The following is a 72,089-nucleotide window of genomic DNA, read 5'->3' on the forward strand; positions in this document are numbered from 1 at the left end:
TCCTGTGAGTACAACAAGGGAAAACCTTCCCTTTTTCTACCTCCTTCTCTTTGTCTCTCCGGTGGCTTTATGAAATGTTAGCAAGAAATGCAAAGAATTGTCCTTTCTTCATTGTGTGTTGGGACAATCTATTTCTGGTCCTTTAGTTTTTCTATATATTCATCTCGCAGAAGTTCAGAGTGTATAGCCTAGCACATTCTTGTAGGTATAACAAAAGAAGCTTTGAAAAAGCACAAGCAGGAACATAACCACTTGAGGAAATATGTTCCACAAGTAGTGGGCACTCGAGAGCTTCGGAAACAGAAAAGCTTGCCAGAACCCAACTCCTCCCCAAAAGAGTCATCTGTTATGTACCACCACATAGACACACGTGCAGCAGTGGGATGACAACAGCGAGTGGAGAACAAACCCTGCGAAGTTTGCCCTCCTTTATTTGCATGAAATAAAGCAGAAAAGGCAATCTAGTGTCTACAGAAGACGACCACAGCTCAACATCCTCAATGCCACATACTTGACCCTCCAACAAAGTCCCTGGAGCAAAGTTGCAAATGACAGCTACCAGTTAGGTTGCTAACCAAGTTGGTTTAAAATCCTAAAGTATGAGTTCCAGCAATACCTTCAGCCCATACTTTTCACTAAGTTAGAACCCACCTTATAAATGTCTTGTGAGTTATGAAGAGTCCTCCGCTCCTACTCTTCCCAGAAGCAGAGCGCCATTTAACCTACAGCTGTAGGTAACACTACCTGCCTGCCCTCCTCCCGTCAGCTCCTGTTGGGATGAGGACAGAGCTCTCTCAGGGAAGAACTGGAGCAGGGTGTCTTCAAGGTGGTCAGACACACAGGGCAGGAATTCATTCAATGACTGAATCTCCTTGCAGGCTTTTTCCTTAAGATTTTTCTTCACCCACCAAAAAGGATTAATTTGGAAAGCAGGGCATGCACAGTAGTTACTGATGTAAGTACTCAAGATTTGCAGACAGAACAAACCTGCTGCCAGTAGGGAAGACAGAGCACTGGGAGGTATTCACAGCAGTTCCTTCCCCTCGCTGCTGCTGTGTAACGCTGTCACCAAACACAGGAGAGACATTCCAGCCTGAATGGTAAAGCAGCAAGGAATATATTTTACAGCAATGTTACCGAACCAATCTAAATCCCTCACAAGATTGGATTCTGAAAAGTAGATGGCGTTACTCACTGAACTGCTAGGAAAATGGCTTCTTATCTAGTAAAAACGAACTGAATGCTTATGGTTAAGTCCTTTAAAACTGTTTAGACATTTATTTGAAGAGGAACTGTAATAAAATGCAGATGCTGTACTTTTTTTTTTTTTTTTAAGTACTCCAATATCTTTGTAAAGAACAGCAGTCATAGGGTAAACAGAATAAATGCTGTGCCACAGATAGCCTTTCTGCATCTCATCATGTCTGCAGAGTAGGGAAATATACTTCTTGTGGATACAGGAGAAATACAGAGAGCAAATGGTTTGTCTATCAACATTCCTTGGACCTTATTCAACAGCTGATCAGTATATTACTGCGAAGCCAGTTTCCAAGAAACCCAAGTCTGTCAGTACTACTTGCAGGCCATGTTAAAGACTTCTGTTTGTTACACAGCAGCAGAGTCTGCATTCATTGCCTCGGGTTAGATTTAGTGTTGTCACAAGTATGATGCATTTGTGCAAAATCTTGTCGTGAGTGCTGATCACAGTGGTCTAACAGAGCAAAACTGATGATGAGTGTCACAGATTATTGATATAATAAAAAGGCAGAAGAGCTATCCTTCATGCTAGTGTGAGTACCCAAGTTCCCATACCTCTCTCCCTTACAGAGCTTTAACCAAAGGAATGAAAAATCAAGTCCTTATGTTCCAGTGTAGATACATTGTACCCATATGCACACACTCAAGCTAGCTCAAGAGGCCACCCTGCGTGCCACAAGACTTACAGCACCAGCAGAATCAGCCCAACCACTTCCACAGGTAGCTCAAAAGCAGTATAGTCACCTCTGTGCGGAGCCCAGATTAAGGCAGTTTATTAGATCCAGACTGGTTCTTCCGCTTCCAGAGACAGCCCGCATGGAACACAATTCATTACCCTGGGCTCCACACAAGCTCTGCAGGTAACCCGAGTGACATGCTGCTTCTACAGGCTTGGATCCAAGTGTCTGGATCTACCAGGAGCACACAACTTCAGAAGTGCCGACATACCCACATACAGAGGCAATTCTAGAAGCAAGGAAACAGTAGAGCTAAAAGAATTCAAGCTGGATGTGTTCTGGCATTCAGAAGGGACTGGCATAGAGATGAATCGCTTTTTACAGTCTCCCCTAGTTTTCCTCACAGACATTCCTAGCACAGAATGCTCAAACAAAACCACAGTACAGCCAGTAAAACAATTCTTCCTTCCTAATGGGAAGAAATCTATTTACATAGTCAAGCTTTAAATCTCTCACACAGCTAAATCATTAGACTTCCACTCCAAATACCAAAATAAGCAACCTGTAAATCCTAGGTCCCTACTACAGAAATTAACGGTGTTCAAGCAAGATACAGAGCTAATACATAACAGCTTATAACACAACTTTTATTAGAAAAGTTATACATAACAGCATCAACTATTTTCAAGAATATTAACCTTGAAAAGCAACAAAACCAGACTAAAAACGTGTAACAAGAAACTAATGACCTTTTCTATAATTAAACATTCAAGTTATCTACAATGTCTCTTTTTACAAAGGGGAGAATCATGGTTTTACAGGCACATCATGTTGAAAATAAAGCTGCAGTAACTTTTATACAATTAACTTTTTCAAGGATTATTAAAACATGGTCATCATGTAGTCTCAGATTTTTTTTAAACATTCACATAATTTTACAGTTGAGTATACACTGAAATTTCAGAGTCCCAAAATTATTTCACAAAAGTGCCAACATTAAAACCAGAACCTTCAGTGTGAATAATTTTGCCCTAAAAAAAGTTAAGACAGGTTTCCATAATCAACATATTCACATAATTTCTGGTGCTACCTGGTCTAACAGTAAAGCTTCATTCTTTACAAGTAAAATCAAATGGGACTTCTTTTGCAAAACTGGTAAAATGTTTTGAACACAGCAGTGTGCATTATTGGAAAAATTGATACTAAAACCATAAATATATCCAAAGAGCCATTAATACGCTACACAATTAAGTGGAACTGTGCCTGTTTGTACTGTATATTCAAGTTTGTTGCCTTTTCGGTACAGGTGGTATCTGAATTTAGCATCTTTACAAAGGCAATCTGTTCAACTTCGCTTATTCTTTATCTTCATACGCCTGCTTAATAAAAATCAGATAATTTACAATCTAGAAGTCTGTTTTAAAAAGTCTGGAGTTTATATACAGCTCTAACAAACCTAAATCATTTTGATATCTTAAACCTTTTAAATGAAGTGACTAGAGTTTTTGACGCTTATTAACAGTAATTAGCCATTATCAGTAGTGGACCGTAATGAGGTGATAAGTGAAAAGGAATGTTTCGTCTAAAATGCTTAACGTGTGTTCCGTCCTTTCATGTATGTAATAGTATCACAGAGAGGAAATGCTTTCCACAGACACCCGTTTCCCCTTAGCATCAAGGGCTACAAAAATCCAACTGCAAAAATGCAGTGACAAAGCAAGCTGACGAATCAGGCACTACCTTTCATATTGGCAGCTGTAAGAGACCCACAGTATGCACAGAGATCTAGGGAAGGGGAAAAAACCCACTACTATGAGAAGCAGACTGAACATTTTAGACGAGTTTGGCAAAGTTTTTAATCAGACAATAGGTTGGCCATTCAGGTTTACTTGTATAGGTTAAAAATATCACTATTGAATCAACTAGTCAAATTATCGTAAGACATTTTCATCGATACTCAACATTACATGCACCAATATTGCACACATCTGCTCTGAGTTGTTAAAACAATCTTCACCTGGGTCCTTGAGCTGTCTGGTTTCTGCAGCTGGAACTCAAGCCACCCACCCAGCAGTTTCACTAAAAATTTAAGTGGTAAATTTAAAATACAAAACCCAAAATAACCCAAAAGAAAACCAAGGACTTTATACAGACAATAAAATCTAAATTTTCTGCAATGGTCTTGTGGGCCCTACAGATGGGGCAATACATGTACGCACTAGTGAAATGAACACTAGCTCTGCTGTATCTAACCTTTCAAATAATATGAAATCTGGGACCAGGCGTTGCAATGATGTCACTGTAAGGCTCCTCCTGTGTCAGCTCTATAGCTTGCTGTTTTTTAAGTACCAGGAAACTGTAGAATTTCGCAGCTGCTTGTTTTCTATTTGTATTTCTGCACAGCTCAAGCAAACTGATAGATTCCGCTCCAGTCTTAGCGAGAGCTCTCTGAAAAACACAAACATTGATACCACAAATTAAATAGAGAACTACACACAAACAAGAAAGTCCATTGGCAAGACTCTATTTGTTGTCACCTCCAGGACACTGTGAGGGACTGGGAAGGACTCGACATTGGATGGGGACGTTACAACATGTACATAAAAATTTCTATATGGATCTTATTTAAATGAAACCAAGTAGGCTTCCCAGAGATGTGTGAAAAATCAATCTTGAATCTGTGCAACTTATAGTCACTTGTTTCAGAAACACTGTAGTATACCACAAGATTTTCTTTCTGCACCAACAGCTAGCCAGTCTCTTTTGATTACTGGACCAATATTTTTAAATAGGAACAAAAAAAATCCTGATTTATTTCTCAAAATAACTCCAAAAATAATCATGATTTATTGTTTAAAACAAAATTTCAAGAACTAAGGTTCTTTAAAAGATGCATAATCTTCCCTGGGTGAAAGCCTGTTTATTTCTAAAACTCCACTGTCTGTCTGAAACTAAGTATACAGTTGCTTACATTTTTTCAAAGTCTTGGCCAGAATATTTAAAAAAAAAAAGTAATCAGGAAGATACATCTGTTTGCTGGCTAGAACAACTACTGACGTCTTCAATTTAAAACAGAACCGTCTGCTCTGGAATATCTACTAGATGAAAAGATATCAGGCTGGCCAAACCAAATGACTTTATATTAAATCTCATTACAGACTCAATGTCTCAGCCATCCAGTGTGATGCTCTTTCGGGCACATGGAAGAAAGACTTCAATAAAAAAAAAAAAAAAAAAAAGCTAGACATGGTCCAAAGAGAATTCTGAAGCTCTTTTCAGAAACTGTGATGAAATGTTCAGAGAGAAAAACATTACATGACATTACTGACTACACATCTGTATACTTTAAAAATTATTTTTAAGCAACAGCTATACTGGTTTGGGCTGGGACAGAGTTAATTTTCTTCGCAGTAGCTCATACAGTGCTGTTTTCGATCAGAGCAAATGTTTTCATTTTGGAGTAAGTAGGCTGGGAGTGCACAAGAGGGGACACAGCCAGGACAGCTGACCCCAGTTGACCAAAGGGGTCGGTACGTCATGCTCAGTAATAAATGCTGGGGGAAAGAAGTGGGGTGTGCACGCGTTCAGGGTTATGGCTTTTGTCTTCCTGAGTAACTGTTATGTGTAATGATGTCCTACTTTACTGGAAATGGCTAATTGTTTTCCTGCTGATGGGAAGTAGAGAATGAATTCCTTATGTTGCTTTGCTTGTGCACGCAGCTTTTACTTTACTTATTAAACAATCTTTATCTCAACCCACTTGTTTTCTTGCATTTACCCTTCTGATTCTCTACTCCTCATTCCACCAGGAGGTAGTGAGTGAGCAGCTGTGCGGGGCTTCACTAATTACCACAGTTAAACCACAACAACAGTTTAAAACAATCTTAAACTACTGCAGGTGAGCAAAAGAACTAACTTAAATCACATTAGTTTACAATGTAATCTGAACTAAACTTAAATACACTTAAGTGTCATAAAGGCTCTTTAGGAGTAAAATCAAGGTTTCATTGTTTGGAGACATAAGCAGGTAATTCTTGCGATATAACTCCAGTAACATTTTCCAAAAACGTAAAGCTTTTGCTTGATTACATCACTTTTGAGAAACTTCATAGAATACAAAATACTACTAAACCTCAGTTTACTGAAAACTCAACAGCATTCACCCCTCCTCCCAAATCCACTACACTGGAAGTGCAGAGATACAATAATGACAATGTGCTTTTATCAGCAGAGATGGAGCCTCTCAATTTCACAAAAAAGTGAGGATGACTATGGAAAATAAAAACAGCTTAGAGAGATGGAACTGACATTTCAGCGACAGCAGAATCTCAGGAGTTGCCAAAATGTTTAAGGGAACAAAGGTGTAGGAAAGGCAAACTAGACTGAAAGGCAAATGGAATCCAAGAATATGTGAAGTAAACATACAGAAACCTATATGCAAAACAGACAGAAGTTTGCACTTACGTTCAAGTGTATACTAGGGGTGTTCAATTGCCTCATAACAAAAATGCTCTTTAGCTCTAGCAAGCAATAATCCACCCGACAAAGATTATCTGTCTGTGCACACTGAAGCCACATGCTAAAAACTAATGCTGCACCTCAGCCAAGGTCAGATTGCCATAGTTGTTGTAGATTCAGCTTATCATAGCTTGGAAGTTTTCAAACTAGCCTAGCCAGGAGTAAACATCCTGTAGAAACATTTTATCCCTAGACCTTGATTGGGTTTCCTGTGCTATGTAACCCTAGGCAATCAGAGATGCTAAGGTTTTGTTAAAAGCACAATCAAACCCAATTATTTTAAAATTTGAATTTCTGGGAGTCTTAATTGCACACCAAATGTGAACATAAAGGTTGAAAAACAGTTGAGTGAAAAATTCAACTTCAACTGTTCTTTGGAATAAAGTGTCAATTATATTATGATTTAATCAATTACAAGCATTTTTTCCCCTCCAAGACAGAACTAGTATTTTAAGTTTGTAACATCTAGGAAAGCTTTTAACTTGGGTCAAAAGCGTCGGTAAGCACACTCAAAAGCTACTTTAAGAGAAAGCAGTTTATCATGTGTACCTGAAGTCCGTGAAGCATTTGTTGAGTCCTCTTGTTCCATCTCCTTTCTTCTTGATCCTGATCACCCCCTGTGCCATCTTCTTCCTGCAAGCAGCCAAATTTCACACATTTACAAAGCAGTATTTTTATCCACTGGATTATGAAGTGAAAGAGGTATTTCTAGATATCACTGCAGGTTTTGCTTTTTTATCAAGCCACAAGGTTTAGACAACCTGAGTCACAGAATACATCTAGGAGAGACAGGAAGTGGGATGGAGGAAGACGCAAACGTAAGCTGATGTACCATAGTAAAGTTGCCCGCCACTATGATTATACCTCAAAATGTTATGCTGACAATTAGAAAAACAAAGAAGTTCAGCCATGACAGCTGAATGAGACTTCAGTCTAATCTAGGATTCCTAGTAGTAAACACAGTATCAACAATGCTTTTATTTTGCAGAAATTAATAAACACAGATATGTTCTAATTTCACTGTAGAAACAGAACCATTGAAAAGGAAAATAGGTTGTTGCTAAGAAGCCATGAAAGTCGGCTGTAACAATGCAGCTCCCCATGTCCTATGAAGCGCTCACCTACACAGAACAGTATTTGTTTATGGAAGATGTGTTTTATAAGGCTTTTAAAGTAAGAGCTTTATTTCAAATCAGCAATTAAAAAAAATCATGACAAAAGCAACACATGCAAGTAGTATCTATTTTGTTTCCAGTCTTAACTCAAGAGCCCCAAGCTGTGCAGAAATACTGTATGGCCAATTATTTTATTTCTCAAAATTGAGTCAGCATGTATTTCTTCCCTTCATTGTACCACTTCAACATTTCTCTGCATCCAGCAACATCCTGCAGCAGTCAGGCAACTGGACTAGATGATCATTGTAGATCCTTTCCTTCCAACTGAAAATATTCTAACAGCTTTTTACATTGTTAGGAAAATCATCTTGACTAAAGTAATTCACATTTCTTTGTACACGTGACTTGTTAGAGAAGGAAAATTCACATGTACATTATGCATTCACATAACATTCTTTTTCCAACAATAAAAGTTTTCTAAAAACAAACTTAATATTATGCATTTTGGTAAAATAAAAAGAATCAATGAAATTCGTTTTGATATCCACAAAGTATTAAATACTTTAGCCAAGAAACAACTTCAGTTATCACATTTTGGGACATGGATGGTTGTATTTGATCTGGGTGCCAAGGTTTTTGTAGCTAGGGGGGCTACACAGATGGCTTCTGTGAGAAGCTGCTAGAAGCTTCCTTTATGTTCAATAGAGCCAACACCAGCCAGCTTCAAGATGGACCCAATGCTGGCCAAGGCTGAGCCCATCAGCAACAGTGGTAGCACCTCTGTGATAACATGACTAAGAAGGGGGGAAAAAAAACATGCAACAGCAACTGCAGCCGGAGAAAGGAGAAAGAATATGTGAGAGAAACAACTCTGCAGACACCAAGGTCAGCAGAGAAGGAGAGGGAGGAGGTGCTCCAGGTGCCAGAGCTGAGATTCCCCTGCAGCCCATGGTGAAGACCATGGTGAGGCAGACTGTACCCCTGCAGCCCATGAAGGTTAACAGTGGAACAGATATCCACCTGCAGTCCATAGGGGACCTCACGCCAGGGCAGGCAGATGTGCCTGAAGGAGGCTGTGACCTCGTGGGAAGCCTGTGCTGGAGCAGGCTCCTGGCAGGACCTGAGGACCCATGGAGAGAGGAGCCCACGCTGGAGCAGGTTTGCTGGCAGGATGCGTGACCTCATGGGGGACCCACATTGGAGCGGTCTGTTCCTGAAGGACTGCACTCTGTGGAGGGGACCCATGCTGGAGCAGTCTGTGAAGAACTGCAGCCTGTGGGAAGTTCTCACAATGGAGAAGTTCTTGGAGAACTCTCTCCCATGGGAAGGACCTCATGCTGGAGCCAGGGAAGAGTGTGAGGAGTCCTCCCCTTGAGGGGGAAGGAGCGGCAGAGACAACATGTGATGAACTGACCGCAACCCCCATTCCTCATCCCCCTGTGCCACTAATAGGGAGGAGACAGAGAAAGCAGGAGTGAAGTTAAGCCCAGGAAAAAGGGAGGAGTGAGGGGGGAAAGTGTTTTAAGATTTGGTTTTATTTCTCGTTACCCCACTCTGATTTATCAGTAATAAATTAAACTTATTTCCCCCAGTAAAGTCTGTTTTGCCCATGATGGTAATTGGTGAATGATCTCTCCCTGTCCTCATCTCGACCCACGAACCTTTCGTTATATCTTTCCTTCCCTGTCCACCCGAGGAGGGGAGTGATACCATAAAACTAAGTTCAGAACTCCTTGTGTAAGGCATCATAAATATATAGATTGATTTAATCCAACCATGTGTGAGAACATGAGAACCCCTAATTCCAAGCAGAATGTATATGCAATTTATAAAATGGTCATGGAATAATTTTTAAATCTCTATTTCCAAAGTTTATCATTTGCCAAGTAAGCATTGAAGATTCTTCACACATCCTTTCTACATAGCTTGCTTTTAAAAGCTTAGTTCTTACCTCCTCCTCTTCCTCCTCCTCTTTCTCCTTTTCCTTCTCCTTCTCTTTTTCTGGCAGAAGTTCTAGCTCTGGTATTAGCTGACAGATGTTTTGGGGCTCCTCTGGAGGCATTTCTACAGGTGGTATTTCCAGCTGTTGCGATGGTGGATGCTTTAAGAGTACACAACACAGTCAAACAGCATCATTTCATCAGTGCTTTTACAACAGAATGCTGATGCTACAAGCCACTTTCACAAAATCAGAGTCTCTAAATCTTAGCCATTCATTTTCATTTTTCCTTTTTGAAAAATAAAATGCTTTCTTGTTTTGTTTTGCTGTCCACGTGTGTATTTTTAATCCTTTAGAGTCTACTCAAACCAGAAATTATGATACCACTATAAGGAAAAAGGCTTTCCAATAACTTCACTAAGTCCACCATCCAAACAACTGACCTCATTTCTTGGATCAGAAAGTGCGACTTTAAAATCCCACGTAACCAGATGCAGTGCTACATGAAGACACTTTTAGTGACTGGAACAAGACACCTTCAAAATATCAAATTGTTGTTCTTTGCAATACAAGCATGAAGGTATTAAAATATAAGTACTTTGTAAAGGTTCCAAAAGTGAACGAGTGACTTTGGTGCTCAAGTATCATTCTCAGAAGATATTTATATCAAGAGGAAAATCCAGAAAAGCAGTTTAACAGGATTTACGTAGTCAGTTTTAAGAAAATCAATATACGATATTCTCCCCTTGAACCTACACGCAGGTAAGTGTTTGCTAGTAGTTACCTTAACACCTGAAACTGTTTCTACACATAGCCCTAAATAGCTCAAAATAACTTCTATTTTAAAGTCATACAGCAGGTTATCACTATGGTTATGTTGCTAAGTGGTCTCATCTGGTTGGCATGATAGCATTGACTTTGGCACAAACAGTTGATGCCAATTTCACCCAATGGCATGGCTAAGAGGAGCAACAGCTGTCACTTTTTAATAAGATAACATAACATCTAACAGCCTCATTCTACAGTGAACACCTGTTAGCCAATAAATTTGTGGAAAATGGGGTTAAAAATGCACAAATACGACAAAACCAGCATAAATCAGGGCTGTTCTCACTAGGTAAGCATTCAGAAAAAGAATACACCTTTCATTCTGCCCAGTTTCTCTGCCCTTCACAAATATGGTCTCCTATCACACGGCATCACAGCTTTTACAGAAGAGATAGATATGAGCAAGTTTCCAAGTCTACTCACAACTCAACTAGGAAACCTTTCCTGAAGATCAAAGTTTTTCTTGAAACCTTAACCCTGGAACACTAGGACTATTCTAAAAAGGAAGTCTGTGCAGCTACCACAGGCCTTTCTTTGTCAGTGAACACTGTTCATATACACTTGCCAAGCACAAGAACTTGATAGCTTTGTAAGCAATACACTTTACTCCTTGAAGACTTTTTCTGGAGGAAACGGTGTCATTTCTTTATTCTACCTGCATTACAAGTGTTTCAGTAAGCTTTCCACTTAAAAAAAACACCATAAAGACTACCCAGGACCAAAGATTCTGATACTACTCCAGCATATCTCACAACATCACAGAAAGCTAGTGCCTCAATTCTGCTCAAAGACACTACCCACTTCTCATTCTCCAAAAGAAAAAAAAAAGTAAATCTTACTCACAGGTAACACCGGCTCTGGTTCTACTTGCTGAAGTTTGCGTTTAACACCTGTCTGAGGTGGTGGGGGTGGCATAACAGATTCATCCAGGTTGGTTCTGCTGCCTTCCATCATCGATTCTTGTAAACGACTTGGTTCTTCCAGAATAGGTTCATCTATTCCACAACAAACCCATTTTAGATACTTTGGTACAGTTTGAAATTACATTACTAAGTCCAATCTGCTATTAAATTAGAATTGAGCACTCTTAACAGCCTGCATAGCTTTTGCAGTGACTTAAACAGAATTGGTAGAGATGTGCATAGAACCCAATCCAATACCCATTTAATCCACTGGATCAAACTGAATCTTTAAGTAACTTCTAGAAAAAAAAACTATTTTAAGTCACAGACTGTATATCAAGCTAAACAACCATTACAAAGCTGTTTGCTTTATTCATAACTTTTTGGTGACTTAATATAAAGCAAAAAGGAGAAAAACAAGCTCTGAGGGAAAGCAGAGCATCTTTGACAAGACACAAACCAATGACATCTCGTTGCTGCTGTTGCTGTTGTTGTTGCTGCTCCTCTCTGGGAACCTCTGGGTTTTCAAAGTCTTTAAGAAACTCATCAAGGTTGTCAGCCTCTCCACCTTTCCTCCTCTTTCTTAGGTCTTCTGGTACCAGCGGTGTAAGACAACGAGTAAAGAGCTACAGGGGAAGGATTACATCATTCATTGTTGTAGTTCTCAGTGTTCTTGTTTCATTTCAGATCAAGTAATTATGGGCCACCTTCCTTTCCCACTGGAGCTCCTCTCCAACAGTAGTAACATTTTTAAAGAAATCATTTATTACTGTAACTAGTAAATATTTTAAGTATTGGTGATATTTTACTTATTCTAATTAGGTTTTTTTTTTCCAATAATGAATATTGCTATCACTATATTTCTATTCATATGCTGATGTTTAGTATACAAGGCACAGTCCTGAATATACTCCATTTGGCTGGACCTCAGGAGCTTTGGCTGGACCTCAGCAAAAAAATGAAAGCTTACATTCTCTGGAAAAGGGGGTTGGCAACTTACGAAGATTACCAAGATATAACGAAGCTATGCAGGGGGAAAATTAGAAGGGCCAAAGCTCAATCAGAACTCAGCTTGGCCACTGCAGTTAAAGACAATAAGAAGAGATTCTCTCAGTATATCAACAGAAGAAGAAAGAGTAGGGAAAATGTAGGCCCACTGGTGAATGAGACAGGTGCCCTAGTGGTGGAAGACAAAGAGAAGGCAGAGTTACTGAATGCCTTCTTTTCTTCGGTCTTCACTGCTAAAGCTGCCCCTCACAAATCCCAAACCCTAGAGGCAAGGGGGAAGGTCTGGAGAGAGGAAGATTTTCCCTTACTTGAGGAGGACCAGGTCAGAGACCACTTGGCCAAACTAGACATCCATAAGTCCATAGGCCCTGATGGGATGCACCCGCGAGTGCTGAGAGAGCTGGCAGATGTTATTGCTAGACCACTCTCCATCATCTTTGAAAGGTCACGGGGAACAGGAGAGGTGCCTGAGGACTGGAGGAAGGCCGGCATCATTCCAGTGTTCAAAAAAGGCAAGAAGGAGGACCCAGGGAACTACAGAGCGGTTAGTCTCACCTCTGTCCCTGGGAAGGTAATGGAGCGACTCATTCTGGATGTCATCTCCAAACACGTTGAGGAACAGGAAGTTATTGGAAGTGGTCAACATGGATTTACCAAGGGTAAATCATGCTTGACCAATCTGATAGCCTTCTATGATGTTATAACTGGTTGGCTGGATGAGGGGAGAGCCGTAGATGTCATCTACCTCGACTTCAGCAAGGCTTTTGACACTGTCTCCCATAACATCCTCATTAGGAAGCTGAGGAAGTGTGGGCTCGATGAGGTGACAGCGAGGTGGATTGAGAGCTGGCTGCGTGACAGAACTCAGAGGGTTGTGATCAGCAGCACAGTCTAGTTGGAGGCCTGTAACCAGCAGTGTCCCTCAGGAGCCAATTTTGTTCAATATATTCATTAGTGACCTGGATGAGGGGACAGAGTGTATCCTCAGCAAGTTCACTGATGATACCAAACTGGGTGGGATGGCTGACACTCCAGAGGGCCATGCTGCCATCCAGTGTGACCTGGACAGGCTGGAGAACTGGGCAGAGAAGAACCTAATGAGGTTCAACAAGAGCAAGTGCAAGGTCTTGCATCTGGGGAGGAAGAATGCAAAGCACCAGTACAGGTTAGGGGCGGACTTGCTGCGAAGTAGTTCTGAGAAGGATCTGAGGGCCCTGGTAAATAGCAAGTTATCCATGAGCCAGCAATGTACCCTTGTCGCCAAAAAGGCCAATAGAATCCTGGGCTGCATAGGGAAGAGTGTGGCCAGTAGGTCACGGGAGGTCATTCTCCCCCTCCACTATGCACTGGTGAGGCGACAACTGGAATACTGTGTCCAGTTTTGGGCTCCCCAGTTCAAGAGGGACAGGGAACTGCTGGAGTGAGTTCAGCAAAGGGCAACTAAGATGATTAAGGGATTGGAGCATCTCCCTTATGAGGAAAGGCTGAGAGCGCTGGGACTCTTTAGCCTGGAGAAGAGAAGGCTGAGGGGAAACCTTATTAATGCTTACAAGTATCTAAAGGGTGGGTTGAAGGAGGATGGAGCCAGGCTCTTTTCAATGGTTCCCAGTGACAGGACGAGGGGCAATGGGCACAAGTTAGAACATAGGAAGTTCCATTCAAATACACGGAAAAACTTCTTTACAGTGAGGGTGACAGAGCACTGGAACAGGCTGCCCAGGGAGGTTGTGGAGTCCCCTTCTCTGGAGATTTTCAAGACCCGCCTGGATGCAGTCCTGAGTAATGCGCTCTGGGCAATCCTGCTTTAGCAGGGGAGTTGGACTAGATGATCTCTAGAGGTCCCTTCCAACTCTGAAGATTTCGTGATTCAGAAATGAACCAGCACAAAAACATTACCTTCAGTAGCCTGTTATTCCACAAAGGCTGTGCAGGCAGAGAGAAAAGCTTTTCAACTCCACCAGTTTCTTTCCACATCATCAGTTTCTTAGTAGGAGGTGCCAAGTCCAAAGTAGTAACAATATCAGAGTAGTCACTTAATTGGGCCCGAATAGTCTTGCTATCCAGTTCTTTCACACTGTCCACAATCAGTTTTCTCTTCCTCTTTGCTTTGGTTTCCTTGACTGTTGAGATTTTTAGCAAATAATGAAGGTTAGCTTAAACAGATACCACACTGTAGAATAATATTGCAGTTTCTCGATAGGTCTTATTTGCCCATGTATAAAGCTGCCTCAAGAATCTAAGGCAATGTTAGCTTTGGGAGAAGGAATGAAAAGCTTGAAACACTATTAAAGGTCAAACACTGAATACTGTCCCATAACCTAAAAATTCTTCTGTATACTTAATAGTTCTGTTGAATCTGCCTAAGCCTCATCAATGTCCTCAGCTGCACATGCCTCCCTCCCTCACAGCTTGCTTGTTAGGCTGGTGTTCTTCAGGAGCAAACCCCTGAGACACAAGGTCCCTCTGACCAAAGCGTCAAAAAAAAAAAAAAAAAAAAAAAAAAAATAATCACACCAAGTTTTACCCCTAAGCCCTATCTGAGCTTTGATAGTGTTAATGTGGGTGGTTATCTTACCTGTACCTCTCATCCTGCTCTAGAATGACTTTACTGTAAATTGCTTACAGCCTGGCACTCTGCAGCAGACCCTGAAGCTCTGGGAAACACTGTCTTTGCTGGTCCCAGCTGATCAGCTAGGACCTCTGTTGCTAGCTTGCCACCAGAGGGCAGTGCTAGGGCTTTTTAATTGGCCAAGCAGTAAATCAGGGCCTGGAGTTCAGTCTGAAAACACAGGATAAACTACATTTTTTCTAGATCTTATTTTTTTTAATAAATCAGGGATATGTTGATAATGAGCCAAATACAGCACCAGTTAAGATAATAAAATGTCTTGCATTGGAGAAAGAGACAAGGAATTTCACTACTCATTAGAACTTCAAATACAAAGATGCCTCTCCCGAATTCAACAATTCATTAAAGCTATGAATCACTAGAAGTGCACTCATTCTCAGTGCAAACAATTAGTGCTGGCCATCAAACATAGTGTATGGAAACTGTGCTGTACTACATATACTGTATTAGAACTCAATTCCAACTTGTACTGTATTTTAACTAGCATGTTTATCAAAAGCTACAGTATCATGCCGCTATACATACTGACCACAGAAACGGCAAACTAGTATCCTCCAAGACCATTAATGTAAGCTACCAAACTGGCACATACTGGAAGGCTACTATTAGAATAAAAAGAATCAGTACTTGGTCCTGGGTTTCTCTTTCAACTAAGAAGTAGAGTCAGCAGCAATGACAGACATTCATTTCCACTCCATCGAGCTAAGGTGGTCTCTGATGGCCCAAGTAAACTATTCCCAAATAGCTTACTCACTCACCGGTGATGTCAATAGGCTCCAGAGCAAAAGCTTCCTCTTCATTAGGAACAAGTGTTGTCTGATCAGTCATAGTTGGTAAAGGTTCAACTGGATCTACTGAGTCTGGGCTGTCTGGTCCACCCACTGCAAATTAGAACAAGTATCTTGCACTATGTCAAAACATTAAGAAACTGCGCTACCCTTCCCAACGCCTCCTTCACATCTTAAAAGTGGTTTATCACATTTCATACTTTTGAGGTCAACACGCTTTTAAGGAATGAGAATCCCAATTAAATTAGCTGAGAGAAAGTAATTCTAGATCTAGCCCTAGATTATACTCACTTGATACGTTATCATCATCATCCATATCATCGTGTGGAGGTTGCTCTGGCATCATCACTCCGCTTTCCGAGAGTGCAGGTGGGTCATCAAAAATACCACCATCATTGTTACTGAGAAGTTTGTCATCTGAAACAACCATATAAAAGAATCAGTTTTGCATCCACACATTCATGAAACAAGTACAGATTTATGACAACACAGATAAAAAGTGCAAAGGTTAGAAAACTACACCTTCAATGCTGACACAAAAGCAATTCAGAGTGCTTTTTCAAGGTGCATTTCAACTCAAACTTTGAGCTTACAGATAACACAAATTAATTGTGACCTATTAGCTTCTTACTAGGTTTCTTAGTACTTCACAGAGAAGCACTCAATACAATTCTCAACATATTAATTAAGCCCTTGGAAGGAGTCAAAGAACAAGAAGAGTTACATACTGATTTTTCTCTAAAGAACATTATGTATAGAATGGAAAAAACTCTGGATGATTTAATTTTACTTCATTTGAAATATACCAACACTTATCGTGCTACACATCATCCATATCACTGTAGGACTCACTAACTAGAATTCCACTGCTGAAGGCATAACTTAGAAAGGCACCTTGGCAACAAAGGAAACAACCTCCCTCCGTTCCCCCAAGAACTAATTACTGAGGCAGAAAGTAGGGCAGAGGAAAAACAAATTTCTCAAGCTTACCCAATATTCCACCATCATTTCCTTCTCCAAAATTATCATCTTTGTATTGGTCTTCATATTCCAGGTGATTGGATTTCTCATTGAGGTGACTAGTGCTTTGTTCAGGTTCCAGTAGGAGATTGGAAGCACTGGTGCTCACTAGCATGTCATCCTCAAACGCACTGCCTTCTCTCATCATCTCACGATCATCCATCCCAAAGTCACCTGCAAGAATTTCACTGCTATAAATGCTAAAGAACCAAGATGCAAGACACCTAGCTAATCAATCAAAGGCCAGAATGTAAGACCAAACTTCATTTCAAGTTGTCTTAACTGCAGGGTTAATGTCAAGATGTAAGGAATTATACCCAGCAATACCATAATGAAAATACTGTTCAAACAATTATAAAAATAACCATGTCCTCTTCAAAGCATTTCATTATACTTATTTGAATTGATTTTAGTGAGATTCTACTAAATTGTAGCTGCACTGAATGCAAAGAATTCCAAGGAATTAAAAAAAAGTTATACCTTATGCCTTGAGGCTGGGCTTCATGTACAGAGAGCAAACCAACACCAAATGAACACTACCATCAATAACTAGATTATACTTTCAAAAAGATCACTGAATTAAGGATTGCATTATTGTACTCTGGAAAACAGATATTCAAATACAACTGTTTTCAGGCTTTGATTCATATCTTTGAACACTGTCCTTGAAAAGATACTGAAAGAAGTAAACTTGTCACCCCTGACTGCTTCAGCTTTAGAAATCTTGTAAGAGCTTGACTGAAAACACGCTTATGATTAAAAAACTGGCCGACTTCATATTCACACCACGTTTTGAAAGTTATAATTGACACAGTACTCCACTAATTAACCTGACTGAATATTCTTCAGTTTTATATAGACAGCTAGAAGCTTGCTGAATACTAGAGGACAGGCTTTTTGGAAAAAACAACACGTACAAACTAAAAATGAAATGTACTGAAATACAGCGTGTTTGATCTAATTTGTTTTGTACTTAGTAGTGGGAATTCTATGGTAATTGCAAAACCATAATTTTACAGTAACCAAAACTAGCTGAGTAACACATAATAATACACAAAATTTTTACCAAAGTCATTATCCTGGAGGATACTGATGTTGCCTACTTCTTCTCTCATTGTAATTTCTTCCACTCTGCTCTGGTTCAAACTGAACTGCTGGGCCACATCAATATCACTTAAACAAACAGACGGCAATTATTAAAAATCTCCTTTAAAAAAATTTAACAGATAAAGCCTGCTTAAATAAATGTGAAATTAGTTCCTAAAATGTATGCTATATGCTTAATTAATGAAAAAGCTGACAGTGAATGCAGAATAGAAAACACTAATTAAAACAGTAAGACCATTCATGGTTAAAAGCCATCATCCAAATTGCGTTAGCTTCTGGGAAACAGATCAGTAACCTCTCCTACTGCTTGCTATGTTGTGCTCACTAATTTTAAATGGCAAATTAATAACTAAGAACAGATTTCCCACCTTGAACTTCAAAAACTATTAATATAACTTATAAGTTATTAATAATTAATAACTTATTAATAAGTATATCTAGTAACAGTACCAAGTTAACACTCTTTGTGGTGTGTTAAGGTACGTTTCTTGGAAGAACAGAAAATTGTTTGTATTTTCAAATTCGTTTATACTTTAATTTGAATATAAACCAAATAGAACACTGAGTAAAGCAAACTGTATCCCAGAAAATCCACTATGAATAATCCAAAATGGTAACATCATTTTTCCAAAGATCAAGAACTATGCAAGTTGTATACTTGTTATGTTTACAAGTAACCCATTAGTACTAAAAAGTTTTAAGAATTAAAAGCACCACTACAGAAGGTCAACAAGGATGTTGCCATAAAACTAATCTTATCTAACCTGAGAACGTATGTGATGTAGAGTGCCTTGCATGGAAGAAAAAATAAAATGATAATACATATCTGAGTTTTTCAAAAGCTTCTGTAAGGACAGCTTTATCTTTGGTTAAAATTACATACTACTATGAACTTAAAATCAATACAAAGATGATTGCGTACTTGCTTTGTATACTAAAAGACTTAAGAGTACAAGTTACCTAAAGACTTTTTTTTAATTTAGCAATGAGTTTGCTGTTTAAAACCAGAGTCTCAACTAAAACCAAACACCATTTGCAAGGAAATAAAAGAAAACAAACCAAGCTTACTCTAGATCAGGAAGTGGTTGGTCAAAATCATGAAATTCCTCAGGTAAGGTAATAGCATTGTAAGCAGCCTCTCTGTTTTCCTCAGGCAAATCGACAACCCCTGCAGAGAAGAACACTCAGACATGAGTTCCCACTCCTAACAAGGACAGCATTTTCCCCTGTGCCTTCAGCATTGTTCTCTCTGCATGAGCTTCTTGTCTTTAAATAGTGAAATTGAACCGATGCTAGACACCTATGAAGAAACCTTAAGTAAGGTTAGCGTTGAGATTCAATCTAAATTCAAAATATATACACTCAAGCCCTTTTACTGCTTTGTATAAACCTGGAAACTTTAAATCACTTGATAACATTTGTATACCACAGTGCAGAGCTGTGCAGCTAACAATACTACACATGTACCTGCTATAAAATCATTTTATCATGATGCTCCAGATGAGCTACTTACTCCTGTATTTTGGTTTGGGTAAAGCAGTGGCAAAGTATGACTACTTTGCTACCTGTCATTTAGTCAGTTCAATTAACTTTCAAAGTCCCAGCACAGTACTGACTGTACTTGGGCCACACAAACTCTTAGGCTTCTGCATTTAAAAGATGGATTACCTAAACCACATACATACCTTTTCTTATCCTCCCGAGATGCTTAATCTGCTATTCAGTAGTCATTCTCAGAGCATGACTATCAGATTAGGCATCACACAAAAACAGTGCCAGTAGTTGGTGCCTCTCTTTTATTCAAATTCTTAGAGGTCAGGACACTTAAAAGCGCATGGGAAACGCAGGTTCAATTCCTTCTGTTCCTCAATTCCTTCCTTGCAGAAGATTTGAGGTCTATCTGACCCAAACAACACAGGCAATTATGAGGTACAAATACTTCAGAAACACTCTGCCCACTACATTGCCCACTAAGTTCCTCTCCGCAATGAATAATCAAAGAACCACTGTCCAGAGAGAGCAGGAACAAGCATGAGCCTGGAGCTTACTCATCTTGGTACTTGGCTAGGAATGAAGAAACCTAGTCCATCCTTTCAGGGCTATCCAATATTTTTACCCGCTGGCTGCTTAAAATAAAATATGTAAATGATTCTTAGAGCAGACAGGATCAAGACAATGCCTAAGCCACAAAGCTGGTAAACTGAAAACAAAGACAATCGCCACAACTTGTTTCAGGTCAGCATGCCATTTTTTGTAAATCTTGTTTTAAGGTGCTTCACCTTCTACATGAGCTCTGTTGGGAGTTGGAAAATTGGGAAAACATATTGCCTTGTGAAATTAGACAAATTTATGTGCTCTCATCACCCAGGGAAGTTAAATGCAATAGTAAACAAAAATTTTGCAAAAGTCAAATTGCCACTGCAAGTTACATAAAGTTCAATGCCCAAATCACAACATGAAGATCAAGGCATGACATACCATAACTTTCCTCAAATTTACTGTTGCACTGGCTTTTGAGAATTGCCTTTTGGAAAAAAAAAAAAAAAAAGCCTTCCTTAAGTTCAGCTTTTAAATCTATTACACTCACAAACTTAAAAAGGTAGAATATGATTCAGCAGCTGAGTATCAATATGGAAGTAGTAAAAAAACAGCTTACTTCTATGTTTCTTTTGCAACTCCTAGCAAGGCAATCTTTACCCTTGATGGAAACAAGCTCCCTTCTGTGCTACTATCCAGTACATGCAACTGGCCCTTTTCAGACTTGTTACAGAAGGTAAAAACCATACAGTGCATTTCTATTTAACATCATACACCAACAACAACCAAAATCATAATTGCGATTTTACTGAATCAGCACTAATAAGAAAAGCTGTTGTTCAGAATTCAATTAAAATATTTTTTCAGTGTACAACTCAGTCACACAGCCAGCTTGAAGCTGCACTAAAGAAAATAACTTCTATAATCCTGTATAATTTTATGTAATCCTTCTACAGAGATATGAAGGTAGACTTGTATACCTTCTAAATAAATATCATTATATGACAACATAACTTTTCAGAGTGCTTAAAGACAGATACCTGGACGAAAAGCCATCTTAATCTTAATGAAAGCCTCATTACAGTCTGCAAGAAGATATTTTGCTTTCCTGTGGTAGATTCTAACAACACCTAGTAGGAGATGTCCTGAGGTTCGAAGCGCCATCTTCACCTAAAAATATATTGGACAATCAGTGAATTAGATGTAGTCTTACTTTTCCTTTAATGAAATTTCAGTCAGCTTTGCATGAGTTTTTCAATAATATCAAATATCCAAAACATGTATCAAAATCAGCAGAAAACTGAGAAAGAAAGAATGCAAAGTCTACAGTTCAAGAAGACATTCTACATATTATTTATGGATGACCTGGCAAATAGCAGCTCACTCCAGGAATTCCGAAACACTCTTCTGGCTAGTTAAAAAAAAAAAAAAAAAAAAAGATGACAAGTTGACATGACAAAACCCATTTACCACGTCTTTTTCTGACATCTTCCTTACTTTAATTGGGAAAAGAAAGTGAAAAACACAATAATTTGGACAACCATAAATTACAATTTGGTTAAGTAAAATTCAGTTAAAAAACTGTTACTTGTTACCTCTCCATTTTCTGTCCTACAGTTAAAGATAAAATCAGAGAAAAATAGCAGAAGATATGGGGTGTCCATAAACAAACACTGCCACATTAAAACAAGTTTAAGTTCCTTTCCTCTTTAACCTCACTGCTTTACTATGTCAAGTATCTGCTGTGGTAAAACTGATTAAAAAAATTGCAGGGAAAGACTCTTAACTACTTTAGTCTGAAAGAGTATGAGACTTCTGTTGAAAACTACATGGAATAATTGTCTCCCACAAAGATTAAGCCATACAGAGTTTAACCTCAACCTCTAAGAATTCAAAATGTTTATTGTATACAATGTCTTCCTAATATTCCAGCTGATGAAAGTGTTACACAAAGTTAAATATATGAAAGAATGCCTATCAATTCCTGCTTTTTCTAAAAGGATGCTGCAGCTCACTAGTAAGTCCATGAATATTATCATCTTCTTTCTAAACCCTTCCAGAGCTGACACTGAAGCAAATCACTGTTCTGGAATAGTAAGTATCTCTGTGATTGTACTATACAGTTTTTACTTATACTTAGCAGTTCTTCCAAAAGCCAGAGTAGCTTTATAGAAACACTGGTATATTTGTATCAACCAAAAGGTAAAAATAAGTTTTCTTTCTTTTTCAAATAGTTGCTTTTCTTGTAAGACATTCAGACATCTGTTAAGTGACAAAAGCCACAACCGTATCAGTCCACTAGTTCTTAAACAGAAAATTTCATTTTCACGAGTAGTAGAGGGAAAAAAAAAAAAAAACAACCACAAACCCAAACCATTTAAATACCCAATTTCCTAAAAATTTCTTCTAGTTTCACAACAGCGATCCAGAAGCGTTAGGTTCTTTCAGTTTTGTTGCCATCCATTCACTTCCCAGAAAAACAGAGACTAAAAGCTTTAAAAGCAAGGCTTTAACACTACAGCATAGTATTTTTATTGTATGGAAAATTATCCTCATGTAAACAGTAACATAACAAGCTACCACGATACTTAGCTGTAGCTAAGCAGAAACATGCTTTGAACTTAGGTCACAAGCATAAAGAAGAATATCTTGAGTGTTATTTCTACAGCTCCCAGTAACAGCACCACTGAAAGAGCATCATCATAAGGCCTTAAAAAAAGTTACTACTTAGAAAGCCTGGGATTTCCTTTCTTCCAAAAGGATAAGTGGTACATCAAGATACAAGTTCTCCATTTATATAAAGCAAAACATTTTGTAACTAAATTACACAATACTTTAGCATCAAAAAATATTGATTCTGAAGAGCATTTCCTTGTCAAGAGTATTTCACATCTGAACAGACCTTTCCACACTTCAAAATAGCAACATTAAGAATTTTATCTGTTACAGTGACCCAAACAGTAACTACCACCTGTACACACATTTCACTACAAGACAACATTACATCAGCATAAAATAGATACCTTCGGTGAAATGATACTCTCCACACTGCTCTCCAGATTACATTCAAAAACATGTGCTTTGGTTAGCTTCTTATCCCAGTGGGCCGCCAGCCAGATTTTGGCCAGCGGCCCACGCTTGCTGAGGACAAAGTGGGCATAGAACATGGTCCCAGATGTCTAAAACAAAGTGCAAACCTGTAAAGAGGAAAGCAAATTATTTTTGTTTCTTTTTTTTTTTTTTTTTTTTATGAGGAACATCTTTGTAAACACACCCCTTATCCACAGTAAGCAAAGCACATGTTTGCTTTTCAATCATTAAGTCAGACTACTTGTATAAAACGTTTAAGCTGCCAACACTTACAAGTGTTGGCCATGTGATAGCATGTACTTTTATTGCAGAGGAAATACATAGCAGGAAGAACAGCAACCAATGACCATTTATATAATTTAAAAATGTTTACCATCCCACATGGAAAATAATCTTGAATATATCAAATTTTATGGTAATGATACCAAACTCATATAATGCAAACAAACACATCTCAGTTTCTATTCTTAATTCAGTAGCTACGACTGTGCTATACCAGTATATGTTCTACATCATTTCAGTTAAACATTCAGCATTATAAAATACAGTCCTAAACTTTTTGGATTTCACTATATTTTCTTAAACACAAACCACAATTATGTCTTCATTTCTGAACAGACTGCTCTCCATTTCATAATCCTCTTAGTAACACTTCATATGTTTTATTCAAGCATTGATAAAAATGCTAAGAAAATTCACTCCATTATTCCAAACTTCCTGAAGATTTCATTTCCTTCTTTCTCCTTCGCCAGAAAAACAGACTTCCTTTTATCTACTTATCTAGTAACTACCTTCTTACAGCTGGTAAGATGCCAACATATCAAACCATGGGGAAGAGAACAGCATGATGTATTACAATCTAAACATGCCAATTTCATGCATAAGGTAAGCATATAATTCAGTTCAACTACAAGTTGAGAAAACAATTTGTTTTAAAGAGGTAGAAGATTCTCCACAAACACCTTTTTCTCCGGCAATATCCTTAACTTGGGATAAAGAAATGAAAGCAAGCAGGAGAGATCCAACAAGTGCATTTCAGCTTTTACCTCCTCCATGCCTACAAAAAACCAAAAAAAACTGCCAGAGGAAGCACAGCAACCTAACAGTAAAAGCAGGGCAGTTTAATCTGGGCACACACAGCCAGTGTGAGGAGCATCAGTTTCTAGCCATAAAAAAACCCGGTGTTTCCCAAATGCCAGCATAACTTATAAGCAAATAGGGAACACAGGGAAACACAAAGCATTGGTGAACATGACAGCCAGAGAGATTCTTAAGCAGCCAATTCCTAAACCATACCAATTCACTTGTAGGTAAATGAAACAAGTTTCAAAGCAGCTAGGATACAGCTGTTGATATTTATAGGGTATGCTTCACAAAAAACACACACAAAAAAAACCCCAAAACAAAACAAAAAAAAAAACAAAAAAGGAGCAACACAATTGTGACTGGTAGAAAAATAAGTATAGGGGCAAGAAAAGCAGTGGCATTACTGGTTCAGTGGAAGCAAACAGCTATATATCTGGGTAAAAAATGAAAAATTGTAGATCTAGGGGTAGATCTCTGAAAGTAAAGGTCAATAACTTTTTTTTTTCCTGCGTTTTATGTGTGTGTGGGTGTGTGGGTGTTTATGTTTTAATAAATGGGAGTTGAAGGATAGGGAAAATTATCTTTGTAGTAGTACCATACTCCATACTTGTACCCACTCATAGGTGTCATTCAACATGCAAGATGAAAGCTATAAATTTCATCTGCATTAAATAGAACGGAATTGTTTGGACAACAAAACAGATTACCAAGCTTATCTGTCTTAATGGCAGACTGGCCACTGATTCTGTTCATAACTAAGAATGGACACAGCGGAGAGGATTTAAAGGAAATAAAGGCCATGTTCAGCTTCAGCTTGAGTTAACACAGTAGACAGAAAGGATTAAAACTAGTCTAGAGAGTGAAGATAATAGGTTTGAGTAATAACAAAGCTGCAGATAAACAAAAAGTTAAAATGCCATTTTTATTTCTGGAGATTGTGTGGAGACGAAGGACAGCACTGCAAAAAGATGGATGTGGTTTTCTAGGAAGCACAGCAAAGCAATTTTGGAAGTCTACTTGACCAATAAGTTATCTAACAGAAGGTATTCTACACCCTGACATCCCCCCCTCCCCCCCAGTTTTTTGAAAGACATCACACTATCTCAAAGGCCAGCAGACAATTCAATCCCTTGTACATTTTCAAGGCCTCACAATATTTTTGTTTATCCAGAGACACAACTTTGCAGCACAGCATTTTGACATCTTGAGTTGCTACCTTAACCATGCACTGTTCTGGTCACAGCAGGCCTGTCAATTACCTCTAAAAATGAGGAACAGGGGAAAACACAAACATACAGTTAACGAAACTACTTGTATCACTCTGCTAAAAACTTCCAACAACAGCTGAAAAACAATGTACTTCGATTCATGGAGTTTAGCACAGTTATTCACCAATGTTTTACAATCATTAAAATACATAGCATGGGCTTCACAAAACTTCAAACATACTGTTAACTGTGACCCTGAAAATGTATTGAAAATTTCCTGTTAAATGTGAAACATACTATTTGGACAAGTCAAACAGAAGCAACTTACCACTTTAAATCCCAGATAGCAAGGGTAATGCAAGCATAAGACAAACAACTATCTAAGGTATCTAAGAGAAAGCAAGGTTCCAACAAAAAATGAGGTGTCAGGATCACACCAAGGCTAATGATTTCACAACTTTTTTTCTTCTTTAAAAAGAAAAAAAATAGACACATTCTTAATTTCTTTCTGCCTTTTAAAGAACTGACAATCAAAGTCAAAGTACTCCCCATAAGGGGGCTTAACATATGTGAATGAGTTTCAAAACACATGCTTTGTTCGCAATTAAATCAAAGCATAGAGGTTGAAAACCATTGCACCAAGGGAAGGCACACAAACTGTAAGTGGTCACCTGTGTTTGTGGTGTTTCCTAGGTTTGGCTACTACTCAGTACTGGAGTTATGAATCAAACATAAAACCTGATTGTAAGACTAACGAGAAGATTATACTACATGTGCAGGGTACCTAAACTTTTTGAATTAATCAGAAACAAAAATAACTAGTTTCTGCCAGAGGTTGTCTGTTTCTCTTCAGCCATTAATGAAGCCTTGCCACAGCAAAATGCATGAAAAGAAATAGTGACAACCAGACTACAGATAGTTTTAAAGTCTGTTTTAATCTGAACCGTTATTAACAAATACTTCTATTCACCAAACCACTAATTTCCTATGTCATAATAGAAATCTCTGCCATTTCCAAATTCCAGCAAATGCTGTGTTCTGTATGGCAATACCTGGGTTACAGCAACTGTACAAATCCCACCTTTATGGTTCTGAGCTGCAGCAGTTCAGCTACTGTTGTTTAGAGCATCAGTACGGTTGTCTAAAGATACACCTCTCACCTTCTCCAGATATTTTTTTCTTTCTTTTCAGATAATCCTTTTCCTTATTTCAGGGTTTTTTTTGTTTGTTTAATTCATATGGCAGTATGTTGATGTAGTGGCATAAAAGGAGAAGAAAGACTTTCTGGCATAATTCAAGACTGTGATGAATGTTAAAGGAACTAAGTTTCTTGGAATGGCAGAGTGCTCATGTAGACACATAAAACATATGTTATTGGCTGCAAAAGCAACTCTTAAGAATCTTCAAAAGAAGAAGGGTATCTGATGGCTCTTAAAAAGCTTGTGAGGTATAATACAGAATCATAGAATCACATAGGTTGGGTTGGAAGGGACCTTTTAAAGGTCATCTAGTCCATCCCCCCCGCAACGAGCAGGGACATCTTCAACTAGATCAGCACTGTTAATTCATGCAACTGTTAATTTTTGAAGTTGACTGGATATGAAACAGGACCTTAAAACTTGTTCTAAGAACTTACTCATTTTTCTGTCTTGCTTGCACTGCTCTAAGGTAAAATATGTACTCACACAAGACCAAGTGCGATGAAATCCCAATCCTCCCAAACTATGCTTTTAAAAGACTTTAAACTTCATTTTAAATAACTTTGACTTTGCTTCTATGTGCCACAATTGTCTTCAGGTTCCTCTGCCTAAATTGGTCCTCAACAATTGCATAATCTTATTATTAATATTTTTCTTTCTCTAGAAGTGTAAAAAAAAGGCTAGAATTCTATACAGAAGGTAACTGAACACGTAAAGTGAAAGTAATACAATACAGGTAGTACACAGGGTCTGATCCAGAATCTGCCTGTTCCATTCCCCTGAGTATCTGGTAATTGATCCTCCCAAAGAAGCAAGAAGCAAATTGGGTAGATGCTTCCTATGAACTTAATCTTAACCATCAATTCACAAATATAAAGCCTTATTATCTTTCCAGATGTTCAAATGGCCAAGTATGTAAATTCTGAAAAGCACTCCTGCATAACTTGAATCCACCCTTCAAGACATTCAGAAAGAAACTTAATGAACTAATAGTTGACAATAATATTGCAGACAACAGATACAATATTCACCATATTCTAATTTGACTGTGGTTCACTCTAGCCCATCAAATCCACTTGCCTGCTACTCTACTAGGTCAGGTTATGTATACATGCAACAGTTCATAGGTTAAGTTCAGTGCTCAATTTGTTTTAGTCACCTACTTTTGTTCCTGTTTTAAGGCTACTCCAGAACCACATTCACCCACTGATCAGCAAACAACTATACTACTACTCCATACTACAGTTTAAAAATCAGCCAGTCATTTTACTTCATTTGTTCTTGTGCTATCCTTCAATCTCTCTTCTCTGCTGGTTCCCCCCTTACACACGCACATTTTCATAGAGTCATAGAATGGTTTAGGCTGGAAAGGACCTTGAAGATCATCGAGTTCCAACACCCCTGCCATAGGCAGGGACACCTCCCACTAGACCAGGTTGCCCAAGGCCACGTCCAGCCTGGCCTTGAACACCTCCAGGGATGGGGCCTCAACAACCTCTCTGGGCAACCTGTTCCAGTGTCTTACCACCCTCAAAGTGAAAAACTTCTTTCTAATGTTTAATCTGAACCCGCCCTCTTCCAGTTTAAAGCCACCCCCCCTCATCCTATTTTTTTCCTATGCTGTCTCTGTTTCTGTTTTGCTAAGCCAAGCCAGCCCTGGATGATCTGGGGATGAGTGAGCTTACCCTGTGCACCTGAAGCAGTCTCAGTTGGTCCTGCCAGACTTCAGAAGTCTGCAAGGATGACCCTGACCCTGCCGAGTTCTTCAGTTTTACCTCATAATCCTTAACTGTATGATCCTTCTTAAATGTCTAAAACTTTCCTGTTGCGGGCAATTACTAATGTTTTCTCACTAGCAGATTTCATTAGCACACACTGAACACCCGGCACAACTAGAAAAAAAAAAAATTCATCACAGTACCAGTCTTTACAAGCTCCACTAATAACTCCTCACTCCAATGCCTCTTTTCAGCACTACCTTATCTCCTTTACCTTTGTAATTCTCCAGTTAATCCACATTTTTCTGAATTTTAATATATTTCTTTGTGGTACTTGCAGCTTTACTGAAGTTCACTGACAAGTCACCTCAATTTCTTATGTCCACAAAATCAATTATTGAAAAGATGAAATTGAACTAGTCCAACTTGGCATAGCTTTGACAAATGCATACAGCATTTTCCATTTGTCTCTAGGTACTGGTTTTTCCGTCAACATTTTTTCTGAAATCTTACAGCTGAGGTTGCACTACCAGGTCTGTAATTGCTTAAAACACACTTCTGCTTTACAGGAGCTGCATTCATTGTTCCACAATTACAATATACTACGCACTTACATAATCGAATTGCTAGAATCAGCATCCCACTAAAGTTACTAATTCAAAAGGCAGATCACTCAGAATCATTGTAGAGAGTTTGACATTATTGAACCCTATGAATACTGTTGCTCCCCACAACTCCATTTTCATATCTAAACCTCAGCAGGTATCCTGCCCTTGCCCCTATGTCCAATCATCCAGTGGAAAAGAATCTTTTTAATTTTAGGCCCTATCTCAACTGCAATTCCAGTTCCAAGTCAAACTAATACACTTGTAGAAACCACTTATTAACACGCTCCTTAAATGTACATAAGTTGAGTAAGAGAACAGAATTCCTTATGTTACTCCATCTTTTACAGCAGTTATTCCTCTGCACTGTTCCCCCAAAGAGCCTAAAAGTAAAAAAAACCCCAACCCTAACTTTCTAACATTTTGCCTCAAAGAAGTTAAATTCGTGTATTAATTGAGACAACTATTCTCATTTCTGTGGGAAATCCCATGATATCAGCAACTCTGATAGCAAGACAAGACTAATTAAATTGTGTGGTAATTTAAGTTTATTGTAGGTCTCACTAACTTTTTGCTTCTCCTTTTAATCCTGCACCACACTGATTCCTCTCTAGTTAAAACTTTAGGTCAGTGGGCTTTGTGTTTCCAAGTTTCACAGAATATAAAATACAAACAAATCTTCACAAAACAAAATGCAAGCCTGGCCCTACTAATGCTTTTATGTTTCCCCATTTTTGACATATTGAGTTTTACTACGGAAGAGATTAATGGAAGTGTATGCCTATTGCACACATTCACACAATATGGGCCTAAATGATAACTTCTACAAATTTACAGAATCTTCCATTTGCCTAAATTTAATGAAAAGCCACTTTCAGTGAAACAGTGCCACGCATATACGTCACAGTGATCCCAAACTTCCTTTGTTATTGACAAAAAAACAACAGCTTGTTTTACATTGAACAGATGCCTTTCATTCAGGATCAGGGAGAAATCTTAAAAGCTATAGGAAGATTTATATCAGAGTCCATAGGAACTGCTAGATTAAGATCTTAATTCTTCTACAAGTAGGCATTTTTAAAGGGGCCTTTCATTTGCAGTCAGAGCCCAGAAACTAGTTCATGTGTTACTAGCGAGGATTTCGAGAACACCCAACACTCGGCTTTGTCCAAGTCAGAAGTTAGATTACATTAGAAAATAAGAGACGGGCAGATGAAACTTTGCTCCTCTCCCCCTCCCGAGACTGCACCAACCCCGCAGCTACCGCGGCACTTTTGCCAGCCCCCAGCTGGGGATCTGTTATATTATTCCGGCCACCGGACCCCCCCTACACACCGCTCCCTCGCCTCCCCCGTGAACCGGCTCTCCCGTGGAAGCGGAGAGATCACTGTCCTTCCCCGCGTGTGACTGCTCCAGTCTCGCAGACCGCCTCCCCTACGAAACGCAAGCCCTTCTGCCTCCCCCACCGCCCCGGTGCTCTGCCCGTACCGCCGCCAGGCCGCAGACGGGGGCCCCGCTGCGCCCGACCTTGTCGCGGATCACCCCAACCCCCCGGGATCCCAGCCCCGGCACGGGCGCAGGGCCCCGGGGCGGCCCTGCTGTCCTGCCGGGGAGCCCCAGGCGGCGGCGCGCACCAGGCTGCCAGGAAGACCCTCCCGTCCCGCTACCACTCGCGTGCCTCCGCCGACAGCCAGCACGGCCGTGCCCACCCGCAGGGGGCCGGCAGCCGAGCCCGAGTAGGCCGGCAGCGCCCCGAGAGCCAGGCTGCGGCCGGCCCCCGCCGTGCCCCTTCGGACGGCGGCAGCGAGCCGGGGCGATCAACGGGAGCGAAGGCGGCTGGAGCCGCTCCTTACCCTGGTCCGGTGCAGGGGGAGGCTGGTGCGGCGGCTGGCGAGGCCGGGCTCGGTAACCGCTCCGCTCCTCCTCCTCTGGGCCGAGCCGAGCCGCTCACTCAAACAAACAAGATGGCGGCCGCGGCCCTTCCTGCCGCCCAAACCGGCCGTTCAAATCGGCAGGATGTTTACTGTTAAAATGCCCCCTCCTCCCCCCGCCCCGCGCCACCGCCCACTGCGCCTGCGCCATGGGCCGCGAGGGGGCGGGCGGCCAATGGGAACGGGCCAACTGCGCATGCGCGCGCCGCCGGCGCTCCGCTTCGCCGCTGGGGAGAAGGGGCGGGGCAGCGGGGATGACGGCAGGTCGGATGAGTGACACGGGCACGCGGGCTTCGTGAGCGGCGGGGCTAAGTCAGGGCTGGGGGTAACTGCGCCTGCGCAGATTAGCGGGCCCCGCAGCGCCGTTCCGGGGGAGCGGCGGGAGGCGGAAGTGGCTGTTGGGCGGGCGCGCGCGCGCGCGGTTGCCATGGCAGTGGGCGGGTGGGCCCCGCTTGCAGGCCCGGCCCGGCCCCGCCCGGCGGCTCTACCCTGCGGCGGCGGTGCGGCCTGTCATGGAGCCAGGCATGGGGCACGGGAATGGGGCCCTGTGATTGGAGGTCAGGCAGCCTGGCGGGCCGGGCAGCCTGCCTGCGGTCTGCAGGTGTGCTTGAGCGGGGCTGCGCGCCCCGGGGTGCGTGTGGTCGGGCCCAGCTGGGGCACGTCGGTCGGTCGGTCGGGGGTGCATGGCACAGCCTTCGGGTCCAGCCCGGGCTGCACCTGGGGACCAGCCTCGCTGCACGTGGTGCTTAGCTCTCTTGTCACTCGGCAGAACAAAAAGCACTGCCTTGAAGATGACTCAGAAGTTTTAGTCGGCTTGTTTTAAAACAAAACAAAAAATCTCTCCTTTAAAGCAAACATCTTTTTTAACAGCCTACTTCCTTAAGGAGGTTAACACACCAGGTCTCTGCACCTGTACAAACATGAAGTTCACTAAGGCCAAGTGCAATGCTCTGCCCATGGGTTGGGGCAATCCCATGCACAAATATAGGCTGTGCAGAGACAGTCCTGAGAAGGACTTGGGGGTGTTGGTGGATGAGAAATTCAACATGAGCCAGCAGTATGTGCTCGCAGCCCAGAAAGCCAACTGTATCCTGTGCTGCATCAAATGAAGCGTGGCCAGCAGGTCGAGGGAGGTGTTTCTGCTGCTCTACTCTGCTCTCATGAGATGCCACCTGGAATATTGCGTCCAGTTCTGGAACCCTCAACATAAGAAGGATATAGAGCTGTTGGATCGGATCCAGAGGAGGCCACAAAGATGATCAGAGGGCTGGAGCACTTCTGTGAAGAAAAGCTGAGAGAGTTGGAATTGTTCAGCCTGGAGAAGAGAAAGCTCCAGGGAGACCTTATAGCAGCTTTCCAGTGTCTGAAGGGGGCCTACAAGAAAGCTGGAGAGGGACTTTTTACAGGGGCATGTAGTTATAGGAGAAGGGTAATGGCTTCAAACTGGAAGAGGGGAGATTTAGATTAGATATTAGGAAGAAATTTTTCACTCTGAGGGTGGTGAGACACTGGCCCAGGTTGCCCAGACAAGTTGTTGAGGCCCCATCCCTGGAGGTGTTCAACGCCAGGCTGGATGGGGCTTTGAGCAACCTGATCTAGCAGGAGGTGTCCCTGCCCATGGCAGGGGTGTTGGAACTAGATGATCTTTAGGTTCCCTTCCAACCCAAACTATTCTGTGATTCTTCCTGAGCTTTTCAACTTAATCCTGCTATCTGGGACACTGCAGGTGTTTCTTTTATGCTGTGGGGGTGTTTGCTGACTATGTTGGGAACAAGTTGATTTCAGCAGGACTTAGAAAGGTTTTCTGGTTTCTAATTTGCTAATCTATGGTAGCCACCTGTGCTGTAACAGAGGGAATTGTGGCAACAACTGGACTTAAACAGAAGGAGTCAATGACTAGGTAAAAGGAATGGAAAGGGAAAAAGAGGCTGATTTGGGGGATAGGATTTTTTGGTCTTCTCTCTGAGGCACTGCACTAGGAAGTCAGAAGCTACGAGTACAAAAAATAACATTCTGGATCAACAACAAACAGTCTTTAGCCCAAAGAGACCTAAAATACAAAAACCTTATTAAAATAACGTCTCAGAAATAATATTTTTTTGAGTAATGGGGCATCAGTTTACAAAAATAATGTTAGAATACAAAAAAAATCTATCTACCAAGGGTTTAAGAAGTATTACTGCTATTTGTGACACTCAGATAATATATCTCAGTGGATGATAACATAAACAAATAACATGTGAAAACATCCAAGCTCAGTCTCCCAATTCTCTTTCCTCAGATTCAGTTTTGCAGATTTCAGCATTCATTTTCATTCATAATATTTCACTAGAACCTTTATTCAGAACAAACATAGGTTGTCTGTCTGCCCCACATCTGCTGTATCACGACTATTTATTCCCTGATACGAAATGAGTTAGTGTTCCAGGCATTGAACCAGGGAGCGTCTAGGCTGCAGGCCATTGGACCACTGATTAGAAACTTAAGTTAGTTTAACAGTACTGGTATACTGGATTGCATGAAATCCACCAAAAGTGTGGACCAGCAAAGATGCATTGTTTGCTGCTGTAGGAAAACAACCTCGGAAAAAAAAAGCCACACCAGTAAAGTGATAGCACAACTATGTGAGTCGGAAATCTAAACTCTTCATACCCTGACCCACATTATTACTGAAAAGTCTATAGCATAGCCTTGCTTTGGCTCTTGCTGTGGTGAGTGCTTGTCTCAGTTGCATGCATTTTAGTAAGAAATCCTTCTTTCTCTATCTCGACAGACAGTATTAGTGGCTTTTGGCCAAAATTGCTTTTCTAGCTGGTATTGGCCAGTGTGTGCTGGTTGCCTGTCTAGATGCCCTTTTTTAATTGGCACTACCATTTCCTTAATTATTGCCCGTTTTTTTCAAAAAATAATAAAAAATGGGTCTCAGGTTGTTTTTTTCATGCTCTAGACTGTTTGAGCAAGCAATTCTGTCTATAAAAGACATCCTTTCTGAAACCAAAACTAGGATGCTTAAAGTTAAGTTTTTGTTAATACCATCTAATTAAAAGCACAAAGCTACTACATGGGTCCATTCCTTTCTTGAGGACTCTCTAGTCAGATTTTGCAATTCTTCAAAAATTTAGTTTTCCTTAGTTATTATGGGGCTTTAAAAGTACATACTTCAAAGAAGCAAGTATATGCAAATCCCAGAGAGTTTATAGTCTAAATTTGGCTCAATTTAAATCTAAAGGATTTGAATTGTTATCACATCTGTTTCTCATGGCAGTATGTGACTACTGTGAAGATCAGGCTGTAATCTTGTCCTCTAATTTATTCTTGAATGTGTTCTAAAATCATGCCAGTCTAATTTAATATGGCTTATTTTTTCCAAGGTCTTTTAGTTTGATACTTTTCTGCTTCATCTAACAAGAATCCTTCTTTCCATCAAAATTAAAATCAAGACAGTTCTTCTGCATGGTCCAAAATTAAGGTTAATTGCCCAATATAAAAATGTTTCTTTTTTACTGTGGAGATGAATGCACTTCATGAGCACGTTGATATTTAAACTTCAGCATAATTTTCAGATATTCTGCTAAAAATTAAAACAATTGTAGTACAATAAACAAGGAAGACCAAAATATAGTGTATTGGAACTTATGTCCATTGAGTTCCATCCACTGACCTATCGGTTTTAAAGAACATAAATGAGTTCTCTTAATTATTAACCATATATTAAATCGTTGCATGACTCCTTCAAATGTTTATGATTAAGTCAAATATTTTTCAATGGCAGCCTTTTGTACTTTGGTTCTCATGAAGATCGATTCTTTAAAAAAAAAAAATAATTCTCCATTACTAATGACTGTTTACAGTTCCCTTTTCACTCAGATTGGAAAGCGCCCTGAATGTCCTGGCCTGAGACAGACAGCATAACTCATCTTCCTGCCCCAATTTTTTTTTTTTTTCTAAAGAACTACCACAAGAAAAGACGCACACTGTTTGATTTGTATGCCGCACTCAGTACTTTGCTGAATTTCTCCTCTGGCTCTGCTCAGACACATGCATTCCAGATGGCACTTAAAAAAGCAAGTTTGTGACTGTTATGTACACGCTTGCTGGCATATAGCAGATCGCATTATGCAGTGACATTTAGAAAGAAATTAAGGCAAAAAGCATATTTTCGTTTCCAGCTTCGGTCAAGTGTATCTATCAGGCAACACACCCATGATTTTCAAGTGCAAAAGAACTTAGTTCATATATAAATAACTTTCTCTTAGGAGAAAGGACAATGTGTTGTAATTCCTTTTGAATAACTGAAGTAATCATTTTTCCCTGATCAACATTTTCCCTTGAAATTTGAGATCCACATGCTCTCTAAATTCACACACCCATCTTCCAGTTCCTTCCAGTCTGAGCTATTTTGCCCAATCGCTTCAAAGTACTAGCAACAGGGTTGCCAGATAAATTGCTTTTTTGAGGCATCAAGGAAGAAATTCAGGACAGTCACAGTCATGCTTCTATCATGTGAAGTAGAAGTAAATTGATTAGGACCTGTGTACTCCAAAAACTTCAACACAGGGCAGATAATCCAAAGTTTGTCCAATATGTTGGACCTTCTCTGAGGAAGAATTTCAGCCTCTGTTAACAGTAGGTTAACTCTGCTGGAGCTGTATAGAAGAGTGGGAGTTGCTGGAAGGGGACCTCCTACTGCCTTTAGGTGATCCGTAGGTGTAACGGTTTCTGAAGCTGGCATTCAGCTGCCACCACCAAATCAGCACGGTACTCTGTTCTGAACATTAGAGGACAAACGTTTGCACTCCAGCTGGTACTTTAGACTTCTTATTTTTGGTATGGGCCACCTGGCATAAGATCCTATGTGAAGTACTTGAAAGATGGGAATAACTGAAAACGTTGCATTCTTGCCACTTCGGCTTTTCGTTCGCAATACATCCTTTTGCCAGTAGCTCCAGGCAGAAAGGTTTTATATTTGCTGGGAATTCTTTACGTGGAAAGTCAAAGATGTTTCCTACCACTTTATTTGAGGAACACAGAGATATAACTGAGGCAAAAAAAAAAAGTCTAGATTTGTGAAATTGCAATGGAAATTCAGCTCTTGACATTTGCTAATACTGGATAGGTGGAATGTTAAGATCTGACACAGAAAATCATGCACCTCATAAGCAGTACAAATAAACTTGTTTGTATTGGGGGTTTCAAGGTCTTCATAATTTTGTTTCTTAGAACAAAAAGGACTTTTTCCCGGCTCAGGAGAAACAGTATAAGAATTTCAAATTATTTATAGACTCAGCATTCTTGCACTGACCTTTTTGACTCAATTCCTATCAGGCCACTTCTGCTGAACAATTTCTAAAAGTCTTAAGTTTTTGTTACTCAAGAAGAAAACTTTGCAAGCATCCTCCCTTTCTCTTCCTAACACGTTTTGTTTCCATAGTATTATTTTCTGGAAAGGCTTTTTTTTTTTTTTAATTGCAGCTTATCAGGTGAAGTTTTTCTTGCATACTGGAGCTTAATAGGTTTCAAATTTAACATACAAACACCAGTAATGCTTTCTTGGACTGGAAGGTTTCAACTTGCCGCTGAGTTGCAGTCTTTTTTCTCTCCTGTATTCTGTTAGACTCTTCACACACATTTCTGCCTTTCTCCTCCCAACCTGCTAGCTGCAATCTGTGGTCTTTTTTTGAACTACTAAAGTTGATCAGAAGGGTGAAACTGTAGAGGAAGCTGGCTGGTAATGGATAGTCCAGGGAAAAGAGCACAAGGATAGCTTGGCAGGGAAGGGAGAGGCCGAAGGCAAGCATCAGAAATACAAAATAAACATTGATTTTTAAATGGATTTTTAGTCAAAACCACCAACTTTATACATACCTTGAGTGCTGATGCTCTACAGCATTTTAATTGAGAACAGTCTTACATTAATGTAAACTTTGTAGAAATGAAAATATACATCAGATCTCTTGTCAGTGTGGTGATATTCATGTAATACTTGCCCTGGGGGTAGTTCAATCCTAAAATGCTGTTAGGATGATTTTATCTGATTCATAGAACTTGAAAGGTGTTTAATGCCGATGTATATGAAAATTATCTGTTATTGATAATGTCTGAAAACATTACCAAAATGCAATGCACAAGGAGTTACACCATTTCTTACCCATTATAACCTGCCATACATTTCTCTAAATAGAGAACTTTTTTTAAAAAGAGTGCATAGTTAACATAATTAAGGAATCATGAAACCTTCTTTAACTGTGGCTCTGAGGCTAGTACATCTCTGCAAGCTAAAGTACAATTTAACTAGATTTTGGCACACTAGTAATTAGATGGATCAGAAAACTTTAATTCATAATGTGAGTGTTAAAAATATATTGTTGGTCCAGTTGTTGTTAGGCAGTTTGATTTTACCTCCCTCCCTTTTGTCAGAGTTCTCAGGCTCCTGTGATGTCAATTTAATAACATTATTATTTTCCATGTGGTGACATAAAAGGTATGTTTATATCAGAACTATTGTTTTACTTATAGCATAGTTGTACTATGTTGGTAGGTATAAGTCTTTTGAGTTAAAATTGTCAAAGAAGACAGATCTGATGCTTTGACAAGTGTATACTTGTAGGCTTTCCAAGTTATGCTTTCCCGGATTCCACCATTTGCTCAAACTGATAGCCATGGTGCAGGCAATGACCATAAAGTGACTTTTCAGATGATGTACACCAAGATGCAGCAAAACTATTAATAGTCTCCCGGTGAGCCCTAAAACATGTGGGTATCTATTAAATAATGGCACCTGTCTTCATCACAAGATTTCTTGCTGTCTCTACGTCGTTGTACCTCCCCAGCAGCAGTGCAGAGCGCTGAGCTTTCAGAGGAAAACAACCATACGTTTTGGCGCTCCCGAGGCAGGCTCTGCAGAGATCCCCGTGAAAGTACCCATCTTCCTTCTGGTTATGTTAACAGCTACAGGGCTAACTGCGCCTAATGTACCTATGAGCGTTTTTCACAGGTCTGAAAACGGTTTTGCACAGAATGAAAGTGCTCCAGCAGCTGTTCCCACTGTTGCCCATCTCTTTCACTGCAGTGGTAAGATGTAACTTGCGTTTTGAAAACCGTTGCCAGCGGCTGTGCCTGTCTCCCAAAGGTGCAGTCCTCCAGCGATGCCTTATCAAAGACAGAAGGTACGAGTTGTACCCTGCTCCCAAACACTGTCCTTGCAGCACGGAAGACTCTTTAGAAAGAGAATGGAAAATTATATCAGGAAAATTATATCAGTGGTGTCTGGCAGCAAATCCTGCCACTTTAAAAATTTGATTCCATACTCAGAATTATTTCGCCTTCTGACCTGACTGGCTTCTGTTAAGTATCCTCCAGGCCTTCATAGAAGCTGTCCTCCAAAGCACGGTGTTTGAAAGGGGAATGAAGAGAGCAGCATACCTCCTCCCCAAGCTGAGTATGTCATTCAAAAGAAACTCCATTCTCTGTTTAGAAACAATGCATCACAGTAAAGTACAAGTCAGATCACTTGAACATGGATGAAGCATCCTCGTTAGTATGACATGACAATAATGAATATTCTTACTGCAAGGTAACCTTCTTGTAGGCAAGGCTGAAGTCTTGGGAAAAAATGGGGAGTAGAGATTCTGAGTCAAACTATGTAACATTAATGGATGTTGAGCGAGGTTGCCCAGCAGCATAAATCAGCCTCCCATTAAGTCAAGTACTGGAAGTTAGTAGAAATACAGTATTTCATTTCAGATAAGTATCAAGTCTTAAAATCTCTTACTTTTAGGAATGAAAAGGCAGTTTTCTCACAGAATGTGCTTTTTCTTTCCTTTGTGACTTCTTACATTTCACAGTTCCCGTTCGTGGTTGCTTACACTTCAAAGTGGTCATTTAAATATTGTTCAGTACAAATTGTCTGGGACTATCTGTCTGTCAAAATTTTCTCCTGGATATGTTGCTATTTTATATAGGTATGGCTATATTTGTTTCTTTGATCAAGGAGAACAATTATTTAAACCGTTTAAGTGGGCTACATGATTTACAGAGAATTATGATAGAAGTTACGGCAACATGTGGATCAAAATAGCTATTAAATAAGAATGAAGCCAAATGCTGTTCAGCCATAAAACCCTATATATTATATGTACAGTATAATAGCTATACTATCCAATTTCTAGTACTATTAAACATGTCAGCATAGTTTCTCTGTCTTTATAATCATAAATGATTTTTACAGGATACTGTAATTTGATTCTGTTAATAATAAAGATCTTTTTTATATAGTATAGCCCCCCTAAACAATAAATTTCTGTAGATGAATGAATCATACCTTATATGAGGGGTACATTTATAAATACTTTGTGTGGAATTAATAGATGATCAATAAATGTTATAAGTAAGTTACAGCTACATATAGATTAAGCTGAAGGTGCCTGGAAGCATATAAGTGGAAAGTGTTAGAGATATTCATATACCAAGGTCATAAGCAAGCTATAGACATATTGGCTGTTACAGCGGTCTTGAAGAGTGACCAAGATGCAGTTTGATGCACATTTGTAGACTGATGAACCAGAAGAGTCTCCTCTGGTTGTCATACTTCTGTGGACAAATGACATGACCTGGAACAGATCAGGGACGATTATGGCAAGCTAGGGAGAGATGTTCAGGAAATGGAGCATCTCTTTTCATTGCCCTCTGCTCATTTAGACTTCGTTTACCTTCTTCATTTACCCTCTGCTTAACACTGGTGAGGGCACATCTCAAACACTTTATAAAGGCTGGGTCCTGCCCCATACAAGGGAGCTGTCAGAAGACTGCAGAGGACCACAAAACCGTTTGGTGAGGGAGTTGGAGTATATGGCATATGAGGACAGGCAAAGCAAAGTGGATTTCAGCCTAGAGAAGGGAAGGCTCTGGTGGGCTCTAAGAGCGTTCTTCCACTATTTGAAGGGGTCTTTAGAAAAGACAAGGCCGGCATAGCGAAAGAACAAGAAGCAGCAGTTGCGGGCCACGGTGAGGGAAATTTTTATTTACACATAAGGAAAAAAGCTTTACCATGAACATGGGTTTAGCTCTGGAACAGGTTGCCCAAGGGTCTGTGAATCTTTGGCCTCAGAGACTTTTAAAAATCAAACTGGATTAGTAGGAAATAATGCTGCAACATTGTTCACAGATCCATGTGAAAGATCCTGTGGATGTCAGGGCCCTGAGTGGCCAATAAGCCTTAATTGCCCTGATGTGTCACTTGGGATCCCCACCCTCTTCCAAGGGGCCCTAGAGTCCCATTTCTGCTTGGTCCTGCCTGAGCTACACTGTGGGTAAGTGTTTGCCCAGCCCTGTCCCTTGCTGAGTTGCTAATGGGACTTCCTGGGCTGATCTTGGACCTGCCCCATCACTTTGGTGACCATCTGATGGTCACTGGGCTGTCAGCAGACCCTGTTCCTGTCATCCTGGCCCTGCTCACCTTGCTCAGGGGAGGTGGGAAGGTGCCCAGTCGGTGAGGGCACTGCTTTTGCCTGTGGGTGGTCATCCTCAGCTCCCGGCTCATCTCCCCTCATGGAGCAGCCACGCTCTTGCTGCCCCCTGAAAATGGGATTGGAAGGTGATTTGCTTTAAAACAACACTGATTTCACTCATGCTGTCTCACAGTCCTACAGGCTACATGTCCCACAGTCCTACATACTGTCTCACAGTCCTACCAGGACAGGTATACCCAGGTAGTCTGTCCAGCATTCAGGGATTAGGATGCTTGAATCCATGTGGTCTGTCCAGGAGTCCTGTTGCACGACAAAGATACTGGCTATTGAGACCTCATCTTGTCTCCCGATCTCTTCTTAGGTTGGGAGCTATGTGCTGATTTTTGCACGTGCCTTTTTGTACCCTTTAGGGCATCTCAGTGATGAGTGTCTCTATCCTATCCCACCTCTCACCTCTATGAGTTGTCAGCATTTACTCATTGTTCTTTGACTCTGATCTGAGTGTCCTGAGAAGCTGATATCTATGTGCTAGGATCACGATGAACTGCTAATCTCTAGGTACCTTCAATGCAAGGCCATTCCTATTGCACTTCTGCCTTTGATCATTCCTGCTGCTGCTTCCACACCCAATGATCTGTCCCTGAAGCTAGCCTTGCCTTGAGCAGCAAGGTTGGGCTTGATGATCTGCAGTGGCTCTTGGAGTTTACCTTTCTTATAATTCTGTGACATAGTCATAATAATATAATGCAGTCAAGGACTGTCACTGTGAAAAAGATTTTAGGATAACCAGCTCCTAAACATTTATGATCATAGTACTGAGCACTAGGGATACAGGCCTCTTGGGAGTCTGTTTTGTGAGTGAAGAAGTGAGAGGAATTATGAGAATTATGAAGAGTGGAAGAGACATCTGGTCTTTAGCACAAAGAAAACAAGATCTGATTAAAGAGTATACAAACAAACAACAAAAAAAGAGGTCAAAGAGTAGGAAAACACTGCTAGCTAGAAGAAAGAATTCATATTAATGAAAAAAAGATATAAAAAGGACTGTGTCTCATCTGTCTGGGAAATTGGATATAGTCAGTAAAAAGCAATTGAAGTATCTATACAGTAATTATAAGGGGCTTACACAAAAGAAATGAAAGAAATTAGAACAACCAACGCAGAATATGAAACTAGGTGTTACAGGACCAACAGGGACATAGTGAATAGCAATCATCTTTTTAAAGCATAAAATGTTCAGAAATAAGTAACTAGAAATCACATCTTCAGAAAAAACGTTAAAGGCAATTTGGAGTGGAACAGATTGCTAAATGCTAGAGCCTATAAATGGATATCCCCTATAAAAGAGGATAGAAAGAGAAAAAAATTAGTTTTACTATCCCTTTTGATGATTGATGGTTAAAAAAGGAAAGTTAGTTTCCTGAAGGGAGTGAATGAAGTTTGCCAGAGATATCCCCTCAGGTTTCAATTTAGACATAGATGCAATTCACTTAAGTGTTAGTCTGTCATTCTGGTATAGATTGGAGAACAAATGGTAAAATTTAGATACTTCTGAGGCTGGTATCTGACAAGAACATGCGCAAAACAGCCACAGAACCAATCAGAAATGGTACTGTATTAGACTCTTTGTGATGTGATGTTATTGAAAAGGTGGTCATTGAAAAATACTTTGAAGTGAGTGATCAGAAATTAGTGCAGCTATAATTAAAAGGCAGTGTAAACATAAGCAGCTTCTAAGGGCCTCAACTGCAAAAGGACATGTAATGTGTCCATGAGAACAGAAAATGCAATCATCAACTGTATCAAAGTGTCTCCAGTGGAGGTACTGACAGCATGTAAACGAAGTCTCATTAATGTGTGAAATTCTGTGGCTATGCCTATATTAGTAAATAAATGGCTCATAAGCTTAAATTGCATTTCCCCTTCCCAGCTGCCAGGCCTAAAAGAGAAGTCCAGGATTCATCTCAAAGCATCTACTGAGAATGGTCATGACTTGCTCTGTCCCCTGAACCGTGCGTTGTCCACAGGGATGCTGGATGGCGTGGGCTGTTGTGCCAGGGGACAGGTTAGGCTTTTGATAGCATGGATGATCCTGTACTTGTGCCCACGTGCCCTGGTACTACCTAATTTTTTATTCGTTTAAATGTTGTCTTTACAGTTTTCCATTCCTAGAAACCCAGACTTGACTTGCAGTACTGGAAGGTGGGAGTACTGAGAGAACTGGGAGAACAAGGAACCAGTTTATGTCATGAGAATATAAAGAATTGGTGTATTTAAGTTAACGAAACAAAAGCAGAGAGGGATATGATGGGCTTTTGGCAAGAGAGGTAAATGCCAGAGGAGGTGAAGATTCAGTTCAGCCAACCAGCAGTAATGACTTAAGGGCAAACATATATAACCTTTTCACAGGAAAACTGTGGCTAGAAATAAAAATTTCCAAACATCAGAAAACTATGACTCTAGGATAGGAAATGCAAGAGTCCAAAGAACTCCCCAACTGTTTTTAATATAAAGCTTGGGTAGTTTGTAAAGGGGGTAATATAACATGATTGGCAGATTGTTTCCTAGTCAACATTCCTAAAACCTGTGATTTTATTTCCTGAATCTTTACAGATAATCTCTCTTCAAGAAGCGCATTTCTATTTCAAATAGAGATAGCTAAAATGTGTTTAAGCTATTTTGTTATCTTTTCAGTACAAAAAAAAATCATTATGAATTTTTTTGAGTTCTAACCTTTTCTAAATTCATATACTGCGGTGGGGATGATTATATTTGTTCCTAAATTATACTATGATGGGCCTAGTTCTGAACCGCTTTCTCAATCACAGCTCCCCGTAAGCTGTGAGAATCAAGTCAGCAAAGGAGCAAAGCAATCAAACTGAGATCAAAAGACAGGAGGGGCTGGGTCTGAGTGGGAGTTTTGCAAAGCGTACTGTAAGACAAGTGATAAAAGAGGAAAACACACACCATTAGCCTGCCCGAGACGCAGGGTGCCAGGAAACAGTAAGGTTTTTAATGCCTCCAGCCACTATCCAGAAAGATCAATGGAAAAAGCCTTATTTACATCTTTGGGATTTGAAGTTTCCAGTGGGGTTTATTTTGCTGAAGTTGTCGTAGTCTCAGTTAGTAGACTAGGCCTTCTAGCCTCAAAGAAGGCAAATAAATGGGCAAGATGGAGAAGGAGATGAGAACATTGCCTGCCCCTAGCTTGTAATAGGCTGCAAAGTTCAGCCACTAGCAAAAGCTTACAGTGGAACACGCAATGCAATTAGAAGGCAATATTTATAAAATTAATAAAAGAAAACATGAAGCAGCTAATGCAAGACTGACCCACGGCACCCATGGCCAGACTCAGGTCAAGGGCTAAGTGAGGCACGTAAAAAACTTGATATTTACGTAGATAATATACTCACATTTAGACAGAATTATCTGCAGTAATATAAACCCTGTGTGTCATTGCATAAAGCCACTACGACTGTGTTATGAGAACAAGGGAACATTTTCTCCTATATGCAGCGTGTCTCCAAAATGTCTGCCCCAGAATTGTTAACTACAGGGCTTCTAGCATTTTCTATTGACATCTATTACTGGTCAATGTTTTTTTTGTGTGATACTGTGACAACACATTTTGATATGGAATATATATTGTCTAATAAAAATAGCAGCAGCATTAAAGCAGTAGGAGAAATTAAGATACAGTTCACAATAATAAAAGATGCAGTGAAGTAAATTGGCATTGTACTGGTCTCCTTTCTTTGTAGGTCTGCAAACTCATCTGTTACATTACAGAACATTTTTCAAGCTCGCCTTCTATTGAGGCGGTGCAAAAAGATAAAGGAATTCTTGACTCTGATAATATTGTAGGTATTTTAGAATCAGTTTTAATTTGCTGCAAGAGCTTTCGTGCTCACTGTAATAGATATATCAAAAAAGCTACAAGCATTTCATATCTAAGTACTGCAAGCAAAAAATTTCATCTTACAGTTAGGGAAGAAAAAGAGAATTTTCACTTTTTCCTGTTGTTCTTCCCTTTACCTTTAAGTGCCCTTCTTGTTACCGCCAGAAATATCTTTATGTACTTAAAGTTCAGATAAAGCGGGGTTAATCAGATCTAAATACATATGTGTGTATATGTATATGTATATATACATATCACAGTTTTTGTGACCTTCTTGCCAAAGGTCAGTTCAGCAAAAAGGCTTATGTGTGCTGCCATGATGATGATGTTTAATAAGCAGGAAGCCACATGAGCAGCGGAACTATTGAAATCTCGTTTCCTATCAATTTGTGTCTGTGTTACTACATATTCCCTCTCCCCTCACCTGGGAGAATGCCAGCCTCCCTCACAGCCCCTAACACATTGCCTTTTCTTAAAATATTCCCCTCTGATGTCTTTAAGCCTTTTTTTTTCCCCACTTTGTCCTCAGTTTCCATCCACAGGCAAGGCAAGAGAAAGCGTGTGCTGTGGCTAGTCCTGAACTGCTGGGATGCTGATTCCCTGGATGTACCAGGATAATGATTCCCTGGAGGTACCGCTGCTGGGGAGCTGCCTGGCAGGCCAAACACAACAGGTAACTTGAGCTTACTTGTCTTCTTCTCTGGGTGTGCAATATTTACTTCTTCCTTCTTTATGTATTGGCTTCTTTTCTGAAAGCTTTTAGGAACTTCAGACTGCAGAGACTTCAGTCCCCTTGTTATTTTTTTTTTTTTTTTAAACTGGCCATCTGGTTCAAAAGTTATTAGGGAAGGATTGACAGAGACCTTAATTGAATAAGCCTCATTTCCTTTCAAATTCAGGCTAACAGCTTGCTCTGCTGCAGGCAGCATTTCACGCAGAAAGCCAAAGGCAGATCAGTAGGATCACGCTTGTATTATACCAGGCTCCAAATGCCTACTTCAAGCCATTGGAAAACTAAAGCTGCTAAACCCATCTAAATTGTTTCACATAGAATAAATAACTATTTTTCCTATCTTGTGGCGCTCTCTATTCCAAGAAAGAGATTAATTGCCTTTGGTTGAAATTTGGAAACAATACTAGCAGATAATCACCTACCTATTATGTTCTAGTTTCAATCTAACAAATCCTGCTTATCTCTAGGTCCAGTATGTAACAAACTCAACATCAAGAGCTGTTTTATCAGTTAGTAACTAAATCTATTAGTGTGAACATTTAACAGGCTAACTGGGGCACAACAATCCCAATTTTTTTGTTACTTTTATCAGTATAGTGTTTGGAGGATGAAAGCCATATATGTATACCCACCCCCTCACATCCTATTCTGAGGTCTTTATGTATCGTCAGAATAAGGTTTTGCATAAACCTTATACAATCTTTCAGCACAGCAGAGAAGTTCACCTAGTCAGCACATTTTTTTTTTATATATATAAAAATGAAGTTTTTCTTATCTAGGAACAAGCCAGTATTACTTGCCTATAGCGTGATGATATTCGTTTCAGGATAAAATTGTTGTCACTGAAGCCCACCTGAGTTCTGATTCAAAACCTAAATATTCCCAGAGGTGTCATAACTAATATGCAGAAATCCCTTAGCTCTGAGCTTTGCAGTAAACTTCCTGTATATAATATCCTCAACTCCCAGCACTTAAACACCACATGCTGTTGTAAATTTGATTTTAATGTTCCTTCAAAGTAAGGTAAGTTTACCTTCATATTGTTACCTTAGCATGTAAAAAAAAAGACTGTTGGAAAGCACTTGAAAATCACTGATGATAGGAAAATGTGCGCAATGACCCAGAGAGATCCCCAAAGTCAATTTATATGCAATGTGAACATTATAGGAATATTCTTTAGAAGCACAGAAATCTTGTTCTGTGTATAAGGAGAACAGTAGCCTTTATTCTGATTCATTTGTATGAATGATACTACTTTATATTCATAATTTCTCTTTATGTATTATTTGCTTATGTTTTCCTCATACATTAGTAGAATCCTGTTTTTACCTTAGTAATTAAAGGGGACAAATGAACAGGAGGTTCCTTGAAGTGAGCACCTCCTGCATGAATGTATGGACAGTTTGGTAAGGAGATACAGTCAAAGGAGAAGGGGAAGGGGAAGGGGAAGGGGGGGAAGGGGAAGGGGGAGAAGGAGAAGGAGGGGGAGAAGGAGAAGGAGAAGGAGAAGGAGAAGGAGAAGGAGAAGGAGAAGGAGAAGGAGAAGGAGAAGGAGAAGGAGAAGGAGAAGGAGAAGGAGAAGGAGAAGGAGAAGGAGGAGAAGGAGAAGGAGAAGGAGAAGGAGAAGGAGAAGGAGAAGGAGAAGGAGAAGGAGAAGGAGAAGGAGAAGGAGGAGAAGGAGAAGGAGAAGGAGAAGGAGAAGGAGAAGGAGAAGGAGAAGGAGAAGGAGAAGGAGAAGGAGAAGGAGAAGGAGAAGGAGAAGGAGAAGGAGAAGGAGAAGGAGAAGGAGAAGGAGAAGGAGAAGGAGAAGGAGAAGGAGAAGGAGGCGGTGTATCTGATTTTAACTAATGAGGTTTGTAGCATTATACTGAAGGATTGGACTAATCTGGCCTTGAGTCTTTGCACGGTGGAGGCCAGCTTAGTTTAGCAGCAGTGTTGGCTTTACTGTGCCATGATCCAACAGGACTGAGATAACAGCAGTTAAACTAGCAATAGGAGAAATAACCAAGGAGCTGTACTTTGGAGTAGGACTTGGACTAGGGGAGATTGGTGAAAGAAAGGTATTTCTGCTTTCAGCTTGTCTGCTTACCCCTGAGAGTAGTGTTACAGGTGAGCACAGTTTGCGGGTGGACAAGAATGCTGAACCGTAACAACTTGAAGTTACAGAGTTAGCCAGACTCCTGGTGTGCTGATTTGGATACTTCATTTGGATACTTGACTTTGATACTTCCCAGGACAGGCCTTGGGCCAGAAACACTTCGGCAGCTTCTGTTTGACACACAAGCTCTGTGTGTGTCTGGGTAGAGAGGAACCTAATGAAATTCAATAAGGGCAAGTGTAGGGTCCTGCACCTGGGGAGGAGTAACCCCATACACCAGTACAGGTTAGGGACTGACCTGCTGGAAAGCAGCTCTGCAGAGAGGGACCTGGAAGTCCTGGTGGACAACTAGTTGACCATGAGACAGCAATGTGCCCTTGTGGCCAAGAGGGCCAATGGCATCCTGGGGTGCATTAAAAAGAGTGTGTCCAGCAGGTCGAGAAAGGTCATCCTCCCCCTCTATTCTGCCCTGGTGAGGCCACATCTGGAGTAGTGTGTCCAGTTCTGGGCTCCCCAGTTCAAGAAAGACAAGGAACTACCGGAGAGAGTCCAGTGGAGGGCAACAAAGATGATCAAGGGAATGGAGCACCTCTCTTATGAGGAAAGGCTGAGAGACCTGGGTCTGTTTAGCCTGGAGAAGAGAAGACTGGGAGGGGATCTGATCAGTGCTTATAAATATCTAAAGAGCGGGTGTCAAAAGGATGGGGCTAGAATCTTTTCAGTGGTGCCCAGTGACAGGACAAGGGACAACGGGCACAAACTGGAACACAGGAAATTCTATCTGAACATGAGGAGAAATTTATTTACTTTGAGGGTGACAGAGCACTGGAACAGGCTGCCCAGAGAGGCTGTGGAGTCTCCTTCTCTGGAAATATTCAGAACTTGCCCGGATGCAATCCTGTCCAACCTGCTGTAGGTGGGCCTGCTTTGGCAGAGGGGTTGGACTAGATGATCTCCGAAGGTCCCTTCCAACCCCTACCGTTCTGTGATTCTGTGTTCTCCACACACCACACTACTGCAGGCAGAAATACTGGGCAATATGGTGCACAGGCATCTGAATGGCAAAAAAAAAAAAAAGCTAAAATGGCTTCGCATGGAAATTAATAAGCATAGCAGGAGACCACTTGGCTCCAATACTTCACGCTGGCTGATGTTTTTAAGCTGCCACATAAAAATAAGCGCAAGTGTAGCCATTAAGGACAAATTCTCTCCTTGAACATATTCAGATTACTTAGCAGAATCTGTGCTAACAGCTGAAATCCTATTGTACTATGATTTTTAAAACAATTTATCACATCCATAAAGTCAACATCTGGTTTGCTCTGCTATAAAAAAACTCATCATTGAAAATAAACTAATATCTGACTCCATCTCGGATGATTCCTAAAGCTGTAGTGTGATAGCATGTCACATCATAGAAGAATTTTGCTCCTGACATGATATTATATGGCTAAGATACTTTTTCACATATAGCAGAAACAGAGCACTGAGAAGACATGAGACAGAAAGGATTTAATGGAAGAAAAGGCAGCAGACTCCTTTTACAGAAAATTGCAGATTTTTAAAAGTGACCGGCAGAGAATTTTTTAAATGTTATTTGTATCCTGTTTGTGTTTCCTTACAGTGTGCAAAGAAAGCTTGAAATGTGTTATTTTTCTCAAAGTCAGTAACAATTTCAAAAAGGAAGCGTCTTTTCAAAGAGTAAATTTTGTGCCTGCTATGGAAAATGTAACAGCTGTGAGAAGCACATACCTGGCTCCGAACCCCTCTTCGTGCCAGCAGTTTGGACTTCCAGCTCACTCATCAGTTTAACCACAACCATTCAGGTATCAGCGTATGTTTGTTCAGAGAGAGAGGCCCTTATGGTTGTGTGTATGTGTCCTGGTTTGAGGTAAAACAGAACCAATTTTGTTCAGTAACTTCGCTTCTTAGCTGGGCCTCTTCTAACTACTGAAATTAACTGCATATTTTGCAGACAGTGTTCACTCTCTCTCGGAGTGATAAGACCAATGTTTATGGCTGATGCCCAGGCATGGTGTGCAGAGAGGCTCCTGCTTATACTTATTGCTATAACCCCCAAGGCCAACCGACTCTGTTATTTGCCACGTTGGAGGGTCGGAAGCAGAAAAGCATAGTGGGGTCCCACCTGCAGGGAGGAGCGGACAGGACAGGTGACCCAAAACTGACCAACAGGGTATTCCATCCCATCTGCCTCATGCTCAGTATAAAAGCTGAGGGATCAAAGGGTCAGCGCTTTTCCTTCAATGGCCGATGTCTGAGGAGGACTCTGTTCATCTGCCTGTGATCCTGATCCCGAATCTAGATCCGTAATCCAGTTCCCGTCCGTCATTGAGTCCAGCCTGGGACTGTCCCAGTGCCAGCCGGTGTCATGATTGTCATCTCAGGAGCTTGATACGGTTTTGTATATATTTTTCATTATTTCTTTTTATTTTATTATTAATATTTCATTAAAGTGGTTTAGTTCCTTCTAAACTCATAAGTCTATTTTCCTCCTCTGCCTCTCTCTTTGAAGAGGGGTAGAGGGGAGCATCTGTCGGTCCCATCTGGGGTCCCCCACATCCCCAGTAGCTGATGTGGCCTAAACCATGACAGTATGTATAAAATAGGCTACTATTTTGCAGCATGAACAAGAATGAAGAGAAATAGTTTTCACTAAGCATATACCCATTTTTCATAGAACTTTGCTTTGGGAAACAAATTCATATGCAAGGCTGTACCTGCATATCCTTTTAGAAACCATGAGGAAACTGTGAAGTTTGGGGCTGGAGGGAGGCACAAAGGCAGTTTTAAGGGCCTGTTTTGTGCAAAGAGAAGCGGAGATGGGAGAGAAGAGGGCAGAGCAACACATAATACCCATCTGGGCTGTGTCCTGAGGACTGCCCGTGTGCAGTGGTCGCATCACCTGCTCACTGGCCGTGCTTCCTGGGAATTGTGGACCGCTGCTGTAGGCTTATTGACAGGACCTTTGCTAGTGATTGAGTTCAAGTCCTGTCAGAGGGGATCAATGCATTTTCTTCAGCAGTGCTGCTCCCAGTCATGAGTCAAATCACCTTAAGGATAAAATTATATCCAAATTAACCTCTCCATCACCTCCTGTTTCTTTTCAAAGTCTTCACTGAGGAGGCTCTTCTTCACACAGCTAAAACACTGGAGGATTATTATTGGTTTGAGTTCACTTTATTGTTGAGATTACTGTGTAATCTTCTGATCAAAGAAGCAACAAATATCACAAAAGCTGAAGGTACATGGTCTTTTCTGCTCCCCAGGGCACCTATCCAAAATGATTTTGCCTCTAGAGATAAGAAAGACAAGAAATATGTAACAGATACACTGATTTATTTTCTTCTGTGCTATAGCTAAGGTCTGGTGATTCAAACACAGAGGCTGGAAGCTTGGTTCTCTATTATATCAGCTTTAACTGGAGTAGAACTGATACAGTGGAGTAAAGGCGTAGGGCCAGTATACATCACATATGACAGACTGGTGCCAGGTGTCTCAGGAATGTTTTAGCCGTTCCTGATGAAAGAAGTTCTAGGGAATCCCTGTAGAGTTGAAATAAAATGGCAGCTATTTAATGTTGAAGATTATGATAACGTTAGAGATTAATGTCAGAGCTTATGCTTTAAATCCTTGCATAGAAGGACAAGGTTGTTTTAAAAACTTCTTTGGTCAGTGGGTGGCTGTACAGCATCACAGTGAGATTGTCTTTATCCATGCAGTATCTTCACATGCTGCAAGCTCGGCAAAGCTCACCCATCTCTTATAATACCCTGTGTGTGTGCCCATGGCAGGCACAGTACACACTACTAGCTCTGCCCTGTCTCTTCTTGGGAGTAAATGACCTCTGTCCCGGCTCTGTGATGCCAGTACCCAAGTGCAGCCATTCTCTGTGATGAACCTCATCTTCATGACCCTCCGTATCCCAAGCTTGGCTAGTACATGGTGTTTCTGTGTGTGGCATCCTGTACCAGCTAGGGACGGGGAGGGGGGAAGCCACACCACTTGCCACCTGTGTCCACTGAGCTATCACAACTCAGAAGGAGACTTTCGTGTAAAACCATTTGAACTCTCCCTGCAGAAGGTGTTTGGCATTTGCTGTCCTCCCGCTAGAGGCCTCTGTTAGCATAACTAAACTGGCACAAGCGGTTCAGTTGTGATAGGCAACAAATGTGCAGTGGGAGGGGTGATTCTGAATTTATGCACTAAGCAACAGCATCAGGATCATTAGATGCCGGTACCCATACGGTGTCCTCACTCCTGGTCTTTTGCCCAGGACTGTGCCTAGTTCTTCCCTCTGTCCTCAAGGCCTGCTAGGGGTATTGCGGTGTCTGTCTGTCTGTCTGGGGCTCTGGGGCTACCCTCTCCTTCTCATCCCTCCTTAGTGAGGCTCTGGGGAGAACTGCGCTGGGGTAATGTCTCCAGTATCACAGTATCACACAGTATCACAGTATGCTAGGGATTGGAAGGGACCTCAAAAGATCATCTAGTCCAATCCCCCTGTCGGAGCAGGAACACCTAGATGAGGTTGCACAGGAAGGCGTCCAGGCGAGTTTTGAATGTCTCCAGAGAAGGAGACTCCACAACCTCCCTGGGCAGCCTGTTCCAGTGCTCTGTCACCCTCACTGAGAAGAAGTTTCTTCTCAAATTTAAGTGGAACCTCTTGTGTTCCAGCTTGAATCCATTACCCCTTGTCCTGTCACTGGTCGCTACTGAGAAGAGCCTGGCTCCATCCTCATGACATTCCCCCTTTATATATTTATAAACGCTAATAAGATCACCCCTCAGTCTCCTCTTCTCCAAACTAAAGAGACCCAGCTCCCTCAGTCTTTCCTCATAAGGGAGATGCTCCACTCCCTTAATCATCTTAGTTGCCCTAACTCAGGTGAAGGGAGTTAGTTGCCCAGTACTCAGGTGAAGGGAGTTAGGGGGAGGAAGGGGAGCTGGAGTGCCACCTTACAGGCTGAAATCTCCCTGGGGCAGCTCCTAACCCCAGCCAGGTCAACTCAGTTTGAAGAAAGTGTTAGTAATAGGAAAGAAATTATAAGCATGAAGTACAAATTTGTAGGTCCCACAAAAATTATGGTGCTAAAAATAAGTATATCCTAATTTTTTTTAATGCGTATAATTAGACTTAAATAGAATTCTAGCAGTTTTAAAATAAATTAAATGTAAATCCCCAAATCCTGAGTTCCATTTGTTCTCCTGGGGTTTATTTTTTCTCATTTATAAAATGATCACGTTACGTAGTTTTGTCACTTAGCTGCTAGTTAAAGGTGCCAGCATAAGAAAGTTGAAGAATGAAATCCTATGATGATTCACAGAACAAATACAGTGAAAGTTTCAAAACTGCGAATTACCGTGCACCATCAGCAGAGGTGCCCTAGTAATAGTGTGAGTAAGAAATGTTTCAGCCTTGTAGCCATGTGGTTCTTAGCTTGTGACGAGCCACCACCACACACCATCGACTACATGGTCAGATGTTGTGCTGTTTTTTTCATGCAAGAATAAACCCACAAGGACTTGCAACTGGACCACAGCTGATTTTCTACCTAACAGCCAACCGTTATTAATGAATACCAGTCATTAAAATACAACCTGGAGTTGTCCTGGTTTACTGGTGCCCAGGATACCTTTCAGCTGTGATGACTGGTTTCTGAATCGTGGGAAAAACTACAGGTTTGTCAGTTGTTGTATGCAATGCATCTTCTCTTTTCATTTCTGATGTGTCTAAGGATGCCACGTCTTTTCATCAGTCATATATGCTTTTGGTTTCAAGCATTTTATGCCAAATCTCATCTGCCAGATTTTATCATCCTCTTATATTTCCTTCAACTTTTCTCAGACTGAAGATATCAAAAGCAAGTTAGAAGTTCTGTCAACATCTACATGAGAGACAAGAGCAGGGAAATTTTATCTTTCTGTATTTCTCCCTAGGACAGACTAGTGCAAATGAGATAAATATTTTCTGGAAAGCAATTCTGGGTCTCTTTCTGACTAGAAGTTTTACCAGAGTTCTTGCCTCTTATTAGATATAAGTGGATGAGTTGTGAGAAATTCACACGCTATTAATCTTCAGATGTATTAATGTACAGATTTGCATAGATTCTCTGTAGTTATTGTCAACCCAGCTTGCTAACGAGTCTAGGCAGCCTCTGTACTTAAGCCATAAAGAATACGTAATCTTTGGAAAAAAAAACCAACCCAACCCTGAAAGCATCCTCCTACCATGCCATTTTTAAATAGAAAGCTGACTACCGTCTTGCTGATTTTGTGTGGCATAAAAAATTCATTTTCAAAGCAGATGAAATTCAGTCTTTCGGTTTGAGTGATTTGAAGGGTGATCGCTTTTCAAAAATGTATTTCTTGTTTAACATCTTTACCAAGACCAGCCTGCAAGAGGCCCTGTAGAAGAGAAAAGTCACTGCCCTACTAAATTAAGGCATGCAATGGCAGGTGGCCTTTTTTTAAAAACATTTTTTATTCTTATATCATTTATTATTTGGCACTTTTCTACACAAAGAAGAGAGAACAATATATTTAGAAAGTTCTTTTTACAATTTCTTTGTCTTGTCCTGTTGCAGGGAAGTTAGGTGTCATCTGCAAGGATGTATTTCTTGTTGGTTGTAGGGAGACCGCTCAAGCATTTTCAATGTTGGATACATAAAGTCACTTTTATATTTCAGAGTAAGACATGAGCCAACCTGACAACCTTAGTCAGTGGTTTACTGTAGGTCAACAGCTTATTCTATACTCAACTAATGCAATGCTGTTAGCAGAGCTAATGTTCCACCGCATATGATGAGGATGTGACAAACAGCAGCTGCATACTGCGCTGGCACTGAAGCGATGGATATTTTAGCATCTGAGGCTGACTTATTGAATTTGTCGGGGGACTGTAGCCTTCACGGCAGTACGAGTATAGCACCAGAGTACCAGTACATCGTTGTTGCACCTCGCCTTGGAACCAGGGTGTCAATAGTTGGTGCCAAGGTGCAAGTAAAGCATGTCTCATCAGAAGCTCTTCTGAGCACCATAAATTGTTTGGTAAGCCACAAGTAGCTTGGAAATTGGGAGTTGGCCTCCTTTGCCATGATTATTTAATGACTGAGAAAATATGAAAGATCCATGCTGACCTCCTAAACGAATCATCTAGGCACAAATTCTCCTCTCAGGCCATCCCAGGTAAGTGAATCGTCTAGTTACTGAGAGAAATCAAAAGCAGCCTGCCTTGATACTTCAGCCTCAAGGCTGGTGTGGCCTCAGTAATCCCTGTAGTCTCCTCAGAATGACAGAAAATGGGGGTCCCCACAGATTTTTATACTGTAATTCACAGGGCCTGTAAATCTATTAATCAACCCTAATGATTCTCCAAAATATTTTCACTTCAACGCTAATGGCTAGATTGCCCCATAACTGAGATAGATTTTATGATATTTTGTCTGGTTCTATTGTACTTTCAGCGGCTGGAAAGCTTCCATGTAAGTTAATCTCTTGTCTCTCCTTCAGGAAACAAGGTCAACTATATCATCAGTTTAAAATATGGCACTACATCTATTGAGACTTCTCAGATCTTGCGGTTGCCGGGGATGGTTTCAAAGTGTGCAATCCTTTGGTAATATTAAATAGCAAAATCCCCTTAAAGACAATTAAAACTACTTTGATTTTTCTACCTCCTCTGTTTGTCGCTCCATTAAATGCAACTTCCCCTTGTTTTCTGTTCCCTGAAAGGTAACATTTCTTTGGTGTTACCTGTCTGTTTCCTGTGTGACACTGTCCTACTGCCCCTTGTACTCTTATTCCTCAGCCGTTTCTCTGCTGCCCTGCCTCAGTTCTCCGGCTTCTTTCAGTCAGCCTGGAAACACGGTTACACTTTCCACCCTGAGCTTTTCCCAAACCCAATTAGACTTCCAAACATTCATTCCCAGCTAGCATTTATCAGACTTTCTTTATTATCTAGTTTTAGTATGCGCTGAGACCCCCTTCACTGATGTTCTTTCCTAGCCAAATCAGAGGTCTTCTTTCCATTCAGATCCTCCTTAATGCGGCTTTCAGGATGACTCTCACTTCCCCACACCTTCTTCCTTTCCACCTTATCCTTTGGTGAGCCTGTGCTCTCTGCTTTCTGCTTTTACCTCAAACACTGTTCTTTTAGCACCTCCTCTGGTAGATCCTCCCACTCCCTCTCCACTATCTGTTGGCACCCTTCAAATTTTCACCCTCAGTCCTCCTCCTTTTATCTTTATAGTCTCTATTTTGACTAACTCATCCTCCCCAACAGTTTCTGTTACTTACAACTTTTTTTCCCTCTTGTGAATTTTTGCCTCCATCATACCCTCGTTGATGTTACCATGCCATCTCAAACTCCCTTCTAATGAGACTTTCTTAGCTGTCCCAAGGATGGTCTTTTCTCCCTTGTTTGTTTATTCAGAATTTTACTGTCCACCTTCTCTTGTAGCCTTATTGTCACCTTTGATTTCTCATCCTCCTTTTGCCTCTCCATCTACACACTTATTAAATCAAGTAATTTTATTCCGTGTGGCATTAGCAAGCCTACCCATGGCAATTTATCTTCATTGCTAAATTACTTGTTCATTTCTGCCCTCATTTCCAAACATCGTTTTGCTGTTATCTAAAACTAATTTGCTAAACTCATCTTCACCTTCTCTTTTCTAGCCATGTCTTCCTCCAATCTGAATCACTTCACCTGCTTTGTGAGTCTTTATCTGTAATCCTTTTGAATGCCTTTGGATAATCTGTCCCTCCAAGAACCTCTCTGAATTTACCTACAGTCCTCCCCACCCCCCTCCCCCATCCCCCGCTTTTTTGACTCCCAGGGTCTTCATTTCATTGCTCTTTCTTTCCAAGCTCCTTGATATTTGGGGAGAAGTAAATATTCCAAGTCCTGTTCCTTCATCCTATCTCTGACAACAGCAAGCAGATTAATGCCTTTAATGCTGCCGTGATGCTCACACCTGACACCAGCACATACATACTAGAGGGACTACAGATATACGCAATGGGCTGAGGCTTCCCAACTGACCTTACTATGTCCCTTGGATTCAACATTTATGTACATTGCCTTCCAAAACTCTCCTATCAGTGCTAACGATCTGCAATTAGCGTCCTTTTGTCTCACCAGCCCAGGGAGATTGGGAGCAAAAAGGTAATAGGGAGGCAGTTTTTCTGTGTTTCCTATATGAATGGTGTTGGATGAAGCGACAGTCTCATTCCTTTGTGAGAAAAAGTAAGCACTCCCCTGCAGAAACCAGCTGGGAACATTAAAATAGTGCAACGGGAACACGTAGCCAGCATTTTAGCCCTGAAATAAGCAGTGTGACAAGCAATGTCTTTGTCTTTTTATGTACTGTTTTATAGGATTGTCCTTTGTTTCATCTCGCAGCAGTAATGTTCATAGCATTCCACTAAAAATGGCTTTTGCGGTTAGTAAAATGCTGAGGTGTTTACTCTCAAATTCTATGTTGCAGCATTTGTTTTTTCTCCTGGGCACCAATCTTTAAAGAGACGCGTCAACAAATTTCAGTGGTACTGCCTTAATTCTGTCTCTTTCTAATTCTTAATTGCTCAAGTTGGGGTAATATCCTCCTACAGACAAAGCTTCAACTGCATTTTTAAGGACTAAGCACCTTCGGTAGGTATCATCCTGGCAGCCTCGGAGAATGAAGTTGAGGTTATTACCGCGGAATATGCACAGCGCGGATTTCCTGGTACTGTCTTACCGCACTCTGACCAGCAAATGCTGCCACCAGAGGCTGATGCACTCATTGGATTTGCTGCTGATTGATTGCCAGCCAGGCTGTCAACTGATAAGTTTTGTGATAGAGACACCTGTATGCTTAAAACTAGATGACACTAAAACCGTTGGACTCACTTCTTGCAGGACATCTGAGTAACTAGCAGATGATAATTTCCATTAAGGATTAGTCCGTTCTGGAATTTAATTGGGGAACTTCGGTGGAAGAACACCTTCTCTGTCTGCACTCTGCCTGTATGATATCTGCATCCTCAACTGCATGAATTGTGCTTTTCCTTTAAATGTTTCCAAAATCGTATTTGATTTGCTTATGGGACTGTGTTTTACACAGCAAGTTGACACAGCATAAGTGGATTATTAATACATTTTCATAACTTGTAACTAAACGACTATATAAAATGACCGTGAAAGAAAAACGGAATATTAGCAAGAGGCCTCCCACCTACCAGCCTGCAATAATTGAAATCCTTTTCTTTCACCTTTGGGGGGAGAATATACCTTTCATTTCGCTGGATTTACATTGAAAATTTAAATGGCTGTTTCCTGTTCTGTGTCTGTAAAATGCCTAGCACGATCCAGCAGGGTTACAGAAATCCGGAGAGTAAAAATAACCAGCGATTGCAATTTACCGGAGAGCAGACCATGGAAATTGTTAACATTCGAGTGTGAAAAGTTCACCCAATTTTTAAATTTATCATATGCGCAAATGTTAATTACATTTTCAAACGCCTGAAGTCTGCAAATTTTAAGAGCACAAAAGAAACTATAGTAACCTGTTAGACACTTGTCCTTTGCTTAGACTTTTCTTTGGCACCCTCGATAAGTGAGTGCTAATAGAAAGGCTGACAACACAAGTGCATTTCTGATTCAAAACACCAAGGACAGGATGAACGGTCAAACCTTTAAGAAAAGAATGGGGTCTTTTTGTTGTGGAAATGAAGCTGCGATAATGTTCCCAGACTATAAACTGGCAGTCTGGAATGGCAAAAACCATAGGAGCTTTTTCAAATTCTTTATCAATGTCAGCAGATATTTTTTTTTTCTTCCTGTTGGGGTTTTAGCTAACAAAAATGTGAAAATTTATGGGAACGGTTTGTTACTGTATACAGCTCTTAGCAACAGGGCTGGAGACCATAAAGGCAAACATTTTATTGTCCATTCATGAGCCAATTAACACTATTAATAAGAGAAAAATTCTGTGGACTGAGGTGTTCTGTTTCCAGAAGTTAAACCGCATTCAAAAATGAGTTCGTCTCTGCAAAAAGTCATCTGTGGACAGGAATACTTAGTAATCTTTACATGACTACCCACTTATATCTGCTTTACTCACCGAATGAAAGAGCCAGAAGAGCCTGTAGCACATCGTTCTAAGGTTCTTGGTAATTTGATGCCACCATTATTGTTAACATATATATTACAAATCTATCAGTACCTAGATGTCATGAGTGACCTCAGTGAGCCCAGGATACCTGGGGTATGTTGCTGGCCTCTCTTTCCCTGTCCTTGTAGCAGCCTGCGTCTCTCCTGCCCCCCCCCAGAGCATCGTCCCTTCCTCCTCCGTCCCCTACAGGGACAGTATAGCATCTTCTTTGTGTTATCTCCTTCTCTTCAACTATGGGGGAGAAGGAGGTAAATTTTCCAGATAGGGGAAGCAGTCAGCGAGAGATACAGACTACTACCAATATTTTTTGGAGCACATTTTATGAATTAAACTATTGTTAATAATAGACTCAATCTGTTACTCTTAATAGCAGGTAAATATTGGTACTGTCCGTTAAATTATCCCCCTCAATCCTTCATTTTACCCAGTTGGAGCAGCAGCGGGGAGGCCAACCCTAGGCATTTACTGAGAAGCAGAGGGCCATGCTGATGCACCAGTGTTTTTTAAGAAGGTGTTCAGAAGTCCCTTCACACTCGAATGTTAACAATTTCCAGAAGTCCCAGGCGTATATAAACCCTGTAGCCTGTGGTCTGTGTATAGCAGCCACCGCGTCCTTGGCCATGGTCTGAGTTATAAAGCCCGGTGATGCTCTTGTGTGCTGATGGCCTTGGACACACTCTGCGGACTCTTGCTGTTCGGAGTTTATCAGCTATCTTGGATTCAACGGGACCACAAGTCTATGGAGGTTATCAGCTTTTGGGAGACTTTCATAGAATCATACAATCATAGAATGTTTTGGGTTCAAGAGACCTTAAAGATCATCCAGTTCCACCCCCCCGCACCCCCTGCCATGGACAGGGACACCTTCCGCTAGACCAGGTTGCTCAAAAGCCCATCCAAATGGCCTTGAATGGACCAGGGATGGGGCATCCGCAGCTTCTCTGGGCAACCTATTCCCAATGTCTCACCACCCTCATAGTGAAAAATTTCTTTTGATATTACCCCTCATCCTATCACTACATGTCCTTGTAAAAAGTCCCTCTCCAGCTTTTTTGTAGGCCCCCTTTAGGTACTGGAAGGCTGCTACAAGGTGTCCCCAGAGCCTTCTCTTCTCCAGGCTGAACAGCCCCAACTCTCTCAGCCTGTCTTCACAGGGGACGATCCTATGAAGGCTCCAGCCCTCTGATCATCTTTGTGGCCCTCCTCTGGACCTGCTTCAACAGGTCCATGTCCTTCTTGTGTTGGGGGCTCCAGAGCTGGATGCAGTACTCCAGGTGGGGTCTCACCAGAGCGGAGTAGAGGGGCAGATTCACCTCCCTTGACCTGCTGGCCACAATTCTTCTGATGCAGCCCAGGATACAGTTGGCTTTCTGGGCTGTGAGTGCACATTGCCGGCTCACATTGAGCTTTTCATCCACCAACACCCCCAAGTCCTTCTCAGCAGGGCTGTTCTCAATCCATTCTCCACCCAGTCTGTATTTGTGCTTGGGATTGCTCTGACCCACATGCAAGACCTTGCACTTGGACTTGTGCAATTTCATGAGGTTCTTATGGGCCCACCTCTCCAGCCTGTCCAGGTCCCTTTTGATGGCATCCCTTCCCTCCAGTGTGTCGACTGCACCACACAGCTTGGTGTCACCTGCAAACTTGCTGACGGTGCACGCAGTCCCACTGTCCACGTTGCAGACACTACCTCTCCGTGTGTACTTTGCTGTTTTCTGGTAACTGTTTCTGTATGCACACAGGCATGTATCTACAGAGCCCAGAACATGAATTCACCAAGAAGAGTGGCTTCAATAAAGAGTGAGCAGCCCCTCCCATGTCCTCTACAGCATGAGCTGGATGCTCTGTTTGTACCATCCCTGTAGAAGATTCCTATACGGGGATAAGTTATGCTGCATATTGTATTGCGGCTTAGAGCTAGCTCAGGCATCAAAAGCATCTTCACCAGGTCAGCACAGACCTTCGAGCATCTCATGGTGACTGCCTATACAAATGTCCCCTTTAATGAGATGTATCATTTAAAGCTAGCGCAGATGTCTCTGTCCTGCACTGCTACTTCCAGTGTACACATACAGTCAGAGCATTTTCTCTGAAGACCACAGGATTATAACCAGTACATAATAAAGACAAATAGCAAAATGGATATAAAGAAGGACCGAAATCCATTGAAGGTCTCCTAACCCAGCCTGCAACATGACTCTACAGATCATGCCGCAGTGAATCAAACCTACCGTTTTCTTAACATCCTGATCATTGCTTTTTTTTTTCCTTCAAAAAATAAAACAGACCCACAAGATATAATCAAGAAGTCAATGACAGATCTGGGCAAAAAGCCCAGAAACGCCTTGTGCCCAGTTGCCTGCCCTGTGCATTAAAAATTCTTTATTCTTTTTAATTTCTTTTTTTTTTTTTTTTTTCTGAAATGAAAACTGCTCTTAAATTCAACATAACAGAAGCTTCATAGCTAAAAACTTCTAACTCAGTTCAGCTGAGGCAGGGCACAGTCCCTACACAGAAGGTCTGAATTTGGTCTTTCCCCTTCCCTTTGATGAGTTCTTTTTCCGGAACAGTCAGCATACATCCGCCCCATGAAATAGGAAACACAAACTATAGATTTTTCAGCACTACTTATCCAACCAATCTTACGAGGTCTGCTGAGGCACTACCCGTTCCTGCAGGTGTTTGAAGACAAGATCAAACCCCTTAGCGGTCAATAGGATGGAAACATAACTAATTCACACTTGTCTAATATTGCCAGTTGAAGGATGAACTAGCTCTTTGTGCATTTTTGCACTGGAGATGGCCAAGAACTGATAAAAAATGTATTTTGCTAGAAATTTTACACAAACTTTGCAGGTACGGTAAGACAAAAATACCCAGAAAAGACAGAAAAGCAGCTCTCCCATACTGTAGCGATGCACAACCATTCTCTGAATCTGTATTCGGGGTACTAAAATGAACAGTATAACAACCCCCTTTGTTTTCCCATCTCTGCCTATGAGTAGTCATATTTTTCACTCGTGTCTGTATTTGTAACATTTTTGGCCTAATCATCAAGCAATATATATGCAAGGGAGATAAAACACAATTTCCTCTCACTGACCTTTCAGTCCCTTAACATATAAATTGTTTAACAAAACCTGCTGAATATTTTCTTATCTTCTGTCATCAGAGATTTCACGCTCCCGATGGGACTCGGTCGGATGTTTAATATAGACACTGTGTGGTGTGCTGATTGATGGGACACGCTGGAACCCCAACAGCTCTCTGTGATTTAAAACAAAACAAACCGTAAAAAAAAACCCCAAACCAACAACCAACAACCATACAGCATTTAAGAAGCACACATTTTTGGAGCCACCTTTCCGCCCCATGATGCCCTGGGCTCCCCTGGGGCTGGTTTCAGCAGTGGGAGGAGGGCTGGGTAAGGTCCCTCTCCAGTCACCAAGCAGCAGGTCCCCATCCCTGTCCCTCAGGGCCAGGGCTCCAACCCGTTAATACTTCTGCTTAATCCTTCACGTGTATTATGCAGAGGCGAGATGAGAGCAGAGGAACTGTATGCTGTAAATGTTGGTCTCCAGGGCCATATTCTGGTGTGGTATAAAAACTATCCAAGGCAAGCTGTAAATGAGGGAGGCCAAGTGCTGGAAGCCAAGTGCTTGCAGTAGCGCTGTGTTTTGCATCAGCAGTCTTGAGTAAAATGAATCCACGTGGAGCTCTGTTATAATGCGGCAGTATGGCTTCTCCTACCCGTGCTTTTTTATTTAAAAGGAGTTCAGGTACCTGCACGTCCCTGCGGGAAGCAGCGCTGGCGTGCGCTGTGAAACCATGCGAGGTCTATGCGGGCTGCTTCGGTTAATGTAAGGGAGGGGCTGGATTTAGCGGCAGATGAAGTCTGACTTGAGCTGTGGCATCCCCACTGACTGCGTAGTTAGTTTAAGCTATAACAAATTTTGTACATCTCCTACTTGCAAAGATCGTTATCAGGTGATGTTTTGACTTTAAGGTAGCTGGGATGATAAGAAAAGCTCAGTCCCAGCCAGCCGGTTCACTGAGAAAAATGCTGAGATTACAAGAAGTCACTGGTGCTAAACCAAATCATTCTGGTAATCACCTTACTTTAAGCTAATTGATGAGCTTATCACAGTACTTGTAAGCTAGGCAGAGACCAGCTAGGGTGAAAAAGTACTGTCCAGGCAGAGGAGAGAGGTTTAATTAGAGTGGAAGCGGCTTATGAAGGAGCTCCTGTGCCAGTGCTGCTTCCCAGGTTTCAGTCCCTCAGACCTAGCGAATGCTCCGGGACCTCTCCATCAGGGACAGTTCAAGCCGAGATGCAGAGGAGTTCAGCACGGGCACACGCTGCAGCAAGAGCTTTTCAGGCAGCAAACTCCGGCACAGCACATGGTGAGGGCCCTGTGAGCAGCTCTGAACAGGCCACGGGGGGTTTGCCAAGGGTCCTCTTCCAGCACACACCTGAAGCATGGTGGCCAGAGGCTGCTCTTGTTAGAAGACTCTTGGTCTAAGAAGATTGGCCTCTAGGCTGCTGGTGTTCATAGATGGAACCCTCTACCAGGAGATACTGTGCCTGCTTATTTCATGCATTCTATATTTGCTTGGCACTTTTTTTTTTTTCAAAAAACATTCTACTCCACGTAAAACATAGGAAAGAGCTAACACTGACCCTTTGAAAGTCATGCTTCTTCAGTAATGCTTCCATTACATCAGTGAATGCTAAATCTCCAGTATATCTCTCTGCTCTTAACTTTCCTTTAAACAACATTCTGAGAAACTGAAATGTCCATAGCATTGTCATATTTAAAAATTAATTTAAATTTAATTTGAAGCAATTATTCAAAGAAAAGTTCTAATAAAAAAGTTATACACTCCAGTTAAACATTAATAATATTCAATATATTAAAATACTGACAATGCTTTATACTCTGTCATAAAAAAGAAAGGAGAGTCAAGTAGCATCCCTTTTTACAGTCAATTTCATAAATCTACATCAGAGAAAAGCACATTCCTAGTCCAATTAAATATGTGCAATTAAATATTTACAAGCAATTCACGACTTTGGGTTATAGAATTGTTAAGAGTTAAATCCAAAACTGGGATTGTATTTCCAGTACGTATATTTTATTAATTGTGCCTACAAATACTATGTACTTTCAGAAAGCTACTTTCAAAAGTTAGGATGGGAAAATGAAGACCACAGAATTTAGGAAAAAGCAAAATCGGGACTATTTGGCTCTTAAAAGTTAGGGCTAGAATTTGCTTGCCCTGATTATGATACATATGATACGCTGTCACAAATTAATGTTCTTAGTGTTGCCAGCAGGTCGAGGGAGGTGATTCTAAGCATCTGCTCAGTGCTGATGCAGCCACACTTGGAGAACTGTGTCCAGTTCTGGGCTCCCCGGTACAAGAGAGACACGGACATACTGGAGACTCCAATGAAGGGCCATGAAGATGAAAGGGAGGGTGCAGAGAGGATGGAGCCAGGCTCTTTTCAGTGGTAGCCAGTGACAGCACCAGAGGCAATGGGCACAAACTGGAACACAGGAGATTCCCTCTGAACACGAAGAAACACTTTTTCAATGTGAGGGTAACCGAGCAGTAGCACACGTTGCCCAGGGAGGTGACGGAGTCTCCCATCTTGGAAAAACTAAAAAACATCTGGACATGGCTCTAGGCAACCAGCTCTAGGTGACCCTGCTTGAGCAGAGGGGTTGGGTCAGATGACCTCCAGAGGTCCCTTCCAACCTCAGCCATCCTGTGATTCTGTGACAAGGACAGGAGCTGAATCAGTCACTCCTGTGTTCCCAAAGAACTAAAATAAATGACTTTTCTCTGTTCTTCTTGCAGCCATGTGCTCATCTCCTGTGATCCTTCTCACTGATGAAAGTGGCGGTCAGTTCAGGCAGTTGTCATGGGTTCATGTAGTTACAGCCTTTCGGGCCATAGTCCTTCTTGCCATGTCATCCACGTCAAACCCGCTTGCAGGGAGACACTTGTTAACAGGGATGGCACAGTTAGAGTTCATGAGTTCAGCAGCACATCTCTTCCCAAGTGGCAATTTATAAGGAACAATCTTAACCTTCATATTTCCTAACTTGGAATACTCAGTCTTACAGACGACATACTCTTCTAACACTTTTAAAATGTCTTTAAAAATGTAAATAAATTATTTTACCACGTCTAATTCCATTTAGTAGATCCACAAAGGACAGTCAGTAGCGCTGATCTAAAGACATTTAGACTTCCACTAGATGAATTCAAGAAGCGGCTGATAACACTTCTACAGACCAACCACGCGGCAAAGGTTTGAAGGCCACCCTGGGGGTTGCCAAGATCATTGTGTTAGTCATAGGACAGCAATCATGAACTGTGGGTTCAGTTTTTGTCTCTTGAGGTGAATCTTACTCTGATTTTTGCAGATAGGCGCGTATTGCATTTGGGGTGTTAAGTTCGCAGTTTAGCAATGTGGGCTAATTTCTGTTGGAATATATGGTACTGAGCAAACTCTTTCCAACAGAGGAATAATGGAGCTGGTTTCTGCAGTTCTGCACTGGCCCTCCGTGAACCACCCAGTAGCGGCGGTGTAGGCTGGCAAACCCCAGCAGGTCAGGACAGAAGGAGGACGATCGGGGTCGGGAAGCTCAGGGAGGTGGACTTTGCACTGGAGCAGCGCAGAAACAGAGGAGCAATTCCTTGGAGCTAAGAAGGTTTCCCCTCTGCCCCCAGTTTAACTCTTTCTTTTCCCTGGTTAAAGGGTGATTTCTGCAGAGAAAATTCACTCAGAGTTATGACTCTTTTCCTGATGGTATGCCTGCCATGCCTGGTATTTATACGTTGTTTCAGGAGGGACGTAGCATGCTCAGTGCAGATGGGATGCCCAGTGATATCTTCAGCGAACTTCCATTCCATTAAGTTCTGCCAATCACCGTGTGTACAAGTGTGTTATATATATAAATAAATATGTTTATATATCGTATTTCTATACATTTAAAATGGATAGACAGAAAATGTATACCGGAAATATATATATACATAGAAATATAAAATATATATATTTTAGAATCTTGTCGTTTCCCCAAAGTAGGGTTTTTTCTCAGGCACAGCACAAATTTTGCTAAGTTGCATTTCCCTACTGCTATATGTAAACATAAAAAGCACGCTAAAAAAAGCATCTAAAATATTAGTTCAAGCTCTTGCAAAGTTATTGACTTTTTTTCCCCTGTACTTCTCAGAAACAGCTGAACTGGCTGTACCAAAACCTAAAAATCAAAACAAAACCATAACCAGCTAGAGTAAAGAAGGAAAATGTAGTCTAAATGGTTGCATTTGGCAAAATATAAGCCACTGAAAACAAGAACTTCATGGGAAAACATTAGACAGCTAGAATTATCAGGATCACCTATCATGATCCACTGATCATTTAATAGGGTTAAAATGGAAATTGGTGTTGAGTATGATGAAATCACATTATGGTTTCATTTTGCATTTATAGGAAACATCTGGAAATGCTGGAATTTATTCATACTTTATGTCTCTCAACTCTTGTACCTCAGTGCTGAATTTTCTGAGACTCTCATAGTAGCTGGCAACTTTTATCCTTGCAGCAGAACTCTTGCCTACACCTAAATCAACCTGAATTTACTAAGAAATTAGAGGCATGCAATAATCCCTGGGAAACATCCAGCATTTTCTGTGACAGTTAATTCTTTTTTAACAACTTTGCATGATAGGCAAGATGCGTTCTTATTGCTAACAAGAAAACATTAAAGAAAATAGAGAATGATGGGAAAAGTACCTGTTTAGGGGCAAAACTTCCACAGAGGTTGAAGAATTCACTTTAGAAGGATTTACAACTTGATGGGTGGGCTAGAGGTGCTTTAACAAAAATGGTGTCATTTAAACTTAGACTCTCTCTCTAAATTGTGGCTATACAAACGTTTAAATTAGAATAGCCATTATATAAGTAGAGAAGCAGACTTCTGGATCTGCATGTTTACATCTCTCTCTGTCTGCAGATGCTGCATATTTGGAAGGTATATGCAGTTAAATCTTACACTCCAGGACCTATAAAATGAGCATAAAGGGAGCAATCCTGCAAGACGCTGGGTACTGTGTCTCTCTTCATTGCCACACTAAAACAACTGCCTGTGGTCATACCCTGATGGGTCTCGTGTGACGCGTTTATAGCTAGAAAGCCTGTTTAAGTCACTTGCTGGGCTTGGTTCGGGGATCAACACTTCACAAGATTAAGTCTGTATTAATTCACACACTTGCATTTGATGGTATATTTCAGCGTTTCAATTGTTCACTTTTTGATCCTAATTAGTTTTACTTCCTTTTCAAATTATTTAGGTAGCTAATAAATATACATCCAGTGGTTGCTTCTCCAGTGAAGGATTATTTTGGCTGCCCTGTCGCTAGCAAGAAAGCTGTATCACTTGAAAACGGTATGAGAAGGGTCTATTTTTCTGATGAGTTTTATGGCAATTACCTTTATGTTTCCACCCAAATGTATCTATCTGTCCTTAAAGAGTCATGCTGTAATTTAGTTTGATAGTTATCTTCTGCTAATAAAAATCTTTTCCTCCGTGCCTTTAGCTGGAGGTGCACTCCTCGAGTCGTCAGCTTGCCAGGACTCGACTGGATTTAAACACAGAAATGCAGAGACTGAGAAATGAAAATGAACTGTCAGCAGCTTTTCTATCCAAAGCGCTGAACTTTGCCGTGAGCCCAGAATAATAAACCGTGTTTCAAGACATAGACGCTGCGGATGAAATACACGTTCCGTAAACGGTTCTGACAACAACATTATGGATAAGCTGCGAGAGCTTCTTGATCCAACTTGGTAGCAGAACACACGGCATTGTTTGAAAATCACAGAAATATTTTAGCGAGGGTGTGGGGGAAAGTAATGTTTATATTAGAGTTTGCAGTTTCACTTGTTTTCCAGGAAGAAGAGTTTGCTTTTTAAAAGAAGTGCCCTCAAAGTATGCAGATATAGGAAAGGGGTTTTGTCTCATTCTCGAGCTATTATTCATGCATATAATTTTTGTACAATTTTTAGTTCTTTAAATGTTTCACTGGGATATGTGTCACTTCAGGTATTCATTAGTTTAAACTTTCTTTCCTGAAAATGAGAATTTTTAACTGTGCCTTGGATTTAATGCTTTGTAAGTTGCTTCTTTTAAAGAAAAACAATGTTAGTACCGTGCAGCGTTTTAACTTTCGTTCCTGGATTCAAAGAGCTGATGGATCTGAGCATGATTCATAAATGCAGAACTGTCTAGGCAATAAAAATCAGTGCATATAAAATGTATGTAACTGTAAAATTTAACATTTTGCCATAAAAACTAATGTCTGCAGGCAGAGGAGAAGCTGACTTATTAACCCTTTTATTGCATGCAGGGCTTTTTAAGAGGTTTGTGGAATGGGTAAATTTTATATTCATTTTGGTAAATGTGCTGAGGAAGGACCATGTTGTATTCCACAGGAATAAAATCTGTTGGAAACTCTGTATTGACTTCTTAGTTATTTCTCAGAGAGGACAACAAGGCCAGGTAGGCAGTTTGGCACTTGGAATTAGTATGTGCTCCCACACTTCTGGGATTCTTCTGCAGGTCTCCGGGCTTCTGTAGAGGTCCAAAAAAGCTGCACCTTATGACCCAGCTCTTGGATTGCACGTTAGAAGAAAACTAAGTGAAAACAAGAAAACCAAGTGAAAATAAAAAAAAGCTCCAGGCAGGTCGAGGCAAGTTTGGTGAGAGCAAGGTGTGCAAGCCTCTCTTCTGAGACCCTGCAAACTCGGTGCATGCCCAGCAATGGCAACGCTGGGCTGCCGGAGACCCTTACTTTGTACCAGCCAGAGCTGTGCGCTGGCTGGTTTTGCCTTGCCTTGCCCCCTTCCCCTCTGTGGGGGTGGCTGAAGGAAGCAGAGAAGCCAAAACAATTCCTATTCTGCAACCGTTACACTTCTGCGCTGCCTCTAAATGAACGTGAGTTTTATCTCAGGCTGGCAATGGTAGGCTCGGCTGCAGTTTTGATGGGAGAAGCTAACAAGCGATTTACTGAAATGGGTACATATTCAAGGCCCAATTTGTTCCTGACTGATGGCAACAGTAGTCTACCATTGGCGTCAAAGAAAGCTACCTGAGTATTACTCAGTGACAGTAATATTGCATCTCCTCCTATACGTTGCAATTAACGTACCAGAGGTATCGCACAGATCCCCATAATTGCTTTACTGTGTAACACAGCTTTTGTCTTTGCAAAAGGTTTCACCTTAAAATAAACTGGAAAGCATATCTGTGTATATCTTCCATAATAAAAAACAGGCTGTTGATCTCTACTTCATGTGAAAATCAGCATCAGAAAGGAGAGCAGGGAAAATGTGTTTCTTTACATAGGGAAAACTTAAAAAAATGTAATCCAAAGGGTTGAAAACCTAGAATGACAGACATCATGAAAATAAAAATGGTGAAGATTGGACTGCAAAATTAATATAATAAAGAAAACCTAATGTTAGAGTCTGCATGGTTGAACTGGGGTGTCTTCAGTGAGGACGGGACTGAGGTAAGATTCATTCTTAAGTTAAGAATTTTAGTATGTCATTTTCATCAGGGAATTTGAAACGTGGTATTCATCCTGGTCTCAGATTTGAGTGGCTAGGCTTTATGAGGTGTTGCCTTCAGCACTCCAGGCTCTGGTCTCACTGTAGTGTGGCTGGTTACATTCAGCATAACAGCATTTGGGTGAGATGGTATTGCCCTTTGCCACCCAAATACAACATTCGCTGTAGAAGGGAAAATAATTCCTACTTACATTAGACACCTCGAAAACTACTGTATAAGTACTTTGCTAAATACTGTAGTGTTACATCCCTTTGACGCTTCTACATCTGAAATACCACATTCACATTAATAAAGGATGCTATACAAAGAAGGTTCATATATATAAAATATATGCAAAATTATATGTAAAATACGTAAAAAACATGAAAAATCATATGTTCTAAGCATGAGGGGATGCTGATGGTCAGTTTTGTGCTCATTGTAAATAGTTGCATTTAATGATCAGCAATTTTTGCTGTCATTTACTTTAAAAAGACTTATACATTTCTTGAAAGAGATCTAATTAGGCTGCAAAATAAATACGGATTCATCTTTTATTTTCATTGCTGGCCTTACACACACAGTATCAAAGTAGCCTAAAAGTAATAAACAACAAGTGCTTGAGCTTTCAGAGTTCAATAACCAGATATTTATACCACTACTTTTTCTGCCCTTGTGGGTTATCTACTCGGCAGTTAACCTCACCACTACTCTCTCTTTTAAAATACATCCCATTTGTTCAAAAAGGAGTAAGGGAAAACCAGCACAACGTGGCTCCCGTGCTGGCTGTCAGTCTGCTGCTTGCCTGGCTCTGCCAGAGAGCACCTCCCGAGCTGCTGAGCTGCAGGTGGCTCAGTCCCCCTGTCCCGGTGCAGGAACTCCCTCCTGCTCTTCTTCTCTCTCTCTTTACAGGGTTCCCTCAGCCCATCTGGGCTTTTTCAGTCCTGGCAGTTCTGCCTTTGAGGGATGTGACTGCCAACATGCACCAAGTGCCCATCCTGTTTCTGAACATTATTAATCCTGATGGCAGGAGTTCTCTGCAGATAAGGATTTGAACCACCCGGTCGATGCTGGCTGGCTAGCAAGAATTTACCTGCCCCTGGAGGAAAGATGGTTTCCATCTGAACAACCAGATACTTCAGCACTGTTTCAGTGTCCCGAGTCTGCCTGGCCTCTGCTGGCAGCCACCCCGCCACAGCCCTGTCAGCAGAGGCATCTAGCGGGGCCCTCTCTGACAGGGGCTTGCTTCCGGCCTAGCTCAAACCCATCCCAAATGACACAAGTTAAACGAACTGAAGCGTTGTCTGAAAACACAGTTATGCCCAGATCAGGGCTTTTGCTGGCATTGCTAGGTGTGATTTTCCTGTGGCCGTAGCCAGCACAGCTATGCTCGTAAAGCTTCGTAGTAGAGACCTGGCCAGAATCCTTCAAATCCTCCCTCGCAGCCTTGGCAAAACAACCCTTTTAACTTTGTTGGAGCCAAGACGGCTCTACTCTTCCCAGTTAATAGTCCGGACTTTGTTCTCTCAGTGACCAAAAATTTGCCCATGTGGGATTGGCTTAAATCTCCAGTCACCGCTTCATATCCTGCTTGAAATATTACCCTGGCACCTCTGTCTGTGCTACTGGATGCCGACATCTGTCCTGTGCTTTTGAGAAGGCAAATCAAATTCTGTGCGTACACCTCCCCTGGTGCGTCAAAAGCTTTGGTTGCCTGTGTCCACAGGGCCTCCTTGTATGTGTGTGTAGCGCTGGGCTTGCTGGTGGTATGCCCCACATCTCCAAGCCCTCTAAACAGAAGCAGTGCTGAAGTACTGCCTCCCTGGTCTCGCCTTGACATTTCCTCGGCTGATGTTATGTTAGCATAAGGCTTTTATTTGCCCAGGATGATGTGTAATTTTGTCCATGTGTAGAGTTGATAAAGTACTTGAATACACCAGAGAACATTTTCCTAACGCCATGTGGTGTGTTTATGATGTGTTGACATTTTTTTTAGAGAGAAAGAGTGGCTGAAAGCACATCAGAGCATTGCAGATATGCACGGGTGTTGGGTTGGTGGCAGAGAAGAAACACAGAGAGATATGGAAGACAAAGGGTATTGGGGCTGGTACCTTATTTTCATGCTTCACGTTGGCATTTCTGGAAGAGTGCTAGTGTGATACGGTGAGATCGAGTCCCTCTGTGGAGATGACATATAAAGCAGTAACTCCAAAACTTCTTCATGAAAAAATTAGATAGAGATGACTGAAGGCACTTTGCCCCAGTCACCTCCAGTGCCCCAGGATGCCCTCCCAGTGGTACTTCTCTTAGTCGTCCCTCATTCATTTGGACAAGATATCTTCCCACACATTAGGATGTCAAACTTGGCCATCAAGGGAGGTGCCCAGATAATTCACCAGCACCTTCAGCACTTGCAGAAGTGGGCGATCACCTAAGAAACAAGGTGGTTGGCTTCTGAAATCTGTTTGAATGCAGGTTTCAAAAGCGGCATGTAGACAGCGTGGCTCGGTGCAGTCTATTGACATCCTCTGCCACTACAGAGCAGTGCGTTTACACGAAGTAAGCACCAAACAGTGCAAATTGCCTTACATGAGTGGAAGATATCCATGAAAGCAATTAGGGTCCATGATGAAAGAAAGCGAGGGAAATAGTGGGGCTCAAGTTATGTCAGTTCTGTGTTAAGGAACAGCTGCTAAAACATGTTGTTCATGGACAGTGTTTTTTCCCACTGATATTTTACAGTGTTTTCAGTGCTAATTTTGCTCAGTTCTTTAAGCTCCTGATGTGAAGAAACAGGTAATTTACAAGAGGTGTATTGAATGTCATTAATCTGATGAAATATATTGGGAGGATTGATTTATTCACTATATTAAATAACCACTTACATGCAAAACACTCTGCTTTCTGACTGGGAACATGAGGACATGTGTTATTTGCTTGCTGATTTTTTAATACTTACATGAAACCTTTTGGCAAAGTCACAGCAGCCTCTGTTTTTCGTTTCTGTTTTTCACAGTTAAGCAGACAGCAATGCACGTTTAACAAAAACACAGAGCTTTATTAGGCTTAGAGGCATGTGCAAGAGACAGCTTTAGAAAAATACTTTGAAGACATGCTAATCATCTGTGAGAAGTAAATATGTGACGGCACAGTAACCAATGAACAGACAAGGTCTTCAGGAGATGCTCAGGCTGTAAAACATGCTGCAATGCAACTCCACATAAAAGATGCTGAAGCAATCATCTCCCAGGGAGTCGCTACATCTATTTGTCACAGCTCAGCACCACACTCAGTCACCGAAGCGGAATGATGCAGCTCTTTGACATCCCGTTCTGAAGTCAGATTGCTGAGCCCAAGCCAGATGATCTCTGCCCTGTGCTCCAGTGCATGGGACAAGTGGCTCAGCGGTGCCCAGGCTCCCGCTCTCAC

The 72,089-nt window shown here is 41.1% G+C and overlaps 1 protein-coding gene across 2 annotated transcripts; it reads right to left on the reverse strand.

The window, feature by feature from the left end:
• Window positions 1-2,560: 2,560 nt before the first annotated feature.
• On the reverse strand, window positions 2,561-30,715 carry RAD21 (RAD21 cohesin complex component). 2 transcript variants are annotated; one of them, XM_082479274.1, is made up of 14 exons: window positions 30,585-30,715; window positions 22,849-23,022; window positions 20,866-20,995; window positions 18,857-18,956; window positions 17,748-17,854; window positions 16,652-16,855; window positions 15,953-16,078; window positions 15,632-15,754; window positions 14,141-14,364; window positions 11,697-11,862; window positions 11,178-11,329; window positions 9,519-9,668; window positions 7,002-7,085; window positions 2,561-4,382 (listed from the first exon to the last, which is right to left on the reverse strand). In XM_082479274.1, exons 2-14 carry the CDS (start codon window positions 22,990-22,992, stop codon window positions 4,191-4,193), a joined length of 1,902 nt encoding a protein of 633 aa, XP_082335400.1. In that variant the 5' UTR covers window positions 22,993-23,022; window positions 30,585-30,715; the 3' UTR covers window positions 2,561-4,190. The 2 variants fall into 2 exon arrangements, with proteins under 2 accessions (XP_082335400.1, XP_082335401.1); XM_082479275.1 differs by lacking the exon at window positions 30,585-30,715 and adding an exon at window positions 21,191-21,236 and having other exon boundaries at window positions 22,849-22,864.
• Window positions 30,716-72,089: the final 41,374 nt, after the last annotated feature.

Source organism: Vanellus vanellus, assembly GCF_965231255.1.
Source record: "Vanellus vanellus genome assembly, chromosome: 2".
NCBI classification, from domain to species: Eukaryota; Metazoa; Chordata; class Aves; order Charadriiformes; family Charadriidae; genus Vanellus; species Vanellus vanellus.

Excerpts from the sequence above, each read along its gene's own strand:
- RAD21 (XM_082479274.1), bottom strand. The coding sequence starts at position 22,992 with ATGTTCTATGCCCACTTTGTCCTCAGCAAGCGTGGGCCGCTGGCCAAA. Across the intron at positions 14,365-15,631 it reads GGAGCCTATTGACATCACCG|TCAAGGAAACCAAAGCAAAG; the intron begins GTGAGTGAGTAA and ends AAATCTCAACAG. Across the intron at positions 9,669-11,177 it reads AACCAGAGCCGGTGTTACCT|CATCCACCATCGCAACAGCT; the intron begins GTGAGTAAGATT and ends GTACTCTTAAAG.